This window comes from Pholcus phalangioides, unplaced genomic scaffold (assembly GCF_987345545.1).
Source record: "Pholcus phalangioides strain wild (caught in Gottingen) unplaced genomic scaffold, Ppha-v1.0 ptg000031l_1, whole genome shotgun sequence".
Lineage (NCBI taxonomy): Eukaryota > Metazoa > Arthropoda > Arachnida > Araneae > Pholcidae > Pholcus > Pholcus phalangioides.
The window spans coordinates 6,645,563-6,717,651 of record NW_028301621.1 but is presented as its reverse complement, the minus strand read 5'-3'; the positions used below and the strand labels follow the sequence as shown (position 1 = coordinate 6,717,651).

General features: G+C 36.7%; 2 protein-coding genes across 4 annotated transcripts; both read left to right on the top strand.

The window, feature by feature from the left end:
• The first annotated feature begins 30,097 nt into the window (after nt 1–30,097).
• On the top strand, nt 30,098–37,737 carry LOC149067055 (uncharacterized). Its single transcript, XM_089252908.1, has 6 exons — nt 30,098–30,196; nt 32,264–32,436; nt 33,223–33,399; nt 34,912–35,100; nt 35,199–35,380; nt 37,513–37,737. The coding sequence occupies exons 2-6, from the start codon at nt 32,272–32,274 to the stop codon at nt 37,649–37,651; spliced, it is 852 nt and encodes a 283-aa protein (XP_089109034.1). The 5' UTR covers nt 30,098–30,196; nt 32,264–32,271; the 3' UTR covers nt 37,652–37,737.
• Nucleotides 37,738–43,198: 5,461 nt separating this feature from the next.
• On the top strand, nt 43,199–52,587 carry LOC149067054 (uncharacterized). 3 transcript variants are annotated; one of them, XM_089252898.1, is made up of 6 exons: nt 43,199–43,380; nt 46,229–46,401; nt 49,698–49,874; nt 51,318–51,506; nt 51,604–51,785; nt 52,239–52,587. In XM_089252898.1, the coding sequence occupies exons 2-6, from the start codon at nt 46,237–46,239 to the stop codon at nt 52,375–52,377; spliced, it is 852 nt and encodes a 283-aa protein (XP_089109024.1). In that variant the 5' UTR covers nt 43,199–43,380; nt 46,229–46,236; the 3' UTR covers nt 52,378–52,587. The 3 variants fall into 3 exon arrangements, with proteins under 3 accessions (XP_089109024.1, XP_089109025.1, XP_089109027.1); XM_089252899.1 differs by having other exon boundaries at nt 43,217–43,394; XM_089252901.1 differs by lacking the exon at nt 49,698–49,874 and having other exon boundaries at nt 43,217–43,380.
• The last annotated feature ends 19,502 nt before the right edge of the window (nt 52,588–72,089 follow it).

The following is a 72,089-nucleotide window of genomic DNA, read 5'->3' as shown; positions in this document are numbered from 1 at the left end:
AATTCTAGATTTTTGAAATATTGAGTTCGCTTAGAGATATACGAAGCCCATGAGATTAAATATGAAGTGATTTGCTGAACCTACTTTTGAGTTTGATATTTATGCAAGAACATTGATTTCAACTTTTTATTTATATCTTCTCAAGCATGAAAATTAATGTCTCCGTATTGTCTTTTAATATCGAATTGCATAAATTCACATATAGTTTAGGATGTGTTAAAATGAATTATGGGCCCGTAAAAAGTACATCGAAAAAATTCCACAGCTTTAATTAAGCATTTTTTGAATCAGAAACAGGCAGAGATAGATAACTTGAAGTTCAAAGGGGGGAATCGAAATACCTAGCACCTTTTAAAGAAAGAAAAAATATATATTTATTTTTACGTCTCTTTAAATCTAGATTTTCGTTACGTTTCTTTCATGAGTCGATCAGGAAGTTGCCATATCGGTTAACTTAGACGCGGTTTGTATGTCCCTCAAAGCAAGAAGGAGATATCACGTGATCCAAAAAGTCTCATTGAAGAAAACCCGGGCAGCGCCGGGTATTATAGCTAGTATCTAATATAAATCCGCGAAATGTTTCTCATCGGAAGAAATTCACCACCACTACATTTCGTGGACATTCCACTCACAAACTTCTACGTGCTGGAAAAGGTGTACCATAAGGTCGTGAATCATTTTAAAAATTTATAAAAATTGATTGACAATTGTTACATTTAAATTGCGGTTAGCGAAACGTTGCTCTCACGAAGAAGAGGGGGGGGGGGTTATTTTTTTTCAATAAAAAAAATTGGTTCAAATGTTTGTCGATAGAGAGCACTGCACGTTATTCCAGTTGGGCTGACTAAACTCCGATCGTTTCTTCGATCTCATTTGTGTCCGGAAGGTTCGTAAAGCTCTAGCCAGTGATTCGTTGCTGAAAAAAAACAACTTCACCAACAGCGTTTTATCTACTAATGAAAAAACTTTCGTAAGTGCCAGCGAGACAGGAAAATTCAGAAATGGGCTGTTTCAATCATGCACCTTGCATTTTAATGGACTCATATTAGCATATTTATGAAGATTTGCTTTTGATCAGCACCCTATATCGAAAAAAAATTGAGCTAATTTTTTTGAGCTTATCAAAATCCCCTTCGCGAGAATAACTTTTTCGTAAACCGCATTTAAATGCATCAACGGCCTCAATTTTTATGAATTTTAAAACTATTTAGGATCTTATGGGGACACCCTGTATATTTCGATCAAAACGACGTAATCTTGGGATTTAATGAATGTTTTTGATCTGAAAAATGCAAGATCTCCAATCATCTTCAGTAATACTAATGCTTTTAGTTTTTTTTTTTAAATCAGTAATTTTTCAAGAAATTTTTTAAAATAATTTTCCCAGTTTTTTTCCAATAATATTTCAATTACATATATATATATATATATTTTTCAAACCGCGCAATTTTCCAAACATTTCTTTTATAATAACGTTTCAAACACTTTTCAGAATTCAAGTGCGAAAAAATTGTAAGAATTCAACCTCCTATTTTACTATCGAAGCTGAACCAATGGAAAGAAAAAGAAGCGAATCCATAAACGAAAGAAAACAAAAATCATATAAAATGTCTAAGCCTTGACTTATTTTTACCCTAAACAAAATAAATAAAATGAAATTTGTTTCGTTGGAAATTATTACAGAACTTAGAACGATATACAAATGTATTTTAAATCAATTTTTTTTTATTCTATCCTAAGATGCAATAAAGAAGAACATATTTCATTGGTCTGCGAAAATAGAATAAATATTAGATGATTTGTTTTGAGAAAACTCAGCATTTTAAGTATATTCGGGAAAGTGTTTGGACCTGCATAAAAATACACACGTACAGTTGTACCTAAGCCAAGTTTTTGAAAAATGCAAGAGGAATGAAACAAAAAAAGAAAACCCAGGGTTTTGGAGTAATCCTCGAGTGCTGATGCAGCAGAGATTGCGGAAGACGACAAAAAAAAAAGCGAAATCCACGAAAAAGCTGATCATTTTTGCACATAAGCCCACCTCATTTCCAATCCTTTTCTTCAGAGATAGAAGAAGAAGACGGAAAGATACAACAAGAACAGAAAGATTTAATGTTTTTCTTTTTTCCACCAGAGAGAGATTTTCTTCAGTTTCTTTTCTTTTCTGTGTCTTGGAAGTCGCTTTTGATTAACGGATGTTTGAGCTGATCTCTGGCAAATGGAAAGGAACGTAGCAGTATCCCTTCGCTTACATGAAGCAGAAAAATTGGTAAACGATGTGTCGCTCAACTTCGGCTGTCACTTTAACCGTCGCCTGGTCGCTCGGTTATTCTTTTCCCCCCGAACGAGAACCTTCGCGTGGCGATAACCAACACTAAAGGAAGAATGAAACAGACGAAAGAAGGGTCTCAATTTCATCAGAAAATATTACGGAAACGAAATAGAAATCAGTGGAACATTCTTTTTTTCCGATTCGTGAGACCATTAGGTGTCGTAAAGGGACCCGTACGCAATTCCTTCATTGACTTTTATACCCCGTTTGAATGACTTCGTTACATTTACTTCAAGATGATTTGATGCAATATCACGGGCGTCGTTAAGTAAACTTTTGCGTACAAATGAAGAAAGTCGTTTTAAGAGATGAATTTGATAACTTTCGAACAGAGGATATATTTGAACGATTCAATGTGGATTCGGACAAGTTTCGAGACCGCGACTGAAATTTAACTGTAATTGACCTTCGTACACATACTGTGCAGAATATCTAACATGCCGAAATGTGTGGCCCCTAGCGTATTTATGTCGCGAGGGACGGGAATCTGTGAATGACAATACGTGACCTGGTCAAGGTAAACTCATCATCACGGACACTTTGGTGAAAGAAGTCAACCAGATGATCACCCAAATAGACAGCACACAATAAGGGACTCCAGCGTGAAGGTGGGAGTGTGTTTCGGTTCCGTTCATGCCATCATTGCATAGAAACTCCAATATGAATGCACAGGTGTGCCCGTTGTGCACTACAAGTCAATGACAGTGCATGTTCACCGCACACTGTCTTTGTTCACCGATGCATTTCGCGAACTCAAACTCCTTCTGCCACTAAAAAACGAATAACAACTAGAACGGCGGTTCGAGTTCCACCAAGTGTACATCACAATACTTTTCCGCAGTGGTGGTCGAGTGGTCATAGTGACGGACTCGCATCGCGACACGGCTTCGAACCCCACCGTCACCGCAATGGTGATCAGTTGAAGTTGGCTTTCTCTGATTCCCAACTTCAAGGTGAAAATTCGAGCCGATCTCCACGTTCAAAAGTCTCGCCACAGACAGCCACAGCCCTCTACAAGGATACAACAATCAATACACTTCACTCACAATTTGAAATATAGATGATTCACGCACAACACCATGTACGCGCACAGACTGTCAGGTATACGCGCACTCACATATCTCTTCCGGCACAACTCAATCAGTAGTAAATTTGCCCGTGGCGATAGACCTGAGTTGTGCTCGGTTCGAAAGAAAGATGAAAAAACAACCGATTCTCTGTTGGATGATACAGTCGGATGACAGCCAGCACATATCGCGTGATTCCGTTTGACTGACTACGCCAAATCCATTCCTAAAGGGTTGCTTTCCTTATATACCGCTCTACCTTTACACGAAGTTTTGACTCACTCGTGCAAAATTAAACCAAATTATAACAACTGTTTTGTTTCCATTTGATCCATTCTTACATGTAGGAGAGAAAGCAAAAGGGATTGTGTGAAAATTAAGGTTGGTCACGGAAGACAAAGCTTATTTGTCAGTCGTCTTTTTCCTTTCGTATATTTCAACATTCGAACAACGAAACCAATTTTTATTTTATAAATTATCGCCGGTTCTTCAAGTACAGATCGTCCGAAATTGCTGCCAAAAGCTTGCGCATGAACGGGTTTTTATTCACTTCCTTACCATATAACAAATATGACAGCCACCGATATTAATCGTGAGACCTACGAAATGCGCAATACGATCATTTTGAGCGATGCCAAGGTCCTTAAATACGTGAGACTGTTTAAGAAAGTTGTGAAACATGCATGATCAAACACGCTCTAACAATAGTTATAATTTTCAACGATGCGACGACGTGTTCATTTAGTTATTTTGCTTCTTTGAGTCATGCTGCAAGTCCAAGCGTGTCGAGCACATCTTCAGCAGTTTCTTGTAAATAACAAAAAAAGGGGGGGGGGAAGAAATATTCACGTTTCTCCAACTGAAGAAAAATTTAATAAGAGTTAATAAAAGAGTATGTTTATTTATTCTTTATCTCCCCCCCCCCCCGTATGTTTTGCGCAATGAATAATTCATTTATTTTATAAATATGATATCCTTATTTTATTTCTTTCACCCGATCTCCTGTTTGTTTACTTTCCTCGAAAGTTTCTCAGAACAAGCAGACGCAATTGAATGAAATGCTGTAGATAAATTGATTACTAGAGCAAAGTAAAACACTCGACTCGAATTTTCTAGCATCTAATTAAATTATAAAATATTCGGAACGCAGTTCGTAAAGTTATTTTTTTCGACGATTGAACAAAACCTGCAATTCCGAAGTTCAAGTAGGAAAAAAAAACTAAGTTCATTGCAAGCTCAGTTGTCTATAGACAAACGTAATGACTGCATTTGATGTATGGGAGTCATAGATCTATATAATTCAGTAATTGTTTCGGGATGTGGTAGAACAGGAGTTATTAACCTTTTTCAGCCGCGACTCGAAATCAAAGACAAGATCAACATCGCGACTGTTTGTTTTTCGGAATTGGTGAAATCAGTGACGCAATGAGTGCGTTCATGACAGAACTGTAAGTGCACATGCACGACTCATTGTGGAAGGTCCTGAAAATCAAGGTTGGGTGGTTACCAATTGCTCAAGAATCCCTGGCTGTTAAGTGAATTTTTACCACTCATCTAGAAAACCGCTGGAAATCTAGTTTTGATCGTAACCCACGTAGTTCAAGATTCCCTGTATGTGGGTTTGAATGACCCATCCGTAAAGCCTCTGCCAATCACACGTTTAGGTCCTGACCCATAGCTCAATGAATCCCTGACTGTTTCTGGATTTCAACAACACATCTCCTTTGTGACTTAAAGACGCGTGGTCCAGGACCTGGTTTGGCCACGGCGGAGGCTCACCCGAGCCTACAAGCCAACGAGGGAACACGTGGTCCAAGACCTGGCCTGGTCACAGCGATGGGCCCAGCAGAGCCAACTAGGATATACGTGGTCCAGGACCTGGCCTGGTCACGTCGGAGGGCTCACCCGATCCAACAAGCCAACGAAGAAACACGTGGTCCAGGACCTGGCCTTTCCACGGCGAATGGCGATATATGACCGGAATATGTGTGCGGTAAAGTAGAGATATATGCCATATTGCTACAGCTGGTGGGTTTAAATACTGTCATTTATAGAGGATGACTATATGCTATTACTACATTCAAGAAGTTCCGAGATTTATTTTATTATGGAAGAATGAATAGATAGAACCTGCTGATAGATAGTGGGTAATTACTTCGAAGGAAGCACAAATCACCATGTTCTATCTATACACATTCTCTTCCGTAATAAGTCTCGGAATTTTTTGAACATAGCAGTACACGAAGGTTTTTAAGGGTTGATGCGAAGATGAATATAGGAAAAACGGAAAATCCAACTGCGATTTCCTACAGGTTTCTATAGAATATCATTTAATTCATTCCAAAATTTAAAATAAGTTCCTTAAAACACCAAGGAGCGCTATAAAAATAGACAAAAACTGATAAAAAGCTAAAATGAACATCTTCAAAACTGGACAGATGAAAATTCACAGAAAGATGAGAGATATTGATCTTTTTTATTTTACACTGTGCACGTTACCGACACCAGCTCAAGTCTACTAAAGCGGTAATTGTAGCTGGTGTTGATGCAGCCCCCCAAGGTGTTGATTTTTTATCCATTTGCGTTTTAGTCAGCTAATCATTTCTGTGTCTGATACATGCAAATGGAAAAGATAAGCTCCTAGAATGTCCAGTTTCATGCTAAGAGTCTTGCACTCAAAGAACGCGTGCTATGGAAAAGTAGGCTGCTTTTTTTAGCGCTGAATCTAATATTTTATATTTAGCTTAGTCTTTGATTTAAAATTAAACCTAATGTTTTATTTTATAATTAGCTTAATCTTTTATCTTTTACTCAGCTTAATTGTTTTATTTTATATTCAGCCGAATCTTTATTTTACACTATCTGCACAACAAACACAAGCTATTTATTATTTATATCTATTAAGCTCTGGTACAGACACAACCCAGTCGAGTTCGTAAATGCCCCTTTCCATTTGCGTTATAGTCAGCTCATTTCTGTGTCTGATGCATGCAGATAGCAAAGATGATCTGCTAGAGCATTCAGATTGTTCAGTTTGATGACAAGTCTTGCACTGAAAGAACACGAGCATGGGCTCCCATTTCTTTTCCAGTGCATTTTTATTAGCTGAATCTTTCATTTTACATGAAATGATTCAAAAACTTTCAGAAAGAGAAGTGGAAGTGCACCTGGAAGAAAATTTTGAGGTGGAAATCCGATTCGAGTAAGGGTAATTGCAGAAAAATCGCGTGAAAAAAAAATTCCTTAGCCGAAAAATTCACAGGCTTATTCGAGTACATCTTGTTAACCGAGGTATCACTTTAAAGCTAAAATAGATCCATTTTTTTGGTTAAATGAAAGAAAAGCTTTACTATTTTTTATATTTTACAAACAGGGAAGTTTTGTTTTCCTTTAAAGCAGAATTCCAATTGTTGTAAAAACTTAATTATTCTTAGGAAATAATGATCATTAATAATAATAGTTCATTTAAAGTGTAAAATTTCCGCTGTAGAGGAAGTAAACTTCTTTGTTCCAGTGATGGATCATCGCGATGGTGTTCGATCATACATCTTTGAATAATTGAGGATGAAATTCTACTTAATTTTGTGTTCAGTGGTCGGAAAATGGAAAAAATAAAACAAACACCAGGAGAAGAAGTGGTTTTTCTTTCTTTCTTTGACAGAATAAGCAAAAATGGGAAGATCTTGAAGCAGGGAACTCGCAAAAGTTTCAAAACCTGCAATTATAATATTCAAGGAATTGGTTAATAGACAGGTATTGTATTGTGCTAGAATTACTATTTCAAACTTTCCTGTTTGCAAGTGTTTATTTCCTCCTTCTATGAAACGGAAACGACAATTTCTGAATTGTTCCCAATGTTTTCGGTGGGAGATTCATTATCGTCTAACAAAAAGAATTAGAATAATTTCGAATTTTATTAAAAGGAAATACAGTCGACGCTGGTTATAACTAGCATTCCATTACGGTAAGTCCCAAACGTTTCCCTATTCATTCCATATTATTTTCATTTCTATTTTGAACGACCTGCAAAGTCGATCCAATTCAATGTTTTAACTCTGCTCTTGCAATTCACGGACAAAGTTACATAGGGAGTGAAAGAGTGTGCAGGTGAGAAAGTGACCGAATGAGTGAGCAGGTGAGAAAGTGACCGAATGAGTGAGCAGGTGAGAAAGTGACCGAATGAGTGAGCAGGTGAGAAAGTGACCGAATGAGTGAGCAGGTGAGAAAGTGACCGAATGAGTGAGCAGGTGAGAAAGTGACCGAATGAGTGAGCAGGTGAGAAAGTGACCGAATGAGTGAGCAGGTGAGAAAGTGACCGAATGAGTGAGCAGGTGAGAAAGTGACCGAATGAGTGAGCAGGTGAGAAAGTGACCGAATGAGTGAGCAGGTGAGAAAGTGACCGAATGAATGAGCAGATGAGCTAGCGAGTCATACTGTTACTCACTCAATAGTTCTCTCACTGGGTATCTCACCTGCTCACTCGATAATTCATACCGTAACAGACCCACTCATTCGGTCAATCATACGGTTACTCACTCGCTCACTAACTCGGTCACTCATGCGGTCTCACTTACTCACTAGCTCTTATTCGCTAGCCCATTCATACACTTATTCGATCACTAACTTTGTCTCACATTCACTCGGTTGCTAAATCTCTCTGTCACTCACTGACTGGTGACAAACATTTGTCTGGGAATTTTCCCAGTGGTGATTTTTCCGTCGGTGAATTTTCCTGTTAGTGAATTGCGTAGTGGTGAAATTTTCCGAAAATCGAGCAGTGGCGTCCCTAAAAGTGAAAGAGTCTTCACGAAGCATCGCAATAAAAAAAAAAAATCTTTTAAAAAATAGTGGGTACCAGAAACGTAATTCAATTAAATCACAAATGATTCGGGATGTGAGGGATGATTTTCCTTCATGAAGAGAAAAATATAAAGCTTATTTAATTATTCCGAGGGGGAAAAAATCATAATGTAGAAATGTGGGAGAATTAAGAAATGCGTTTTTATCTACGAGGATAACCAGATTAGAAATTCAAAACTCGAAACGTTTCAAGTTTTAAAAGAAAAACCTTTTTTTTAGATTTCACTATTGGTTTCTATTATTATTTTTTCCACTTAATTAAAAGCCATTTATGGGGAAAAAATTCTCATTACAGTAGAAAACTATGACTTACGTGAATCTAGGCCTCTTCAATTTTAATATTTAAAAAAAAACTCACAAAAAAAAAAGAATTATCGGCAAAAAAATAATTTTCATTGCATCAAATATTCTTTCATATAAAAGCATATACATTTTTTTCCTATTATAATTTCAACATCGGCTAATCGAAACCTAAGAAATCATATACTTCCGAAAAATAATTATGATGAAGCTGGAGAATAAAAGAAAAATCTTTCGTTCTAATTGAATTCACTTCAATTAAACTTTTTCACTGTTTTTTTATTAATCGCTGTCTTTTTGTTTATATCGGAGAAAGAGGATAAAAAAATCATTTCTAGAGGCTAACAAATTTTTCGATAATTAAAGTAATTAGTGATAATCCATAACTAATTAAACGATTTTTTTCTCTTTTTTTTCATGTAAAATACATAAAGATCAAAATACGAAATTTCTGAGGTTTAAAAATAAATAAATAATCCATACATATTTGCTTTGACTTTTCCAAAACGAATTGTTTTTTTTTTTGTATGAATGAAACTATTATTAGTTGATCGAAAAACTATTAAATTAAAAATACGAATGACAATTACATTCTCTATTCATTCGTAAACTTCGATATCGTGAAAATTCGGAGCTTTTATGGAACATATTTTTTACGAAAATTCAAGTGACGAAAAGTACCTGAGTGTAATATAGCCATGTTCGGTGATTTTTCAGGAGCTAGTTTTGAAAAATTCTGAAAGAAAGTTCATAAAATATTACATCTGAATGTTGTAGAAAAAGTAAAAAAAAAACATCGTTTTCCAGCCTGTCCTCACATGTAAGGACAAACATTGCATTTGTACAAGTACCACCCTGAAATAACGTAGAGCAGTATTGCACAACCTCCAGCCCGCCAAAATGTATGTAAAGTTGTCAATTACGAGCAAGAGAAATTGCCAAAAGCAAGTGAAGTTGGCAATTAAAACTGACAAAATTGTACGTATCAAAAACAAGTACGTATAATTCACCAAAAAAAAAAAAAAAAACCGCAAATGTTAAACAAATATGTCACAATATATTTATATTGATTATAATTAATTATAATTATTAATTATAGTCATACATAAATCATGAAAGTAATCCTAATTCTCGATTCCAAAAATTCAAGTGAAGCGTCATTCAAAATAGGAAAAATATACATTTTATAAAAATGTTGAGATGGTCAAAATTACGGGAATTGCCCGTGAAATACGAGTTCTATATATATGGTCACCACATATATATGTACACACACATACATACATATCATCATCATCATCAACAGCCATTTTCAATCCACTGCTGGATGAAGGTCTCCTCTAAATTTTACATACATATACACACACACATATATATATATTCAATAATCACGGAATTTCATATGAAAATAATTTCGTCGAGGATAAGGAAATTCTACAAGAAATCAAGCAACTCAAAGGAAAATTTATAATTTCGGGGGACAAAGCTGCAAATAACTTTGCTATTATTTGCCAAATGCTTTATAAATAGTTACTTATCAACAAGTATTCTCCTAACAATACCTACACGTCAATTGACAGACCCATCAAAGAAATCACTAAAAGAAACTTGGCAAATTTCAATAAATTGAAAATTGTAAATTATAATTTTAAATTTTCATATCTCTTTGCTACTGCCAAATTTCACAAAAATCCAATTAAAGTCAGATTTGTGACATGCAACACAAATAGTTACAATCATGAAAATTGGTATTAAATTCTTCAAATTCCTTCATAATAATCTGAAAGATATTGACAACAGCAAACCCGGGCATTATCATCAATAATAATGTCAAAGTTTTGGAACTTCTCAAAACAGATAAAATCAAGTCCATTGAGACATTTGATTTTGAAAATCTTTTCACTAGCATTCCACATAATGAGATTCTTAACATCTGTGAATTTTACTGCAACAACTATGAACATTGCATAAAAATGGAAAAACACGAATGGTTGAATATTAAAAAATTTTGTATTTTTGAGAACTATTTATTTAATGGTATTTGTTTATATAAACAAAACCACGGGGACTCCTGTTGGGACTTCCTTTTCTAGTGCTTTTGCAAATATTTTCTTGCATTACTTTGAAAACAAAAAAAAAAAAATTTCTCTTACTATTACTGGTTTCAGATACATTGTGGTGATTTAATAATCTTCAACTACAACAACTTTCACGAAATCATCCAGTAAGTCTATCGTAGCACATTAAATGTTAAAAAAACCAACATAATCAACCTGAACGCAACAATAATCAGCCTGATTTCCTTGACTTAAAAATAGACATTGTTAACAATAAGGTATCCACGACAAAAGAAAATACTTTAATATCACAATCAATTTTCTAACCAATCACAATTCAAATATCAGCAAAAAGGTCTTGAAAAATATTGTATTTTCTCAATTTTCTCGCATCAAACATATCTGTAATACTGCCAACGATTTTCCAAATGCATTACATAATCTCGAAAAATCTTAATATGCTACAGGTTTCCTCCTTACACCTTGGACTTACTTCCACCTCACACAAATAACTTTAGCTGTTCACTCTGAATTTTACCCCCATAACTAGGACTAACACATGGTACGTACTTGCACCTTCTACATCTATTTTATATATTTAAATATTGACTGTAACTTTGCTCTTTTATTCAACTTGACAAAAAACATGTTTCGCTTTATATTCTGATTTTTGAATTGAATGGTACTACAGCAGAACGTAGGGGGAATCGAGCATCTATTTGGGCTATAAAGGCCAAGGAATGCTCTCAGAAACGTTCTGTGTTAAGCCAATGTCAGGGTGTTCCCCCTTGATGAGAGCCCTAGACATTGAATATGACTTTTTTCATTTTTGAATTCATTTTTTTAATTTTTCATTTTTGAATTCATTTTTTTAATTTTTCATTTTTGAATTCATTTTTTTCATTTCATTTTTGAATTCATTTTTTTCATTTCATTTTTGAATTTTTCATTTTTGAATTCTTCGATTAATTTTTCATTTTTGAATTCTTCGATTAATTTTTCATTTTTGAATTCTTCGATTAATTTTTCATTTTTGAATTCTTCGATTAATTTTTCATTTTTGAATTCTTCGATTAATTTCTTATATTTTGCTTTCTCTTTCCAGTTCACATAATTAATTTGTTTCCTGTTTTTATATAAAAAATGATATTTTAACAATTTATATATATGTATATCTTACATAATAGCATTAAAATATTTAATCAGATCAAAGGTATACCCATGGGCACTTGCTTCTCTAGTGCTTTTGCAAACATTTTTCTACATTTCCACGAAACTAAAATTTTCACTAAACATAAAATCACGGGCTTTAGGTATATCGATGATCTCATTATTTTTAATTTTGAGAATTTTCTTGATCTTAGCGGTGAAATTCACCCTACGGACTTGACACTCAAGAAAACCAATCACAACTCCCTATCTACGGACTTCCTGGATCTTAAAATTTGCTTTTCTTACAACATAGCTTTTATCGGTATTTTCGACAAAAGGAAAGAATTTCAATTTAAAGTCAATTTTCTGAATAATTTCAATTCTAATATTAGTATTAGAATTTTGAAAAAAATATTTTTTGGACAACTTTCAAGATTTAGAAAAACTTGTAATAATGCTAAGGATTTTTTAGAAGCATATTCTGAATTTTTAAATATCATGAGTGGCAACGGATATCCATCTTCTTTTCTGGGTTTCAAAATTTCACCCACATTTTTCTTATAGTCAATTTACACAGGTGGCACGCTTTAAAAAGAGTCTTACTCTTGGTATGTTTTTCTTCAAGTTTTTTCATTTTTCAATTTTTACACACTTTGTGTATATATATTTTTGTGTTCTTTACTCATTTAATATTTCATATTTTGATTCTAATTGTGTATTCTCATTTTTGCTGTTTGACTTCCAAAGCTTGTTTATCGCAAAAATGTCAGGGAAACTGATGGTAATTTTTGCCTATTATGCTTACCATCATTAGAAATATTTTTGCAGTTTGGAGCAATGTGGGGGGTTTTCCCTTGAGAACGACCTCCTCATTGATCCATATTTTTCCTTTTTACAATTTTTCAATAACTTCTCATCTTTCGCCTTTTCATAATATTTAATTTCGAATTATGTGTATAAAGCAGAATTTTGTGGCGCGATACTCTAACTTATGAAATTTTTCAATGAAATCTGGTTTTGTTAATTTTCTCTTTGATGCATACTATATCTATGTATGTATAAAAGTTTCTGGCCCGCGCCCTGAAAATGCTAGTCTTGTCCTCAGAGTTGCCTGGTGATCCCTCAATATCACTCCCACTGTCAGAGCCGTCTCAAGAGTACCATGAGTCCCCGGGTCAAGTAATTCTTCAGAGGCTCTACCTGGAAGTTTTACATACTTACTCTTGAAAATTTTAGGATTCCATTTTTGTGAAGCCTTCTCTCGAGGCCATCGGGCTATGCCTGGGTTGGCCCATGAGTTATGACGGCATTGCCCACTTCCACCTCAATGATAATACGAGTGTGAATTGATTCATTATCCATTCGATACTAAGCAGGGTCACGTAGATAACAGAGCCTCAATATTTTCCTATTCTTCGTTTTTTTCGCCAAAGCCTACCCCACGGGTCTTCAACGCACGACCCGCGAGCCAAATCTTGCCCGTGCAGCTTTTTTTGTCATGGCCCGCCGATCATTTTCAGAAAATGGTTGAAAACATTGAAAAACCATTAATTCTAGAAATTATGGGAGAAATATTTTCGGAATTAATGAAAGAAATAACTTCGAAATTAATTAATCATCATGCTTCACTCATAGTTTAAAAAATGGATGGCAGCACAGCCATACACAACACTAAAGAGGTACTCACTCAGGCTGTTAGATACAGATGCACATTTCCGGTACAACTTATTCGGTAGTAAATTGCCTGGGGCAATAGATTGGAGTTGTGCTTGAAAGCAGTGTTTGAAAGAAACAAAGGTCCAATATGGCAAAATTATTCACTCCAGCAAAATAAATTATGTCATATGTTTATAACCACAGTTGCTCCGAATCTAAATATACGTTGGAGACTGGATAACAATAGCAGCTTAATACGGAAAATCCCTAAACCTATGTCTAAAACGTGCATCGGCATTTCATACGCAGAATATCACATTCGGTAAATGGTATTATCATCACACGATATCTTCAGCCATTTCTTACGCTGAAGTTGTTATGTAATGTGTATGTAGAAAGTATTTTGTATAAGGGGTAAGAGTATGAAATTGTTTAGTTAGGTTCCCTTAACGTCATTGAATCAGACAAAAACGATATGCAGATGTTTGATGTTTTCCTCCTCATGATCTTGTTAGGATAGCTGCTGCTTTTCGTATGAACCTATACAGCCGATTTTATTTACAGAAAATAGAATAAGCAAAAACAACACCCCCATCAATTTTACCTGTATGGAAAAAATACAAATTGAAAAGTAAAGCAAGAAAAAACAGTAATATTTTCTAAAAATGGAATTTCTTTAGATAGGAAGAGCTCCGTTCTTTGAAGTTATCAAAAGAAGAAGTAAAAAATGCAGTTCGTGGAGCCGCTGTTTTTTGTTTTCTCAAGAAAAATGCTTCTTGAAGAAAAGAAGATGATAAAAGTTACAAAAGAGGGGGGAGTGGAGATAGAAGAGAAAAATAATGTATGATGGAAAGAGAGGAATTTAGAAGAACACTTTATACTTCAAAGTAATAAATATACAGTATATGAGAGAGAGAGAGAGAGAAAAAAAAAAGTAAATAAAGATTCCAATCTCTTAGGAAGATCAGAGCAAAATGAATTTAGCAGCAACTCACATAAAGGACTCGCAACATGGGAAAACCATTTGCAGGAATATCTTTTCGAAATCTGAAATCGAATTTCGGTTACGCCAACTTGCGATACGTACGTACGTACGTAGGTAGCGAGCGGCAAACAAAAGAGAAGAACTGAGAGAATATTTTCCGCAACAATTTCTATTTTTCAAGTAAGGCTTGAAAAACAGAAAAAAAGAAAACACACGAATGTCGTGCTAGAATACATTCATTCCATTCATTGCTAATGAATTCGCTGTTTGTAGTCATGCGGAGGAATAAGAATGAGGAGGAGAAAGAGAAAAAAAGGGAATGTGAGGTACGAACTTGATTAATGACATTAATATAAAGCAAGTTCGACAATAGCTTTAATGAATCCAAACTTGGTTTCTGTGGGAGAAGAATCCATCTCTGCGTTTAAAGGTAAGTTTCGTGAATTGAATAAATGACATGAGAAAAATATACCTCTTCAAATCCAAGCGAACTTATCAAAGCCATATATGTTTGGTATACATGTTAAGGTTTACCGATTTATTACATTTACCGCAGCATATAATGTTACGACAAATACGAGCGCGAAAAATTCACCGGCAGAAAATTCACCGAAAGGAAAATTTACCGCAGGGGAAATTCACCGCCACGCAGTTAGTTCACCGGCATGGATGGAAGATGACTGCACTGCAGAAACAACCTTCACGTTAGGTTTACAATACGCACATTCCAACATGTACCAATTCGTTAGAAGTTCCGCAGAGTAATATGGACGATGTGCATGTGTGGTTTAGTAGTAGTTGAGCGCTAGGAAATTTCACCGACATACAATTTATCGACGAAGTGATATAGTCAGTGAGTGTATAAGCAGGTGAGTGTACCAGTAAGTAAGTAGGTTATTGATCAAGTGAGTCAGCGAGTTTGTGAGTGAGAAAATGAGTAAGTTATTAGGTGAGAAAATAAGTGATTGAGTGAGTTGGCAAGCGAACAAGTGAGTGAGCGAGTTGATAAGTGAGCGACTGAGTTGGTAAGTGAGCGACTGAGTTGGTAAGTGAGCGAGCTAGCTAGTGAGTGAGTCACTTATACAGCCAATCGCTCGCTCACCCATTCACCGGTTCGCTCAAACGGTCACTCAATCTCTCCGAGGATGATGTCACTCTACGTTATCCATACGAAGTTCTTTTAACAGCTGGCTGATGCGAAGATATATTTAGAAAAAAGAGAAGATTCAACCGGGTGAGCGTACTAGACCACTAGACTAATAACAAAGGCAACGAATATCTCAATCTTTCCTTAGTCCGACCGTCCATGTACGGTCCCGTTCATTGCACACGAGCTCTAAAGAAAGATTGAGGTATACGGTGCCTTTGTAATTACTCTAGTGGTCTAGGGCGTTCACCTCACCCAGAAAGTGGAACGTGGGTTCGATTCCCCGTAAGAGCAGCTGAATTTTATCTTTCCTAAATATATCTTTGTATCATCCGAGCATGGTAAAACTTTCGTACTCAAAATGACATCCATTCCTTCGGATCATTCCGGTTTACTCACTCGCTCATTAACAAATCACTTGACTGCTAATGCGGTCACTCACTCAATCACTCGGTCATCCATTACGTTACCCACTTGGTTACTCGCGTGGTGACGTATCAAGTTACTCACTTGGTCCCCCCTCCCATAAATCTAGATTTCCAATAACTTCGTTATGTCGAGGTGCGATCGTAAAATTTGTTAATTTGGAAATCGTTGTATCCGTTCGGATTTCAGAATTCGTCAAATAGGAGTTGCTTATAGGAGTTATTTCGGGGTTGTTCGGAGAATTCCATTGAATCAGAGTTCGTTATAACTAGTTCAGACTCACAAGTGCGATCATCTAAGTACAGTAATACATCTTATCACGGCAATGAGACCAATTCATCATATTCACCAGTACGAGATGGTGATTATGCATAATTACTGGTGAAAATGATGATTTCTTCAGCATTTATCAAATTTACCAACCAGCGAAAATTTTGAATATTATATAATATATATTATACAGAATGCATAGCACAAACGGAGGGGGGGGGGGCAGGTATGGCATTTTATTGGCGAACCGTTGAGTCTAGAAGTATATTTCTAATTAGAAAAAGTATCCAAATAACGTGTTGTGTCTCATATTTCATTCGTGTTTCAAGGGGTTGTTTCTATACAAGTTTATGTGTATAGTTATTAAAATTAACTTTTTATACCGTCCCCGTGTGCCTAAAATCCAATTGCAAAGTTGCACTGATGCCAAAAAAAAAAAAAAAAAAAAACATTCCACGCTTCCAAGTGAGATATTGAAACATTTCAATTCGAGGAAATTCGAATTCGGAGGAAATTTGTAAAAAAAACGAACAGCTGTAATTCCGGAAAAACCGTTTCACCCGCATTTAACGCTATTTTTTTCCCAAATTTCCACCATTTTCCGAATTCGAATATCTCAGTGAATAATTCACTTAGAAACATGGACAATTTTTTGTGAATCGGGAGACAGGACAACAACTTTCCCTATTTGCTATGCACCCTGTATATATGTTACTGCCAAAGCCCGAAGTACGGCCAATTCTCGACGGGCACAGCAATTTCGATCACCGGCCAAAGCTGGATTTAAAATGGTCCGGTAGGAGTCAAATCCATTTTTTTAATCGCCAAAGTGTGATGCATGTCTATAGGATGATTCAGAAAATATGGGAAAAACTTCAAGAGGTGATAGTACACACCAATACAAACAATTTTCATCAAAGAATGCGTGGTCTAACATGAAACGCAAACGTGCTAGCGCGTTCCGAGACCGCCGCTCCACAAACATTAAAACGGCATTCCTGTTGAAATTTATCGGCAGAGAAAAGAACACCATGCACGCAAATTTAACATGGGGAAGAAGAAACCGTATGCAAATCTGCATCACAGTGAATAAAATGGGCGGACGCAGTATTACTGAGGTACGCCATTATTCCGTACGTTAGAACTGTTAGAACGATTCTGCATGCTGGAATAAATTCCCAGAGCTGGCCTTTTATTTACTGTGACGCAGATTTGCATACGGTTATTTCATCTTCCCCAGGTTACATTTGCATGCATGTGGTGTTCTTTTTCTCCCGATAAATTTCAACAGAAATGCCGTTTTAACGTTTGTGGAGCGGTCGTTTCGAAACGCACTTGTGCGTTTGCTTTGCTTTTCATGTTAGACCACGCATTCTTTGATGATATTTGTTGGTATTGATGTGTACTATCACCGCTTAGAGTTTTCCCACCTTTTCTGAATCAACCTGTATACATATTGCTGCTGTATTAGATTAGCTCCATGTGGCGAGAGAGAAAAATAAAATGGAATTTGAAAGGAAAAAATATATAAAAATAGTTATATAAGCATATATCGTTTTTTCTGCCAAATTTTGGAGGAAAAAAAAAAGATTAACGCATTGTGACACTACGGTTGGATGATTTGCCATAAAGTGGACATCATTATCTCGAAAAAATACGCCGACTTGATACCGAAATCATGTCTTTTGTTACGAGACTTTGGACAGGGGCCATTAACTACTTCGCGAACTGGCCGGCCAATGTCCGAATTTCGGGTAAATATTTAATGAAATTGGACATCCCCCATCGTGAATTAGCCAATTTCGGCTTTGGTGGTAACATACGTTTATATACATAATCTCGCTGATAAATTTAATGAAATTTATCAAACTTATCAAAATAGTCGGCGATTACGCATAATCACCGAATTTATCTCATTTACCGTGGCATATATGTATGACAGGTTATTTTTCAAGCGGTAAAATAGAGACAAAATATTTGTTTAAATTTTTTCATACTCTAAATAAGAAACAAACCGAGCAAGAGAAAAGATCTCTGTAATATCTTATTATATGAAATCTTAGCTCTTCAAGGACGAATCGAAAAATCTTTCCCGGAATGAAGGGCTAAAATAAATCCATAAAAAAAAGGACAAAGAACTGAAAAAGAAAAAAAAATTGTATCAATAACAAATGTGGAATCGGTAACAAATTCAATTATATTGAAATACTTTGAAACGGAGGAGAAAATAGAGAAAACAATCCGTAGGTAGAAAAAAAAGAGTAGTTTTGCCTCCGGGTCAATCTTAAAATTGAAAAAAAACACTTCTGATGAAAGAATTTATTGTATTTAAAGAGATTCGTATTTCAGAGAAAGAAACCCCTCGTTTATAAACGTCCGAATATATATAGATCCCTGAATCTGCGTACATCTCTGACTGAGCTGCTATTCATTTGTTTCAGGTGATCGAGAGAATGTGAGCAATTGTTTTTGCCCGATGCAGAGAAACTGTCAGGTTACTTTATTTGCATCAAGATTGGAGGCACAGGGAATGAAAAAAAAGGTTAAATAGGATCAATGTCAATAATAAGTTTGAGGTGACTTTTATTTCAATTATTTTCACCAAAAATAAAGAACGTTACTATTATTTTTTTCCGAAATAAGAAAGAATTTATCTTTTTTGTAGCATCCATCTCATGATCATTGTGTTACTCCCCCGCATTTTCGGGCATGCCAAGAAACAGCTAATGGAGACCTGCAGAATGGCTGGCAAATAATCCGTATTTTCCGTCATGCCGGGAAATTCGAGTAACGGAGATTCTGCAATATTTTTAAATATCTTTATTCTAAAAATCCATTGATTTGGCAGAATGCATATTTTGATCCTTATTAACCTCGCGTTTCCCGGCATGTCGGATAATGCGGCAATCGATTTTGCATCGAAAGTTTGAGGTGTTTTAAAAGGGTTTGGTGATTTGCACGACGCCATTTGCACGACACAAGTGGAATTTGAGGACATTTAAGCACACAACCAAGCCCTTTCTTCAATTCCTTTTCCCCCTTCAACCCCCTGTGCGGAAATGTACTGTGCGTTATGTAATAGAGCGTTATCGCCAAACGGCCGTGGGTGCCTTGAGGGCCTTCCCTTGTCCGGGAAGGATATGGCGGGCGAACGACTTTTTTTCTCGCATCGTGAACGGTTGACCCGACCTTGCGATTCCTCGGAAATCAAAATGTAAATTACAATAGTCCAACCCTTAATCCTCTCTCCATGATCCGAAAAATGAGAAATAATTATTAGATAAAATATAGCAGTTTGTTATGTGTGGAAGGTTAGCCTTCTACTCTGAATAATGTTTCCAGGATACGTTGTGTTTGGGTTTTTCTCCGTGGTACAGTGGAATTTTTGCTTTGTTGCTCAGTTACACGTGATCACAACTGAACACACACAGAGGGTTCTTCGCTTTTGACAACATACGAACTGTGGGACTGTAAGTAATACGAACCAAACCTCCCGACCAGTTTTAGAAAAACAAAACCATTACTACATCGCGCACAGCCTCAAGATCATTCAGGCTGTAGTCTGGAATGGATGTCAATTCTGCTTGAATAAAATGACTGATTGTACTATTGAACACGGTTTTGAGCGTTTAGCTCATGAACAATAGCCACCAGTTGTCAAAGAGATTGTGTCCTTGGGAAAGATTATTGGACTGGAGTTGAATGAGAACAAAATTCAACAACTAATGGCCAAAAATTGACTACATATCGACTGATGGATTTCATTGCGTGCAACAGAAACAGCATATGGACGAAATCTTGCCAGAAGAAGAGAGGAGGAGGAATTTCTCATTTCAAATGAGATGTGTTAGTTGTGTGAAGCCATCCAAAATTTTGTAGAAAAGCACCACCAGAAATAAAGCTGCATATATTGAATTTGTACATATGTTGACATATGTTGAATTTGTCCGACAACAATGAAAAATTTTCCCTTTCGGCGGAATCCTCAAAAACGAAGCGAAAATAAGTATCATTGAATAGGTTCGTTTCTAAAATCGCACACAAAAGAAAAAGATTGCAATGAGCCAAAATAATAGCGGGTAAATATTGATTAAATGCCATCTTTGTCAGTTATTTGTATGTATATGAATAGTTGTAGAACGAATCTCTCATCTTAGTTTCCATTATATTTCCCTGCAGAAAAAGTTTTTCGATTCATGAGTGATTCGGATAAAGAGCACGTTACGGAACAAATTATGCTCGTCTAAACCGAAGTTCTACTCTGCAGTACCCACCAGTATGCAGTTTTTTTACAGATTAATCCTTCCGGAATATAACCTTTATATTCCCCCCCCCCCCATATACTCAGAAATGCATTATTATCAGCCTGTGGGCAACACGAATTTTGCCGCTTTTTCTCCCATTCCAGTCTAGTTTTGTTCCTCCCCCCGCAAGACATTGCAGATTCACGCTTCTTGCATGAAGGGGGACGACCAGCATTTTAACCATCCATTCCTGTACCCTGTGAAAGAATTTGCATTTAGGCCCATTCTGAGCTCCCCTACATTCTAAGTGCGCTTTGTGCGGGTGCACCCGTTGCACCTGCATAGTAACGGCACTTTGGACGATGACGATATGTTTGACAGCTTTCAATGGAGTTTTTAAACAGTAACATTGTAAAACAGGGAGGCACAATCTTTGCGGTCTGCGGGCCAGATAAACGGTATTTCTATCACTCACGGGCCAGAAATGTGTATACTGTACGTGACCATATGAGCAGCATTTTATAAGATATTCCCGCAATTTTGGCTGTCTCAACTTACTAAAAAAAATGTCCTGTTTTTTCGCTTATTATCAACGAGGTGAGTTGAATATTTTAAAATCACGAAACAGATATTATTTTCATGATTTATAAATTTATTATAATTAATATGACGCTATATCATAATTAACTAGTCATATAAATATATTCATCTCACATATTTGTGAAACATATACGTTCATTTTTATGTTGTGAATTGTATTTTAAACCTACTTATAATTGTATTTAAACCCTTTTTATTAATTGTATTTCTCGTTATTGGCGATTTTTCAGCAATTTTAGCGATAGCTATTAACTTTATTTGCCGTTCAGAATTTTTTGACTTCAACTGGAAACTTTACTTGCCTTAGGCAGTTTTTCTTGGTTGTAATCGGAAAATTTTCTCATATTTGATTGATAATTTTTTTAGAGGTTATTGGCAACTTGACATACATTTGACTGACAAATTTTTTGGCTGTAATTGGTGACATGGATCCCGATTTCTCGTATCTTTATGAAAGAAATATGGTCATCCCAAGTATTCATCGTGTTGTGCGTAATGATACTTTTTCACCAAAACCCCTTTCGAGGGTCGGATTGAACCCTTGGAGGCCTTGCATTTGGCGCGCAAGCAGGAGGTGTGCCTCCCCCCCCCCCCCCGTTGTAAAAGTACAAAATGAGCATAGAGAATAAAAAAAGAGAGAATTTGGCTTCAATATCGCAAAGCACGTGTTCGGTTTAGGATAAATTGAGTAGGAAAATCACTCAAAAACGCAAACGTTCTGGGATCGATGAACCAGCTATAATAAACGATCAAAATTACACGTCAATTAAATGCTCGTTTATTAGCTCATTACAAGCTCTTTCTTAAAGAAATAAAGAAAAAAAAGAATAAATTATACCTATATCAAGGTTGGAGTTGCTTACCTGTCATTGCAACATAGATGTGCAATATGTCAGTAACGCCCCATTGCTTTTTCAGAAAAATATATATATATATTTCATTAGATTTTTGCTGATGTGTATATATATAGTATGTTTTTGTCTGTCTCAGCGTTTTTGTGAGCTGAAAATGCATCATCTATCAATTTGTTATCAGCTAGAGATTATTGCTTCCTATAGCCCTCGGGGCGAGATGGCGTTTGACATTTATTGTGAGCTGTGTGTCCTGCTATTTTTGACAACAGGAACTTGGTATTTTCTCTTTCCGAAGAGAATTTTACTATTTAGCATCGCTAACGGAAAGCAGTTTAGAAATTTCATCAGATGGGAAAATAACCTCAACTGTTTCTCATTACAGCGGCAGAAATATAGGTAAATTCCGCGTTGTGTTGTTCGTATACAAAGTGATTCAGTACTCATGGGCAGAACTTTGAGAACAAGCAAATTTTAGTCATGGAGTTGAGTAGTCGTAACTCAAGCAGTGAACCACTAGGCGGCATTGTCATTGAATGTATATTCCGCTGGTTTTTGTCACTTAATGTCGTTTCCAAACGTTGATTGCAGAAGGGATAGAAAGGCAGACGTGCACCGGGACGGAAAGACGGATATAGATAGGTAGACATATATACGGATGGAAAAGCGGAATAGGGATAGAAAGGCGGACAAGCATAGGTATGGAAAGGTTGACATACACAGAGATGGGAAGGAGTATATGGAAAGGCTGACGCGCATAGAGATGGAAAGGTGGACGTGTGTGTGGGATGGAAAGGCTTACATGCACAGGCACGAAAAGGCTTACATGCATAGGCACGAAAAAGCTTACAAGCATAAGGATGGAAAGGTTTATATTGAAAGGTGGACATGTATAAGGATGAAAAGGCTGACACGCATAGGGATAAAAAAGCCAAACGGGAATGCCGAGGAAGCCCAAAGACTGCATCGGGAGTGTTTTTCGTCAAGATCGCGAAACGTTTTAGCGCTTGCACCGGCGTCTGTGCAAAACTGACTTCTTATTCTGTCCTAACACTTCTGGCATGCACTGTATCCTGCATGCCGCTGACGGGGGGGGGGGGGGGACAGAGCCCGTTTTGCACAGACACTGGTGAAATCACTTAAAGGTTTTACTATGTTGTGCGCGTCTTGACAGAAAACAATCCCGGTGCGATCCTTGGACTTCCAGAGCATTCCCATCCACAGCACTGTACATGGAATACATGCCCACTTCATCCTCATTCGCGAAAGCAGTGATCTCGTTTGGAATCCACGATTGGAATGACTAAAAAACCAGCCAAAATGTGTTCAATAAAGACACCTTCTAGTACATACATGCTCAACCCATATCCTGCGGGCCGAATATGGCCCTTGGAGACAGGTGATGTGACCTCAAACTTAATTTTGTAAAAATGAACTAAGCAGCACATAACCAAATTCCTTGTCACCCGCTGCACATTTTCAGGCCACTCGAGTAGCCAGCAGCATATTTACTGGTCACTTATGTGACCCGTGTCATGTTTTCAACCCAATAAAGTGGCTCGCACTTCAGTGCTGCATCAAGTTGAACACCCTTGGTTTAGTAGCTCCTCACCGTATGCGTTAAGTTGCTTGTTCAAACTCATATTCTGCCTACGAGTTCCAAATCACCGTATATGTTAACGCACGCGAAAAGAACTCTGGGATCGTACTCCACGAGTATATACCGCATAAGTAGATATCAATAGTCGAAATTTTATTGAAAAACAAAAATTATTTTATTCGGTAAACTTTTAACTTCTTGAATACATGTGGGTATATGGCCGCCATTGGAATGCCGGCCAAGAAAATATGGAGTAAACTTTGGAAATGACAAGCACAGCCGGCTATAGAGATATACAGTATATGGATTAGTGCTTAAATTTTATAGAGAGGGAAAATCGAAAGGGATGTCGGCCGATATCGATTTTATTTCTCTCTTAATGGCTCGTTGTTATTTTGAGTCTGCCATTCCCAAAGTCATTGTACTTTCAAAAGCCGAACATTCTCGCCAAATTCTTCTGCGAAGGTTCAAAGAATAATTTAACCGAGGCTATTTAGGTTTTTCTACAAGCGATAGAAGGCAGCCGTGGAAAAACCATTCCACTGCAACTGAACTCAGACGTTCCTTTCCTACGTATTTATTTGGCTTTCCACGAAACTCAAAATTTTCTCACTTTGATGAGGTGTATTTTATCTTCATTTTAAGATCTTGACTTTCTTTGTGAAAGGCCTCTCGTTGTGTATACACTTCTCCTTTTTTTTCTTGTAGCATTTCTATTTTATATATACTTTATTTATCGTTATATTTTCTTTTTCTCTTCTCTTGAAAATTCTTTTCTATCTTCTAAGAGTTTAAAGTTTGGAATAGGAGCGATGTTTCTTTCAGGCGATCTAGCATTTCAATGGAGGGAACAGTTTCAATTTGATCCAAAGTATTACCGCGAAGCTTAGAGATCGAATTTAAAATCGTAAGTAAAAAAACAGAAATCAAAGAAAAAAAGTTTTTTTTTGGCAACAAGAAAAAATCTAATATAAGAATAAGGAAAAATATTTTTTATCGCTTTAAAAAAATTAATAATTATTGACTTTCTACCTTTCATATCAACGCTTGGTTTTCATGTCAACGATGATTTTGAAACAGTGATTATGATACGCGGTAAATATGATAAATCCGGTAATTATACATAATTAATCGGTTGTTATGCATAATCGCCGAGCATTTTGTTGAGTTTGATAAATTTTCCGAAATTTATCAGTTTTCCTGTGGGTTGTGCATATTACCCAAGCGTAGTTGATAAATTTAACAAATATTAAAAAAAATTATCATTTTTACCGGCGATTAAGCATAGTACTGAAGCGTCGCGTCGTTGGTAAACATCATAAATCGTACTATAGGATGATATACTATACATGATAATTCATATACGTATATATATACAAATTTTACGATCGTTCCCCGATATAAAGATGCAATATATATATATATATATATATATATATATTGCATCTTTATATCGGGGAACGATCTTAAAATTTGTTATGATTATTATAATATCAAGGTCCAGCTACATTCATCACACATACTAGATGCATTTGAAATTATTTTCATACGTATTTATGAAATTCACCAATTACACTAGGGTATCATGTATCATCAAAGATAAAGGCAATAAATTTCAAGCATTTATCAAATTTACCTACGACGCTTGGTTATTGTGCATAATAAGCGATAAAAGTGATAATGTTATCAGTATTTATCAAATTTATCAACGACACATTTGGGTGTTATGCACATGCTCCGGTAAAAGTGGTAAATTTATCAAACTTACCAAGACGACTGGTAAGTATACATAATAACCGGTTGTGGTAGGGAGGTATATAGTAACCGATTTATAACATCTGCCGAAACAATTATGAAAGCATCGAATATCATTTTGACCCAAGGATAAGATTCATTTTCAAAATCCCGTTCTAAATTCTTAAAGATGGAAGAGAACAGAAGTGCAGTTGAAGTTCAGCGGGAACATTTTCAGCGCGTAATGCGAAATCAATGGGATTGTTTCAATATCGTTTGGATTATGTGAATTTTGGGAATCGACAATGAGCGCGTGATATTCCTGGTACTGTGTGGTTATCGTAATGTAAGGGAAAATGAGGTAAATATTCATGCGACCCCACCCCCTCCCACAATGCTGATAGGTAGAAATTGATTTTGTGTGAAATCCGAGCTTCGAGGCAGCCACATTTCTCCTATGATGTAATAAATATTTAAGTTATTATCGTCATAAGGCCAAAAAATACATCATTTCGAAATTTCCGTATGCACTAAAACAGTTCAAAAATTCTTTCCCACATTGGGAGATGTCGGCATATATAACGGTCAGTTTTCGAAGGGGGGGGGGGAATGAGGAAATCAACCCGAGTTTCACCGTAGGCGGAAAATTCATTGCCAACAATTCATCGTCACACACATCGCTAGAAATATTCACAATCACGCAATTCACCCACATATCCATCCACCTCTGTGAAAATTCAGCAAAAAAATTCACCGAAAAAGTGACATAATTAGTTAGCGAAGGAGCAAGTTATTGATTGACCAAGTGAGGGGATTAGTGAGCGAGCAGGTGAGCAAATGAGTGAGTGAATGAGCAGCTGAGCAAATGTGCAAGTGAGTGAGCAGTTGCGCTGATCACTCATACGACTACTCACTCAATCGCTCTCATTTGGACATTCACCAGTTCACTGCTCTGCTAGTATATCACTCACTCATACGGTCACTCATATGATTAGTTATTTCATTCGTGGTCACTAATATAGTTAATTACTCACTCGGTCATTCATACCGTCAGTCATTCACTAGGTCATTTACAAACTCATTCAGTTACTCACTCAGCCACACATTCATTTAATTGCTCAATCACTCGATCACACTCTCATTCAATTACGCAATCACTCAGTTACACATTCATTTAATTTCTGAATCATTTACTTGGTGACACACTCATTCACTTGCTCTATCACTCCATGACTCACTCACTCACTGGTGACGAACTGTTTGTCGGTGAATTTTCCTTAAATCATCTTAAAAACAAATTTGCTCTCTATAAGGTGTTTAATTTTTGGGGATCGGATTGTAAATTTTTTTGCTGCTTTAATGGTCCTCTAATGCAGTCGAACCTCGTTAACGTGAACCCGCTTAACATGAAACTCCGGTTAACGGGAAAATAATTCTTGGTCCCTTCACTCGCTATGACGATATAACATTAAAAAATACAAAATACTCTTAACATGAACCTTTCAAATGAAAGATCACTTAACGTGAAAGGATTTGTCAACCTGAATAAAATATATGCTTTGCAGAAAAATTCCGGGAAGTTAAGGGTTGAGTGAATGTTATTGATAAAATGTTTGATGTCGGCAAAATTGCAACTTTGCGATCAGGAGGATCATCCGATGTTTGAAGATACACAACGGAAGAGGATTCGTGCAGAAAATTATTCAATGTTTTGATTGCAAAACGAGCGTTTCAATGAATGTGTTTGAAGATAGATAGATACAACCGCTCACAACCCCGGACTGATGCAAAGCACCTTGCTTCCGTGTTTGTTAGAAGCGATGCCATTGCTTAGAAGTGCATGGAATTCTGTTACTTCTGAGACATTCAAGAACTTCTTCCGGCCATGATGTGGAAACAAATGTTGTTGAAAATGAAATCGAAGCACTAGAACCATCTTTGATTGAAGAAACTGAACATCGTGAAACTCTGACGGCAGAATAATTTGAAGAATACGTCGAAGTCGATGAAACCGTAGATATCAAGACAGACGATGACATTATCGCTTCTTGTAACCAAGACCGAGATCTGAGTGAATCAGATGATGCCGACTTTCGACCCAATGTTTCGGAAAATCAAAAAGTTTCGGAAGTTTTTCTACCACTTAGGAACCTTTTTTATTGACCAAGAGAACGACACTCTTCCCCAACTCTGAACCATTTGGATAAAATTGAAAAGTTTTTGCAACTACAAAGAAAATGAAGCAGTGGGCAGCTATCACCACTTTTTTCAAAAAATGATCGAATGCTGCTGGTATGTAATTTTTTCGTTTTAAAAATTTTGAAAAAAAAGAGCATTTTAAGAGAAAATTTGATCAGTTAAGTGTATTACATTTCAATAAATTTACGCTGTATTACATTTCAGACTAACGCAAAAATAGAATGTGTCAAAAATTCTTTTTCTGTCATGCGTATCGGTTGACATGAAATTTGGCGTGTAAAGTATCGGCGGAATTTTGATTTTCACGTTAAAGAGTTTCGACTGTACGACTGTCAGCCTATACACGAGTATAATATGTACGGCGCATTCCACTCACTGCTTATTTCAAACACACAGATGACGTATACCTACCAGAGCTCCCTTGGGAAGGGGGGGGGGGGCAGGCGAGTCTGGTGCCCCAGGTGCCGGATCAGAGGGGGGGGGGTGCCAATTTCACCTTTCAACACATCTTTCACGATTACACGTGGGTGCTAAAATGCCTGTTCGCTTCTGCTGACCGGACATCCAGTTGCGGCCCTGTGTACTATAAATTTTAATAAAAATTCTCTTCTATAGACGTAGAAAAGTACCGACTCAGCACTTCCTTTTCAGGCATAAAACATCAAAGACATCCCTGAAGGGGCAGCTGACGGTCCACCCACGTGATATTTATTAATGCATTATTAATAGAATCCTTAATATTTATTTATTTTCAAGCTCTAAAAGAAAAAAGAAATAGTAATAATAATTAGCTGAAGGAAAATTTCCATCTCAGGATTAATACGAAAATTTTTAGAACTCCCCGAATCCGAATTTTTCAGGAAGTATTTATCGCAACTGAATTTAATTTCGTATCCTGTAATAAGTAGTTGAGAGACGAGCAAAAACAAAATTAATTAAGTTCGGAGTCAAATATCTTTGACATTTAAAAACGGAGCCAATATATTTTGTGCTTCCGGTGATTGGTTTTAATCTAAAATTGTGTGTTTGTTTTATAGAAAGGGGAAAAAAATAATAATAATTAGAGCGCATTATATCGCTGTTCAAATTAAACAACGTTCTTGGTATTTATTTTTTATTTCCTTTTGTTCGTTTCGTGCGCATGGAATCGACGCAGGCAGACGCCTGTCCCGCTTCGAGAAATCGCAGTTTTGCAACTTACTTAACGACCGACTTAAAACGAGGATTAAGTGCGCAACTTATCTTTTCTATTAAACTAATTAATGGAGGCAATTACTCCGGCTTTTGTTACGGGTGCGTGTTTGCACAATACACTGATGGGCTCGTGTCAAAATGAAACGTTGAACAGATGCGATGCGATAAATACATGCGACCCGTAACCGCTCTAAATACTTTAAACAGTAGCTAAATAAAAAGAAATGAAAAAAATTCTTTTGGACCGTTCAACATATTTCTACCACGTGAATAAATACGATGCCAAATACGATTTGTGATGAACCCTTACAATGGCATTCACTCCCCTCCTTAAAGATCTCTCATTTTAGCGATGCAGAGCTGAGCTTTCTCTGTACGGCAAGTTTGACCGCTAACATATTTTCCAACATTCCCACCTCCAAACCTGCAAGATCGAGTGCCAGTGGGTGGAGTCAGCTTTTGTTCCAATTTTGATAATAGAAGGAGAGAGCCGATGTGTCCTTTTTTACTTCTGTACGGGTTGGTATGACGGAAGACGCATCGTCGCGCGCGTATAAGTGCCAGGTTGTAAAATGTTCTTCAATTGAAGGTGTGGAGCCTTCGAGTAATTTGTGAATTAAGATTCCATAGTTAATAACAGAATGAGTCTTATAATTTAAAAATTATTTCCTTATAATTCATTGTACTTATCAAACATGAAATTTTATCAATTATGAAAAAAAATATTTCATCAAATATGAATTTTCATAAATTATGATTGCTCTCTTAAAAAATCGAATTGCCCTCCCTTAGAAATTATATTGCCCTTCCTGTGGGGTGGGGGCCCAACGTTGTGAATTACGGATTTAGCGGTTCACTTTCTGCGTAACGATTATTCATTGCGTGACGAATATTGCTTGTTTGAATGTGTTCTATCACTCCTTAAAAATTTGTGACCATCAGTTCTGAATCACCCTTTACATGCACACATATCTCTCTGGCAACCACCAATTCATTAAAAATCCCTCAGAGGAATGGAATGTTCACGACTTAAACGTGAGGATAGTAATCGTATAGTGCATGAGTTCTGTAAAAATATTTTTTTTTTCAGAATTAAACTGATGGAAAAGGCTACTCGTGTATACACGTGTCTATTGAAACCATACATTAAATTCGAACCAAATTTTTCATCAAGATAAAAAGTGCAAAGCAACATACATTTCCATCATGTTTTAAGAGGCATTTACAAATCGCACAAAGCTTGCCTAAGTTAGCAAAAAAACAGATTATTTGTTTATGACTTTTATAGAAACTATTTGGAAGTCTCGTATAGGGTTCATAGGTTCGTGACCGAATTCGCTACGAGTTGTTTAATGGATGGCTAATGGAAATATAATTGCCGCGCCCCTGTCAATATACATATTAGCAAGGGTTGAGATCTCGATATCAGGTCAGGAAGAGCAGTCGGCAGCAGCAGCAGCAACCAATCGCTTCCTTTTAGGTATTGAATACACGAATAATTTAATAGGAATTTCGGAACTTGGTAAGTCTATAATGTATTTGCTTCATGATCTCATTCCAGATGAACGTCAAGTTCTGCTAACAAAATTCGATTTAACGATTTAATGGCGAAGTGAATAGCAGTCGACTCATACAAGGAACAATGTTTTTAGATGTTTGGTCAGCATTAAAGTAACGGATCACAGGTTAAGCAACACCGGAGTTTCAGAAACCCCATCTATTTCTGTCTCAATATTCCAACTAAATTTCACCAGGTGGTATATGATTTCGAGAATTTTCGAATTTGCATATTACGTCACATTTTAAAACACATTCACTCAAGAGATAAGCGATTGCTCTTTGCCAAAGGACGACGACTTTAAACATGCCCCCACCCTGGTGACTACTATTTCACAGTACATTCTGGATGTCTGTAAACGATTAGAGTGGTTCCCTGATAATTTTCATACATTGCAATGTTAGAGATATGGTGGCTAGGCTAAATGGCTTTCCTTCGAGCCGTAAAATAACAGTTGTTACTTAGTCTTACAGTCGTTGAGATGATTTTCACTTTAAAATATAGAAGGCAGTATGACTCATAACACGCTTATTTCTCACAACATAAATACGTTAGTATCACACACACACACACACCTACGATAGGCTGACCCTACTCGAAAAATACTCAACTGCTACCAAATCCTCTTCTAGGAAAAAAGTAATATTCATTCGTTCAACATTAGGTTGTTTCTATAAAAATTATTGTTTTAAATAAGAATATGTTTCTCTCATAGAAATTGTTTGCATTACTGAAAAAAAAACACCTAATGTTTCTCCAATTTTTCATGTTATTTCAGGTATTTTTCGAATTGGGGCACATTTTTTTAGAAAATTGGGTTCAGAAGGTTTTCAAACAACTTCAGGGGATTTTACCCTCAGAAAAATTCTCATTCGGAAAAATTTATCATAGCTAACGACACCCTATCCTCACTCAGAAAACACGTTTCGACGTATACTAATTAATTACAAATTCCGCAGAGGAATGTGTACGCGGTGTATGTACGGTTATTCTATAGTAGTCATTAGGACAGTGCCGGCTTAACGCCTCAAAAAAATTAGAAGTTGGATTTTTCTTCAAGAATTTGCGAGGTAGGGCCTCGGAAAAATCACTTGGCCCGGAGGCCCATGATGCTCTCAAGACGGCCCTGCATTAGGATGACTTCTGTGTGGTTGTGTGAGCATGGTGAAGGACTCGCATCGTGGGGATCAACGTACGAATCCCGTTGGAGGCACAGTGCTGGTCGGCTGAAGATAGTTTTCGGCAGTTTTCCAACTTCGAGGCCTGAATCGAGCCCATCTCCCCGTTATAATGTCTCGCCACAGAGAGCAACAGGCCTACAAGCGGTACAAATATTTAATCATTTTACTTTACTCACTTCTCTCCTGAAGTGTAGATGGCATCAGTAAAAAATCAGACACAGCATAACATACCTACACAAACTCACATTTCTGGCACAACTCACTTGTCCGAGGATATGATGTCACTCTCCGCTATCCATACATTTAACAGTTGGTTGATATATACAACCAGCTGTTAGATGTACAATTCATTTGGTAGTAAATTGTCCATGGCGATAGGCACGAGGGGTGCTCGGTTCGAAAGAAAGAAAGATAGCAAGTAGACCGTCAACGCGATACTAAAAAAATACGGAAATTCAGGATTCGGTCACTTTTGTCGTCAAAATGTTGAAGGCAGATGACAGCACAGTCCGATCTCTCACTATCGCGATTTTTCATTCAAACTATGAGTGAAGAGCAGTGATTAAATATATGTTCCACTGTAGGTTTGTTGCTCTCTTTAGTGAGACTTTTTAACGAGGATATCGGCTCACATTCACGCCTCATAGTTTGAGATCACAGAAAACCGATTCAACCAAACACGTTAACTTTTCTAAGGACTTGTAAAAATTTTCGATCCTTAAATAAAATACTGAAATGACTCCTCATTGTAAGTATCAGATTTTCAATGTCTCTCGTGACGAAATCTTGTTTTATCGTGAAAAATAGCCGAGAGAGGATAATATTTACCATTTCATCCTTCACTTTACAGTGTATACCATGGATATGGAAGGATCATTAACTTTGGATTATGACGAATTCAATCCGGTGCAATCCAAAGACGAGACGGAACTGCCACCGATAATACTTCTGCACGGCTACTTGTGGAACAGGAAAATATTTCAAGAAATAGCCGAAACTCTGAGCGAATGGACGCGCAGGAAAGTGAGTGACGGACTCGTGTATCCACACTAAAAGAAAACAAATTATAACTTTAAAATAACAGTTTTAAAGAAATTTTCGTGAGTTATTTAAAATATTTTTGGGATCGTGAAAGCCAACATTCTTCGACCAATTCTAACTATCAAGCCGGGACTACAACAGAAGTATGATAAAACTTATTTTATAAAACTTGAAAAATACAACCAATTAGAGTACCAGTTCCATTCCAGCGAATGTAATCAACAAGCTTATTGGTTTTTTTTTCCAAGTTTTGTAAAAGATCTTTGTTGTAAAGAATACAACCTATACACTGATTGGTTGCATTTTCTCGAATGGAACCGATTATTGTTTGCATTTTTGAAGTTTTGTAAACAAACTTTTATAGTGTGGTTAGCCATAGGCATTTTTAAGATAGATTATTTGATCGCTCTAAATATGAAAATCACAAATAAAAACCTTTCCTAGCTCAAATTTCCGAGTAATCGACCGGTTGCGTCTCACTTATATTTCAATGCGATGTTGTAATAGCGACACTCAGTTTTAATTAATAAATTAGAGTTGGAAAAAAATAAGAGTTTGCCTGATAATAACTGACCGCTATCGAGAGTGGACGCTAAACAGGGAGTGAAATACATTAAATCCATACTCCAAGGCACCGAAGATCAAAAAAAGTGTCCATTAACGGGAAGCGTCCGCTATTGGATGTTCCACTGTATGCGGTATGGTATGTGACAGTGCAATAAAAAATTCTTATATAACGCCGCCTCTTTTTTTTTTCTCATAATGTAGGTGTATTGTTTGGATTTAAGAAACCACGGTACAAGCCCCAGAAAATGTACTTTCAATGGACCGGAAGAAAACGCGCCGGACCTGAAGAAATTCATGCAAGACCATACGATAGACAAGGCATCATTCGTCTGTCATAGCTTTTCTAGCGTGGGAGCTCACATTATAGCTATGGAGAACGTAAGTTTTGATTCGAAAGGGCTCAAAATTATACGGGGGGGGGGGACAGGTTAAACCAAACTATTTTGATAGGTACAGTACAGCATCGGTTATCCGAAACAATTGGGGACTGAGGGTGTTCGGATAACTGATTTTTCGGATAATCTATTATTCACGGGAAAAAATTGTACCAGTGTTATAGGAGCAATGTGAAACAAAGAAACAGTGATAGTAGACACAGAACTGCCTATATTTTGTATCACGCGTCTTACAAATAACACAGAGAACTGACTAGCCTAGTTTGACAAGTTGAAAATGACCATTAAAGTAAGCCTACAGAACTTGGGAAAATATTCCGTTGTCTTCACCGAGAATCGAACCCATGACCTCTTGCAAACCAAGCAAGCGCACAGGCGGGATACCACAAAGTCGGGATCAAAACACATGCAGTAACTTGACTTGCTGTGTAAACAAATTGCAAACTTTCTACTTCGGCGAATGGTCTCCAGGTGGCGGCAATAGAGATAGATAAATTTTTCGGCCACATCATTGTCATCAAAAGTAACAAGACACGCCTCCTCGGGAACTAAATAAAAAACATGGGATAATGAAAAAATTCAGATAATGATAATATACAAATGAAATGCTCATGTCCAAATGATAAAACTATGTTGCCTAGAACATTTATGGAGGAGTTCGACTTCTATTCGCTTCCCCGTTCCGACATTTTTGTATATAAGAAATACATAAATATTTATTGAAACAAAGAAACTTGGAGCTGGGACACCCCACTGCCATCTATTGAATGAGAACAAAACGATCTGTTTTGGATTCTTCCAGTAAAATTGACTGTGTGCAGCATGAAAAATAAAAATATGTGGTATGGTACCATGTGTTATTTATTTTCATTCTGCATAGAGATGTAAATCTTATGCGCCCCTCAATACCGATTACAATACATTTATGTTGCAACTAAAATCATTTAGTGGTAAACATAGTTCGACTTCTTGATAATTGACATTATGGTGCATGAAATGCACAGGGTTGAGTAATGTTAATTTAAAGAATAGATGTTGTCATACCGTGCGTTACTATTTATTTGCATGCTGCATACCGGTTTAAAAAAACACATTTTACTTGAAGAATTATAACAATTACAGCGAAACCTCGCTATAGCGATACTCGATATAACGATAAAAATATGAGTGTCGTTGTATCGAGGTGTTTCATTGCAGTTGCTTTTTATTTGATAGGTGGCAACAAGGTCGGTCCCCCAGCGATTATTGTTATTTTTTTGCTTTGGATGTCATAAGTTGTCTGTTTAAAAACATATCAACCGTTATTATGACGACGCATACAATTCACACCGTGTTATCATATCAGATAATTGTTTATTTTTCATGCTGCACACTGGTTTAAATCCAACAACCAATTTCACTTGAAGAATGAAACGTATAGTCTTATTTTTATTTTGGAAATTGATTGCTAGCACTCGTGTTGTTGAAATGCTTTCTTTTTTGGATTCTTCTTCAGCCGGAAGCTGTTGAAAAGATAGTGATGGTTGATCACCTTCCGGACTGCTCCAGTTACGTCGAAAACGGCGTCGCATTCACCAGGAAGATGGTGCACATCCAGAATAGGATTCTCAGCCTGTTCAGTAAAGACACGCTACTCTCAGAAGCTAAATCTAAAATAATAAAACTGGGTCAAGGATCCCCAGGCGTAAGGAGATCGATACTATTTACTCATCGAACATCGATTGCGTACTACTTAGATATGCGTGAATGTGAACTGGATATAGTTGTCTTTTGAATTTACAGGACGCAGCATTCATGAGGAAAGTGGCGCACGACCTCACCAAAGAAGATGGTAACTTCAAATGGAAAATCGACATCGATTATCTACTGAAAGCCGCAGAAACTATGACGTTCTACGTTCAACCGGAAGTCACGTATCAAGGAGAAATTCTGGTCATCAGGTCTGCAGACAGTATACTAGTGCTGTACGTTCACAAAAACAATGATTTTATATGATTGCATCATCTTATGAAGAATAATTCCGAGCAAATCATACAAAATGAGATAATTGCTATTCTCTTCGCCTCAGAGGTACACATGTGTACCTCGCTTTTAATGGTTTTAAATGATTATATTTTTGCAAGTTAAGACCTGTGGTAGACATATGTGTACCTATCTCAAAAGGTCCAAGTAAATATATCGACTCTAATTAATTATTTAACAAGGAGGGGGGTGTGTGTTTTTTGACAAATTTGGGTGCATTTGTTTCATATTTTCAGTTTTTAAATATTATAAAGTTTTCTGCGACTAGCTGCGTTCAAGTTTTTGCTCTACCTACACTAAAAGTGCTTTTAAACATTTTACTGGCTAACCGTAGATCCTATGGGCATACTTCCAATTAGAAAAAGTTTAAAAGTAACGTGTAGTACTCAGATATGCCATTCGTGTGGCAATGGGTTGTATATAATTAAAAGTCAAAGTGTGCCCTACAACCAAATTAGAAAAGTAATGGCCTGTCTCTCTTGATGCTACCAGAAAAAAAAAACTCTGCGTTTTCGTGTCACCGAGATGTTCAAATTCGAAAAAAAAGCCCAAATTTCCTGTTTTTTTCCTGATCTCAGTGAATATTACATTTAGAAACATGGAATTTTTTTGGTTTGCATAGCAGGGACGAAGTAACAACTTTCTTATTTGGTTTTGAGGCACATGGAGACTGTATAGAAGTTTACATTTTCATTTTAATAAATAAACAACCCCTTGAAACATGAATGGCATATCTGAGTACTACACATTATTTGAAAACTTTTTGTAATTGAAAGTATGCTTCTAGGATCAACGGTTCGCCAGTAAAGTGATATACGCCTTGTTACCTTTACCCCCGTATATGCTAAAGTATTGCATTGGCCTGTTAACGGCCAATGTTTCCGTATGGGAGCATCGCTTTCATTAATTACGAAAAAATAGATTTTTTTTACATGAAAACATTTGATTTTTTCTACCGAACGAGTGAGATCCCAAACTTAATTTACAAAACAATAAACTTCATTCATTTCTACATAAATTTAGTTTTTTAATCACGTTATTTAAGGAAGAATACAATTAAATTCTTTTGTTTTTAATTTTAATGTTGTTTCTATGGACATGGAAAAGTCCAGAAAATATAGAGGAAAAACAACATGTCTTTAAACTAAAGGATCAGAGGGCGAAATAAAAGGAAAAAAATCAAAAAAACTAATTCAGATCCAAATTCAGCCGGTGAGAAATCTCTTTTCTCAAAAATATGTTTTTTTTGTCAGACAAGGAACACTCGTTAAAATGTCTTGTGACTTTGCGTGTCACTGGAGTGTTACATGCTCCAACGAGAGGATTTCTCATTAAAATGAATTAAAAAATATTGCTATAAACTAAGGGTAAAATTTGGTAACTTTTCAAAAGGTTGCATGTTGTTGAAGTTAGAATTCGAAAAAAGCAAAAAAAAATAGCCAGCAATTAAAATCCTAAAAGCTCTCGTTGAAGTGAGTATCACAGAATTAGTGAGTGTATTCACAGAATTTGAAAAAAAATGGGGGCCTAAAGTAGATAGAAAAATTTTAAATGGCTTAAATTACTTTAAGGCAAAGGTTTTTTCCTCTAGGAAAGCAAGGGAAGTCCACATCGTGCAACAACCACCTTTAATTTTTTTTTTTTTTGTGTTTTTTCAAAGGGTATTGGCAGGTATCAAGGGTATCAGGTTTGGCTCAGGTATGAAGAGGTTAAGATCAAAATAATTAATACACAGTGTTATTTATAACTGAAACCAGTACCTTCTCTCTTTAAACTTTCAAGAAAATATTTCATTTCCCATTGGCTGAACGATAATTTAGTTGCTGTTGCAACAACAATTTTTGGGACGCGAGAAAACACTTTTATTTTCAGAAGGTCCCAAAGAACTACGGTAAAGAGAGAGAGAGAGAGAGAAGAACTTAGCACACACACACACATTAAGATGGGATATTGATATTTCAAATCTTGAAGTCGAAGATTTTTTTAAAGTATTGATGGGAAATTGCTACAGATTTTTAGAAAATGAAGCTCTTAGATGTGAAACAAATCATGAAAATTGATTAATTCATTACAGGGACGAATACCTGGAACGGTGTCTGCGACTGAACCCGAGATTGCGAGTGAAGACGTACGAGAAAGTAGGACACATGCTAATGTTCGAGGAACAGGAAAAATTCTTGGACGATGTCGTTGAATTCCTGAAAAGTGAATAATTTTTTGTCTAATTTTCTTCAGATTTTGCACTATTTCCTTGTTAAAAATATGTGATGATGAAAATAAAAATGATCTGCGAATTTTATGGAGCCGTTGGAAATGCATACATTCATCAAACGTATTGTGTGTCTGCATGAAAATTCCCGAATTTCAAGAATGTGAAACGCCATATTTGAATGACAATGCCATTAAGAACAATTTTCTGATATACGCTCGCGCGCGTGTGTGTGTGTCGTTCGTGAAATTGTGACTCCTAAAACGGTATGTAACGCCTGTCAAGGGAAAGGAGATAGTGAACCGCCCGGGGATCAAACAGGAGTACCGCAAGATTATATATACAGTCAAACCCTGATTACATGTCATTTCTTTCGCAAAGTTTTGGCAATATAACAAGTTTTTCGTTATATCAAATCACGATTTAATACGCACTAATCGGGGTTGGCGTGACATCGGGGTCGCTCCAACGAGGTCCGATTGTATTCCGAGAGGATTCTCAAGGTTGCGGTAGCTCAAGATGACAACATACTTATGCGTGGCCAATTCTGACTCTAGTAATTATTTGAATTCCAAAGATTAGCTGGATATAAAGTTATCAAGTTCAAGTAAGACATCGTACGTTTCACATAAAAACGAATATACGGACACATACAAAATAACAAGTTGACTCTATAAGAAACGAAAACATTTTCCCGAACAGCAGAAGAACACTCACCGACAGCGGAGTCACACATACCCACTTACTATATTAAAGGATGTTCAGATGTATCATATTTCATGATCGATATCCGTCGTATAGTAGTCAGAATCTGTGTGTAGGTGTAAGCTCATGTGGGCACATCGGGATGGACGCTCATCACGGGGATCCAGTTTCGAACTCTGTGAATCTGGGCCGGTCTCCCATTACAAGAAAATGTCTTTCCGCAGAGAGCAGCCAGACCTACAACATAATACCTACATAACATGCAAATTCAAGCATTTGTCATTTTATATGACATGAATGTCGCTCAACATCTCAAATAATAAATATCTTCACAACATCCAGTCTTCCGTATATCTTGTATTAACAAGTGGAGAGCGACATTCATGTCATATATATAGCCCTCTGGTGGCTCGTCGTCCATGAGCTATTAGCTGATCGGTTTCACCGTCCATTGCACGGTTCCGTTCGGCATATATACACTCTAGCGAAGGAAAATCTCTATCTCCTCTGTAGCTTAGTGGTCAGAGCACTCGTCCGGCAATCGAGGGACCCGGGTTCGACTCCCGGTAGAGGCAGAGATGAGTTTTTTCCTTCCCTAAAAAATTAACATCTCAAATAATAAATATCTTCACAACATCCAGTCTTCCGTATATCTTGTATTTGTCATTTTCACTTCAAAATATGTGAGAAAGATGGCAGCGCCGATATAACACGAAACAAGCATAACTGACAACATAAACACGTTAGGGCCACACACACACACGTTCCTTCATGTACCAATTTTTTTACCAAGAATTTCTCCTAAGGAATGGTTACGCGATTCATTAGTGGATAGTAATAGTTTAATTAAGCATGTATTTAGCCATTTATCACAATTATTTTCAGATTTAAATTATGATGCAAAAGGCTACTTGTGTATACACGGGTATATTGAAACCGTTTAATTAATTCGGACAAAATTCTTTAGCAAGATGAGTGCAACATGTATTTTCCATCATGTTTCGAGAGGCATTTTCAGGTCATGAAAGTCAATATAAGAAAAAAACAGGTTTTTACGGTTTATTCAAACTGTACAAAGTGACCTTGAAATCCCAAGCGGACTGATCGTCCGCCATTAATGTGCAATATGGAGTTGCCGCACGGATTGCGAACTTAGCAAAGATTGGCAAAGGAAGATGTTATTCGTCAGCGATGATATAGCAACTCGACTTTGACATAAAGCGATAATACTGACGTCACGGTAATGACGGATGATGAGTCTGCCTTGGATTTCCGGAGGGTGTAATTCACAGTCGACGCCCCTTATTAGGACCATGGATAATGCTGTCATTCGGGAATTGTTATAACTTAAGTAAGGAACGGACCAATATCATAAAATGGGGGAAACCGTTTATAGTTATCGCGACCTCGGATAATGATATCAAAAATTTTCCCGTCGAAAGTTTGTTTTTCGCATTCTGAAGCTAAGGTTAATCAAACTTATTTTTTCTCCTTGTAAGTTATCGTTATCAAGCTATGAGACTATGTAGGAGGTTACAATATGTTATCTCTTCCCCTCTCTTGTTAACAGTTTCTGAAGTTAATATCGTAATTTGACCGTAATATTCGCCAAGATTCATACACATCTGGAGCTACTTCTGCAATGGCCTTTCTATAAGAGAAGGCAAATGCATGACCAAGAAGAATGAATTTTCCTTCAGTTCTTGATCAGCTTCTTTCAATTGACTAGATTCAAATTTCATTTTTCTGAGAGACTTTCTCTCAGAAAAAGACATCTATGAAACGCACTGTACATTAACAAAAATGCCGTAGTCGTTATATGCATTAGAAAGTTCCATTGTAACACCTCACAATTGCTGAGTAACAAAAATTTTTAGATTTTAGTTTTATGGAAAGAAAAGAAGTCCCGTTTTATAAAGAATGGGAAAAAAGGGAAACGATTGAACATTTTGCAACTAATTATGTGGGAAAAAATAGTCATCTTATCTTGCCAACGTGTGTTAACCATAGGTTCGTTTGACCAAACGGAATGTATGGTCACCATTACAAACGGGACTTTTTTCACGTATAGTTATCATTAGGTTATTGTTATGAGAAATCCCGATGTAATCATATTAAGCACCGTGGACTATATTTCTGAAGTTTTGCTTTGAGTTCATGAGGATAATAAATCTGCTTCGGGATGTTACTGTGAGGGCATGTACTTAATCGAAATATAATTGCCGAACTCGCAAATTAAGTTATTACAATGGTTGAGCTCTTGATATCAAGTCGGAAAGAGCAGTCGGCAACAACAGTGATCTATCGCTTCCTTTTTAGTGTTACTGAATACATGTAATCAAACCCTATTAAATAGGAATATATCTGAACTCGGTAAGTCCATGAAATAAGTTCATGGTCTCATTCTAGAAGAACGTTAAGTTCTGTTAGCTATTTCCGAGGTTTAATGTCAAAATGAATGTTCAGGGTAACTGCCCGAAATCCGTCACCTGCCATAAATTCGTCCCCTTCTCCAATTCGCATGTACAGAGCTGCTATCTTGCGAAAGCGCCAGGGGAAACTCTTCAGAACCATTCAGTTGACTACTTGCAGTGGAGTAGTTGCTTTGCTTTCGTCATTTATGTCATTTAATAATGTTCTTTTCGTTTTACGTCATTTAATTTTTCAAAAGTAGTTTTTGTTGTAACGTGTTACAGTGCGAAATCAACTTTGAGTAGTTATACAGTATTTACGCCTTAGGGCCTTTTCACACGGAGCGAATGCGGACGCAGGTTCGGATCCACATGCCTTTTCACACGAGCACATATTTGTAATTGTGGGCATTTCGCCCTCATCTTAAAGGCTGAATTTGTTTTCACCCAGTGAACACCGTACGTGAATAGCGCTGTTTCATAAAAGTATTTAATTTTTTTTTCAAGTTTTATTGTATTACTGAAGTACAGTAAACACTCCTCTAACGGTCACCTCCGAACAACAGCCGCATTTTGTTGGAAACGAATGCATCCCATAGCCTTTACATTACAGATAATATCCGAATAACGGCCACTATGGACACGGAGTCGGAAAAAAATATGCATACCGCTATATAAGAAAAATACTCTATGGGGCGGGGGAAGAATGATGGACGCTTCCTTTTCCCGGTACAGATGTTAGCTGGATACAGTTGTGCTATAGTTGTGCTGCGGGCCATTTAAGTGATCTGAAAATGCTCTGCGAACCACTTCATTGTAAGTGGGAATGTATCATGCATTAAAATATAATCAATTATATAATTATCGTAATGAATTACAGAATGAATTATCATTTTACGTGTAAAAGATCTCAAATTTTATAGTGTTTTTTTTTAAATAATATTTCGGTCCCAATAACGGTCACTTCCCAATAGTGGCAGCATTTTCACAGTCCCGTCAGTGGCGTTGTCGGGAGGTTTCACTGTATAAAATTGTAAAGTATGGACGAAAGGAAGTTACGGTTGCTACATTTGTTTAACTCAGAATAAAAACGGAGGGATAGACGTATGTAAGTACTTCCTGTTAATGAACAGAGTCCTTCATATGGTGTTTTTGAGGGTAATTACGGCAAATAATCAAAAAATTTCCAGCCAAAATAATTTTTAAAAATAGACAATAATACGGGCGATTACTATCCGTACGCGCGTCGTGTGAATACCCCCATTTAGCCTAATGTACAAACCTTTTGTGCGGATACGGAGCCCGTTTTGACATGTGCGGACACTGTCCGGACCCTCACGAGCACTTCCAAGTTGCGGGCACATTTCGCATCGTCTGAAAGGCTCCGTATGTACTAAGTACTACTAGTACTCCGTATGTACTACTAGGGAAAACTCGTCATAAACATATAAACTAATGCTCCGAAATTTTAATTTAAAAAAAATATATATTTTCAGCATAAAAGAAAAATATTTTTTGGGGGGGGGGGATGGGGACTCGTTCCCCCCATCGAAATTCAGTAAACTCAGTCCCTCGTGGCTCTTTATCTTTCTTGCTCGTAGTCACCAATCAACGGCGTGCTAATGCCTCTTGTGTTTCTAAGAGTGTAGGGACTGCAATTACGCCATCCGGCAGGTGATTTAAATCTTAAGATTTTAGAGCTCTATTTTCTAAATTATTAACTACCGCGATGTAGGCTACTCGAAATTGTATTTTAATGATCACGAGACATAATTTATTTATGTAAAACTACTTTCTCTCGTCTCGTCCCTTGGATATTTTAATTGCGTATTTCTTTGTTTCCTATACGATCACGAATCCCCTCTCTAAGTGGAAGGCTTAACCAATCACAACACTGTTTGAACAACGTTTCACTGTCTACAGATATTGGTCGCATTTGGTAGATATGAATGACTTTTTCACGAAGTGAATTGAGAGAAGTCGAATAAATGAATTGTTTTAATATTGATACGTGTAGGCCGAAGTCAAACGTCGTATAAATTGTGGAAGTCGTATAACGGACCTATAAATATGAGGTTCCACTGTAGTTGATTTTGAAAAAAAAACCACAGAGGGTGATCTTTATTACATTCCATTCTTTAATTTACAGTTTCTACGTCACCATTGAAGAAGCATGAACTTTGAATTATGACGAGTTCAATCTGATGCAGTCCAAAACCGAGACAGAACTGTTACGGCATTCGTTACGCGACTTTTGCGAAGGCATCAAAATATCCACACGATTTAAATGACGTCAAATTCTCGTAAAAAAGGTAATAATAATTCGTTAACGATTAATTCAAGCTATTCTCGGATAAGTTTAACGAGGATAAATTCGGTCGAAGATGTTGCTGTGAGTCACGTACTTGATTGAAATATAATTGCCACGATCGGGGTCATAGTCGATATACGTATTAGCAGGGGTTGAGCTTTCGATATCACGTCGTGGATATCGAAATATATAGAGTAGATATCGATATAGAGAGCAAGCAGCAGCAATCCATCGCTTCCTTTTCAGTATTGAATACACGAATCCAAAATAATTAAATCCAATTGAGAATAGGAATTTCGGAATACGGTAAGTCCCTAAATGTGTGTATTTGCTTCATGATCTCATTCTAGATTAATTTCAAGATCTGTTAGTCAATCCTAATTTGACGTTTAATTAAGGCTAAATAAGTGTTACTCGAGTCATTACCACGTTTGACTTTTTTAGATGCTTGATCAGCATGATAGTCGTGGATCGTGAGTTTCGGGGAAACCCCAGAGATTTCTGTCCCTATATTCTAGCTAAACTTCCTATATGTTTCCGAGAATCTTGGAATTTGCCTTTTACGTATGGCGGGGGAGGGGGGGTCTTCAACACCGGCGTAGCGGACCAGATGTTGCCCTTGGAGCTTCTCACCTTAGCCCACCGACCATTTTTAGGAATATAGGTGAAAAACATTGTAAGATGATTAAATTAAAAGAAAATATACGCAATTGCACGAATTTATAGAAATGCTTGGAACTCCACCCCTCATAATAATAGAAGTAATCTCAGAACTATGAAGTAATTTCAGAATTAATGAAAGAAAAATTATTTAAGAATAAAAAAAATCTTCAGTAATTTGGCGTCCTCTGTTTTTAACTTTAAGACCCCAACTGCACACGGGGCAATAGATACACACAATCTAGGTTTTCCATCTTACAATTTTAAATACATAAGGAAGCATGACACTATATGATGTCCCGCGGGATTCAAGGAAAGTTCAAAAACGGTCCGCAATGTTTGAAAGGTTGAAGAGAGAGACCCCTGACGTTAAGGGTTAAGACACACTCATTACTCTCAGTTACATTACTCTGTACAAAAGACGACGACTTTAGACATGCTCCCTGGTAACTATTATTTCTCAGTGCAGAGTGTCTACAAACAACAGGGATTACTCATGTTTTCCATTGATTTTCAGTATTAAAAATGCGGTGGTTGAGCTTATCGCCTTTCGCTTGCACTGTAAAAATCCCAGTTGTCTTACAGCTATTAACCATCTCAGCTGCGCTGGCGAGATATCGCGTCATACTTTGTATTTCGGCATTTACGAGATACCTCGCTTTTACTAAAAACCTCTCTTATTTCGGCAATGACGAGCCCAGATACTGCGTTTTTTTCCTACTCAAGCATGATTATATAAAATTTTAACTGATATTTGTAACTGATTTATAATTTTCACTGTTTTTCATACCTCCCAAACTGTCAGATGAACTGGCAGCGAGCGGAGCCAGCTTTTGTTTTAATATTGATAACAGAAAAAAAAACAGATATGGTGTTCACAAAGTCTATACTCACCTCCCCCCCCCTTCTGCTTAGGAATTTGTTTGAATGAAGTATAAATAATAGAAAATATATATAGAGAGAGTATTTCTTTCTGCCTCAGTTTATTTTTCTCGGAGTTAGAGGAGGAAGCACTGCCACACTGCACAAAATCGAGAAAAAAATCTTATTGAAAAAAGTTGTGACATTTTAAACGGGGTTAAGTGACGTTTCCTGTGCCATTCATAACGTGTATCGGTGAAAGTTATATAATCGTGAAAAGGATTGAAATGGCAGCTCTGCTGTCGTGTGGACATTCCGTTGAGCGCGCATCCATTTTCGAGCACAGTGGTGATCGACTTAAGTGATTTGCTGTAGTTTTCAAGCTTCGAGGCGTGAATGCAAGCCAGTCTCCCATTAAAAAAAAAACGTCCCTTGATTGAGTGAGTAGGCAAACATTTAAAACACAATAATCACAAAACAAGAAAATTCATTCATCACTCATTAACATTCTAAAATATTGCAGGAGATAGCGGCACAAGAAAACGAAACACAACTCTGAAAATAAATATACGTTAGGGCCACTCATACACTCTCAATACAAATTCCAGCATGCTCCAATTCGTCAAAAGTTTCCCTGAGGAATGTTTACGAGGTGCATGTATGATTAAGTAGTCGTTGAGAGGCACCGAACTTCGAAAAAAAATGTTTGTTCGCACTCAAAAGCAGAGGGGGGGGGGCTGTATGACGTTCTACACCAGGGGTGCACAACTTCCAGTCCGAGAGCCGAATACGGCCCTCCAAGAGGTTCCATCCGGCTCGCGAAATGTATGTCTTCCGGTAGAAAAGAATCCACAGCACGATAAATATATAGATTGATCATATTTACGTTAGAGAAATGCGATAAATCGTGATCCATACGAGTTTTTACCACCTTTCGCCTAAAAAAAATTGTCAAATGCAAATAAGGTTGCCAATTACAGCCGAAAGAAATTATAGAAAGCAGTAAAGTTGCCAATTACAGCGAAGAAATTATCAAATGCCAGTAAAGTAACCAATCAAACGAAAAATAAGAAAAAAAATCAAAGGCAGTAATTTATAAGACATGAAAATGATCCTGATTTCTTGATCTCAAAAAATAAACAAGCCTGATTAAAAATGAGCAGAAAATCGGACATTTTATGAAAAAACATTGAGCCGGCCAAAATTACGGTAATGTCTCATAAAATAGGGGTTATACGATCACCCGTACATGTAGAAATTTCTGGCCGGTGAGCAGCAAAAATACCGCATATCTCGCCCGCAGACTGAAAAGGTTGCGCTGCACCCTTGTCCTACACGAATAAATGTTGATTAGACACCTACAATGAAAACATTGGTGACCACAACAGCGACGGTATCAAACATTCTTGATTTAAGCCAAAAAAATCTGCCAAAATATCTGAAACATTCGTCTTTGTATAGAATTATAAAATTTTGTGGTCTTGAACTGAAATATTGAAACTACTCCACAATGTATAAATGATATGTAACAGGAGTGTCTCAATCTCTCTCGTGACAAAATCTCTATACTGCTACAATTTATGGTGAAAAACAGCCGAGGATAATTATTACTATTTCATCCTTCAATTCACAGTACACACCATGAATATGGAAGACGCATTAGTTTTGGATTATGACGAATTCAATCCGGTGCGATCCGAAAACGACAAGGAACTTCCACCGATAATATTTCTGCACGGCTTCCTGTGGAACAGGGAAATGTTTCGGGAAATTGTCAAAATTATGTGCGAAAGAACTAGCAGGAAAGTGAGTGATTTGCTAATCAGAAAGCGAAACCATTTCCGTAAATATAGTTTTCTTATATAACATGAATGTCGCTCTCCACTTGTTAATACAAGATATACAGAAGACTGGATGTTGTGAAGATATTTATTATTTGAGATGTAAATTTTTTAAGGAAGGAAAAAACTCATCTCTGCCTCTACCGGGAGTCGAACACGGGTCCCTCGATTGCCGGACGAGTGCTCTGACCACTAAGCTACAGAGGAGATAGAGATTTTCCTTCGCTAGAGCGGCATATATACGCTCTAGCGTAGGAAAATCTCTATCTCCTCAGTCTTCTGTATATCTTGATCATTGATCATTTTTGTCGCACCACGGTCATTTTCTGCACACGAGGGCTAATTAGACCGGGACCTACAATTTATTGCCGATTCCGAACGGCAGGCTTGTTTTTATACTCATCGAGAGGTTGGTGCGCTAACCCCTCGATGGGGGGAACTCCCTGCGGTAGCAATTTTTTGCTGCGGTCAAGTCGCCGTTTTTTGTTGTACCCTGTGTCAGGAAAGTTTCCTGACAAGGACGAACCGGGTATCGAACTCGCGACACGTCTAAACATCCTTCGGTACTTTAGGCGAGTATTTTATCGACCGGGCAACCGCGCCCCCTGTATATCTTGTATAGTTTTCTTACTTCTTTTTTTTAAATATGACGAAGTTCTTCAAACTATTTTGATGTCGAGGGAAAACACTTTATTAATCTTAAATTGGTTTTGACTTCTTTTATTTGATAATCACAAGAAAGAGTTTCCTCGTTTGCGTTTTTCCATCCATTTTTTATTTATTTTTTTGGCAATTCACGAACGGATTTTTATTCCCGTAGCCATCTGTGTTTTTTAAACTAAATATTTCTTAACTAAGAATTTCGTGCAATGGTGAATCGCAGAAAGGTAACACCGAGTGACGTTTCAAAAGAAAAAAAGAACCGTTAAAAATCCCAATCCGCACAGTCTTTTGTTGCACCTAAAAATATTCCACCTGATCACAATTAGGGTTGAAAAAAATAAACGAAAATTAAATGAAGATAAATTCGCAAAAAGTTCAAAATTCATAAAAATTAAACAAATTCATCATATACATATAAATGTGGTTTGCAAAAAAAGTTATTCTCATGAAGAGGATTATTTTTTTATTTGAATGAAAGAAGAAACATTTTTTTCCAATAGCTGGCACTGAACAAAATCAAATCACAGTTCTTTAAGATGCAGGTGTACAATTAACAGCGCATTTCTGCATTTTGCGTTTACATAAGGTTTACATTGTGATGTTGGCATTGGTGGATGAAGTACTGTTAGACTGTTAGTGAGGTTGTTTTACCTCAGCCACGAATCGCCGGCTGAAGCTTAACGAACGTTTCGTGCACAAAAGAGATTAAAGAACGGTTCAGGGTCAAAATTCCTCAAAATTCATTTTCTTTTGTGCATTGTCCTCTATATACTAAAATGTGAGCTATTAATAATAGCTCACATTATTACAAATTATTCTGTCCAAAAAAAAAAAACTCCATGATTTCAATTTGTATATTTGAATGAGGCAGAAAGTTGTTGTCATGACGGGAATTTTTCATTCTGGACGAAAAAAATAAATTTTTGTTGAAAGAGTACGCGATGCGAAAACAAATCACAGAACCTTGTACCCGAAACTTCCTTCATTCTGTTCCGTGTCCGAAACGTTCGTAAAGCCTTTGCAGGCGATTCAGGGCGCCACAATGAAAACCTTATATAAGTACCACTAACGGGAAATTTCAGAAATGAGATGTTAATCGTACAATCTACATTTTACAAAACTGTGATTTCCATTGATTTGCTTTCGTGCCATGTCCTCTATCGACAGTAAATTGAAATATTTTTTTTTCTGTACCAAAGAAAAAGAGAAAATATTTTTTCGTGAGAATAATTTTTCACAAATTGCATTCAAATACACAGATTTTTTCAATTTTTATAAAAAATGTAAAATATTTACGATTATCTAGAATTCTAGATTATTGTTCTAAAATTAGATTATTGATTAAAATTCATAATCGATTTCATCCTCAATTTAAATCGTTTGATTTCCATGACATTATACTTGTCTTGTGCTATCCGTCAGTCTTCATTGTAGTTGATCAGTTTCTTTTTTCTTTGTGAGCGGCGAGGTGGTGCAGTTTGTACTTGTGCTATAGGCTGATAAGGCGTCCGTGGGATCATTTTGTCTTCATTGTCTTCTATCCATCTAATTATTTTCTTGACTTTATTTACTAAACTTTTGTTTTTAAAAATCTCTCTGATCCAGAGTGTGGCATTTTCAGCAGCGGACACAGCCATGTGCAGTTAATGTACATGTTGTCAAGTAATGGATGGACCGACTTGTCCGGACAAGTACGGGATTTCCTTCACGCCGGCTGTGGTTTTTGCGGTTTATGTCCTGCCAAAGACTTTTTATTATCTTTAACATTAATTATCTTACCAAGGGTCCCCTAGCCCACTCTGGTGGAACTGTACCTTTAAAGAGTCGGCTAAAACTAAGAATAAAAAACAAGATTTTCGAGTGAAGACGAAACGTGCGATGAAGAAGAACCACCTCTACAGGACTCAGATTTTAATTACGATGACTCGAATCCAGAATGCATGTTCTGTTCAACCCGATTTTCAGAGGACACCCATGGGGAGAAGTGGGCAAGATGTATGCTATGCTCTCGATGGTCTCACGAGGATTGTGGAGAAATTAAAGAATCAGTGTTTTTGTGCAATGTTTGTTATTCGTAAAAAAAGTTTAATTTGTTATACTATCTTTTCAATTTTCACGATTAGTTAAATTCAATAAATAACTTATGTTTCATGCAAATGTTCCTTAGTGTGACTGCACAATATGAGATAGTGCCTCATATTAGGAACCCTTGTTGTCTCATATTGGGCAACCTGTTCCAAAAACACCCGATTCGAACATTTTAATAAAATCATTTTTTGAGTATGTGCTTGCAATATTTTTTTCTGAAAATTTACTCAATATTTCAAATCAGGTATATTTATACTGTACAAAATCAATTTTATGATTACGAAATTGTTCATCAGGGAATCAGCAAAGCTATTTTAGAAAAAGTATCTCATTATAGGTCGTTTTCCCCTATATACATATAAAATGCTTCAAAATAAATAAATAAAAATTCAAATTAAATTAAAATGAAATAAAATAAATAAATGTATTTCTTTATTTATTTATCATATATATGCATTATATACTAAATATATTCTTATAAAATGTTTCCCCCCCCCCCTGACACTACAGGTGTATTCTTTGGATTTACGACACCACGGTACAAGTCCCAGAACATGTACTCTCAATGGACCGCAAGATAACGCGCCGGACCTGAAAAAGTTTATGCAAGACCATGCGATAGACAAGGCATCATTCGTCTGTCATAGCTATTCTAGCGTGGGAGCTCACATTGTAGCTATGGAGAACGTAAGTTGATTCGAAAGGGCTCAAAATTATACGGGGGGGGGGGGTTTAAACCAAACTATTTTGATAGGTACAGTACAGCATCGATTATCCGAAACAATTGGGGGACTGGAGGTGTTCGGATAATCGATTATTCACGGGAAAAAGTTGTATCAGTGTGATACAAAGAATGTATGTGAAACAAAGAAACAGTGATAGTAAACACGGAACTGCCTATATTTTGTATGAAGCGTCTTACAAATAACACATAACAAACTGACTAGCCTAGTTTGGCAAGTTGAAAATGCCCTGGAAAATTCAAGGGCAGTTATCAATTTCAATTAAAAACATGCTGTAATTAAGAAATAGTCGTAATTGTACGTTGCAAAAAAAAATCTGTCATTTTTAGTGAACAAATGCCAAATTTTTAATTTGAAATTATTTTTTTTGTTTGTTTTTTAGCGAATAAATGTGAAATTCCCAATTTCAAAACTTTTTTGTGAAATTTTGATTTTTTTGCTTGCTAAATTTACGTGTCCCTAGTCATCAACTTCAAGTGATGAGATCATAAACTTTAAAAACATCTTAATTAATTTCATTTTGTGAGCGCGAAAACTGTTAGACCTGAAAGTATTGGTATTTATTCTGCTCTACTGCGCGACCTCCGTAGCTCTTGAAAGTGATAGACATTGTTTTTGAGCTACTCCAGATATTCCTGCGGAATCCGATCAGAAATGGCGATGAGAGAGACAAGGTTGGCTCGTCAAACAGAAGCTTGTGCTGCTTATTCGAGGCTCATTCAAGGTGCCTCTACATCCGGTCAAAGGAATGAGCATGTGTAGAGGTATCTTTACTTGGAAAGATTTAAGTTAAACTTCCCTTATGAGCAAAATAGGGTGCCTATTTAATACATGACAATTCCTTCTCCTTCTCACTACTGCCACCATTTATAGAGGAAACAGTGGCAGCAAGAGTGGGAATTTTTACTCAAGTTTAGGGGAAGCAACTCAGCCTCTACTTGAGTGCGCCATGTCACAGAGCATAAATGAGGAAGGAGTGGTATATACGGATTGCGCGCTTGCCCGGTTGGCAGAAGGACTGGGTTCAGTTCTCGGTGGAGAACAGTAGACTTTTCTTTCCGAGTTCACCTCGGCATATTATTCAGATAAAAGTCTCATTGAAGGAGTCTTTCAGCGAACTTCAGCCTCTGCGTCGGGTCACTTCTTTGGTAAAAAAAAAGATGCTCATTAGTATGATTCTGATCCGAAACCTTAAACGCAATAAAGAACCTTCAAAAATATAGAATCTTTAAACTTTAAATTTCTTCTGTATTAGCGTTTAGTACCGTGACGTTATTTGCATGTAATTCAAATGTTCATGACATACGTTATGAATCGGTAATTCATTTCCACTCAAAAGTTATTTGGATGTTAGCTATTAATGTTTTCTTTTTCTTTTCGTTTTCAGCCGAAAGCCGTTGAAAAGATAGTGATGGTTGATCATCTTCCGGACTGCGCCAGTTACGTCAAAAAGGCCATCGCATACACCAGGAAGACGGTGATGAGCCAGAAAAGGCTTCTCGGCCAGCTCCGTAAAGACATGTCACTCTTGCAAGCAAAATCGAAAATAATAAATCTGGGTCGAGGATTCCCAGCCGTAAGAGAATCGATTAATTTTTTTTGTCGTCGAACATCGATTGCGTATGACTTGGCTGTGCACAAATTTATTCGATATCTGTCCCTTCAATTTACAGAAAGCAGTTTTCATGAGGAAAGCAGCGCACGACCTGACCAAAGAAGATGGTAAATTCAAATGGACCATCGACTTCGATATCTTACTGCACGCCGCCGAAACTCTTGAGTTCTACGTTCAACCGGAAGTGACTTACCAAGGAGAAATTCTGCTCATCAGGTCTGCAGACAATGTATTTGTGCTGTAAGCATTTCGAATTTCTATTTTGTGGCGCTTGTTTACAAAAACAATAACGACTTTCTGAATGGAATGATTTTGGGAAGAATAATTCCGAGCTAATCATATAAAATGCGACACTTGATATTTTATCATTAGAGATCATTAGAATGATCCAAACAGTCATTTAAAGTTATAACCGCCATTCTCTTCTAATAAAATTTCAAAAAATAGTAATTTCCCAATAAGTGAAACATAAATTAAGAGCAGCTAATTAATTACACAATTAGTGGGCTGCGAGAAAACGCTTTTATATCCATTAGGCACCAAAGAAATACGGTTGAGTGAGAGAAAGAACTAAACTTTCTCTCGGATGGGTATTTTAACTCGGGAAGCGGAAGATTTTTCAAAAAATATAAGACTCCAATTATGCAGTTTTTGATGTGAAACAGATTTTGAAACGCTTTTAATTCATTGCAGAGATGAGTACCTCGAACGGTCACTTCGACTGAACCCGGGATTGCGAGTGAAGATGTACGAGAAAAGCGGACACATGCTAATGTTTGAGGAACAGGACAAGTTCTTGGACGATGTCGTTGAATTCTTGAAAAGTGAATAATTCTTTCTTTCCGATTTTCTCCAGACTTTGTACTTTCTCCTTGTTAAAACTATGTGATGATGAAAATAAAAACGATATCCACTGCTCATGGAACCGGTTGGAAAGGTATTAATTGATTCCACGTTCCGCAAGTCAGCATGAAAATTCCCAAATTTCATGAATCTGAAAAATGTCATATTTCACGAATAAATATTTTCTTGACTACCTGAATTCTTGACTCCTCAATAAGTGTCTGGAGATCATGTAGGGAATGCTTTGATATAGTGTACATCATAACAGCATTCTTAACGGTGTAGCCCTGGACGATAACATACTGACTTATTGTATCAAGTAACATTTAGAGATCGATATCAATTGAATCCTAATCAGAATGTGAACATTAATGTGTACAGCAAAGCTGTTGTGTGAGAATCCTGTATGACTCATCGTGAGGATCTAAGTTCGAAACCTGTTCGCAGCACAATTCCCATATTTACACGTTCCCGCATTTACAAATTCATTGGAAATTTGTCAGAGGAATGCTCACGAGAGAAACGGCATCAGGACGCTTGCAGACTGTGTGAACGTGCATAGTAATTTTCCGCATGAATTGATTAGCTAACAAAATACTCGGGTGCGCGAAACCAAAACAATAAAAGCCTTCTTTCAGAGTTTTCTTTTATTGTGCAATAACCCCAGGACTCCCCTTAAGCGAACATGTCCACCCCTTTGAGCTCCTATTCCACTGCCCATTATCATGATCGAATATTCAAAATGTTTCTCATTAAATAAGAATATTTAATTGATTTCAAAAAATCATATGCTTGAAACAAATCAACATTAAGGAATATTGTCCAAAGCGTCGCAAAATGTCCTCGGAACACCTCAAAAACAAGTATTTCAGCGGCTGTGAGTGTGGAACCGGCCTTATATTATGTTCTTCGAAAGCAATATACATCCTGGATATGTTTATTACTAGAGCCCAGATTATATGCACAAAAAAGCATATTTATGAGCAAAATATGCTCTAAAAATATGCAAATAAGCACTTAAAAATGCAAAAATTAGCACTTAAAAATGCAAAAATTAGCACTTAAATTGCAAAATGAGCACTTAAATTACAAAATGAGCACTTAAATTACAAAATGAGCACTTAAAATGACAAAATATGCACTGAAAATCTCGAAATATATGCATTAAACACTCCAAAATAGCATTAGAAATCTTGAAAAATCTTGAGAAAATATCATAAAAAAGAATCACCGTGCAAAAAAGACCAGATGTGTTTTTAAGAGGCATCTTTTCTATTTCTCAGTGCATATGTATTCACATAAGTGATGAAATACTTATCATCACTTTCACTATGTCATATAGTAAAAAATATGTGGAAGTTATTTGCATATGTGCGATATATATATATATACCGCATATGTAAAATGTGGTATATATATATATACGCATATTTATACGGTATATATATACCGCATTTTATGAGAGTGTAATAGAACCTATGCAGTGGGTCTTCATCGGGGAACCCCATGCATGGTTCGAAAAGTGTAAGCGTTTCTGAAGGGTGGCTATGCCTGAATGAACCCTTGTTCCAGCCCCTCTCCTGGCTTTTGAAAATACACTGAAAATGATGTATATATATATATATATATATATGTACAAATATATATATATACATACATTGAGAGTACACGTGCTTTGTTCCCTCCCCCTGGAAAAAGGGCGCGGTAGCCCGGTCGATAAGATGCTCGCCTAAAGTACCAAAGGATGTTTAGAGGTGTCGCGAGTTCGATACCCAGTTCGTCCTTGTCAGAAAACTTTCCTGACACAGGGGTACAACAAAAAACGGCGACTTGACCGCAGCAAAAATTGCTACCGCAGGGAGTCCCCCATCGAGGGGTTAGCGCACCAACCTCCCGATGAGTATGAAAAACAAGCCTGCCGTTCGGAATCGGCAATAAATTGTAGGTTCCGGTCTAATTAGCCCTCGTGTGCAGAAAATGACCGTGGTGCGACAAAAATGATCAAATGATCAACCCTGGAAAAAGTTGAAATGACGGCCCTGTTTCCCGACGCCTGCCCTCTCAAAAACATGTTGGACGAAAAACAGACAATGAAAAAATGTTAAAAATACAATATTCGAAAAAATATATACAGAGCTTCAGATTATAAGCTCAAAGCAGCATGAGAAATATAAAATAAAAAAATATACAAAGTTACAGGAATATTTCATAATACACATTTTTCACTCTCATATAAAATTCAATTTTTTTCCATTTTCTTGAAATAAATCTTTTTGTATATATATATATACAGCATATGCAAATAACTTCTACATATTTTTTATTCAGGCATTTTTCAATTTTTAGTTTGTAGTAGCTGCTCAATAACGAAGAAAATACTAGTAAGAAAAGAATTTCGACACTATATCAAAAAAAAAAAAAAAAAATGTAACACTTTGACATATCTCTAGAAATAGCCTTACATTAAAACGGTTAATATTCGTAAAATATGTATTAATTCACTATATTTCACCTGCGGGAAAAAAAACAGATGTTATCAAAATATTATGAACAATATTTATTTGAAAAATTATAAAATAATTGCGTGAGCAATTAAACCTTCAAAAATATGCATTTATACAGAAAATTCTTTGATTTTATGCATTTATATGCATTAACGCTAAAAAAGGCCAAAATGCCATATGTGCATATGCATTTGCATATAATCCGGGCTCTATTTATTACTAACATGAGTTGATCCGTAGAAAATATTTTTGTTTTTGTTTTTTTCGCAGCATTGTATTGTGATGTATTAAACGTTTACAAACGGCATGGAAAGAAAGAAGAAATGAACATTTATTGCAGTCAAATTCGAATAAACGCGAAGGATACCAATGACCCAGCCTTAAGGGGCCAAACGGTGTTCCCGAATACAACTCTATTTACGTGCAACGATAATTTAAAACCTTCTCTGTTTTGCGTAAAACGTGTCATAGGATAACAACAAATTAAATAATTCTTTCGCTCTTTGGTTCAGTGATTCCCTCACTCCAACATTTTTCTACCATTTAGTTTGTCTTTTCTTGTTTGTTTTTACGGGAACTTTTCTCCTCCTTCCAACAATTATTCTTCCTTAGTTTCCATTGTGTGTGTTTTTTTTTCTGGGGTGGTAATAACATACAACGAGTTCTGTACGCACAGCCGTGTAATCCTCCTCTAGGGTCACATTCATATTTCTCAAGCTCGTTCGCCAAAGGCCATTAAAGCTGCGCGTTTCTCTCTTGGAAATGATCTCTACTCTGTATACAGTATTTTTTTCCCCTCATCCACGAAGCTGTGGTTGGTATTCTTCCATGCCGTCAAAATAACAAAACTATTATATTTGAGAGGTTGTTTTTAGGAGACTTAATTGGCTGCTCATCCTACAAGTTGGTGAAATGGTAAACTGCACCTAATATAGTGAACGTCGCTAAACGTGATCACATCGGGACTGAGCATTTATGATAATAATAAAAAAATTGATACTATCTCAAAACAAAAACAATAATAAAAAAAACAAATATTCTAGAACCCAGCTAATCCGACGCTCATAAATTCTACGTTGTAACATGTTACATTTTCCATATGGACAATGTATACATGACCTCACCTCATAATGATGAAATACATAGTTGCCTTGAAAAAATATTCCGCTTTTATTTGAAGAAGGGACATAAACGTATAAACGTAGCAAATGTAGTCATCGGCTCAGAAACATGATTTCTGCAGAAGTTGCAATATCATGCTGCTGCACGTAACATATAATTTTACGACGGTCCCCTATTTTTGAGATGTGCGATATATGTAATCAATGCGATGTGAAACCCGATGTGTCCAATGCGTTCACGCGGCGAGTGAGAGGACGTGGGTTCGATTCCCCGCATAGGCAGTTGAATTTTCTCTCTTCCCTAAATCCATCTTCGCATCAGAAAGCTGTTAAAAAAAACGTTCGCTTATTCGAATTTTTTTACGATTCCCGCTCGTAATGAACCTAAGCCATGTGATCGGTGATGTTGATTTATTATCGTTCACTAATGCATTTTTGGAGCCACGAATACATGCGCCTTCATAAAAAAAAAAGGAAACTGTTGAAAATGTAAAATTATATTCTAAAATTTTTATTGAACAGTGAACACTTAGAAACAGGATTTTTTTCATCAGGAGAGACAGGGCAACAACTTTCTAATTGAGTTTTGATAACTATACAACTTTAGGCATGAATGACATATCTGAGTACTACACGTTATTTGGAAACTTTTACTAATTGGAAGTTTTCTAATTGATCAACGGTTCGCCAGTAAAATGCCACAACCCCCTGCTTCCTATGCACCCAATTTAATGCCCTACAAAAATATATCAATCCAATACTATGTCCGCACTCAGCTCTGTCCCGTTTTATTTTTTTTTTCTGCAAAGACTTGTAGAAAATCAGTGGTTTTCGTTTGCCGAAATCCTGTTTCACCGTGACCCCTAGTGTTGAAGAATTCGATGCATACATGCATGTAATTAATTATTAAAAAGTTTCATCATTTTCCTACCTGATGCATTTGCACTGCAACTGCTGACACGCTAGAGTGAATACAATTTTTATTCCGTCAGGGTATAAATTTCCCTTACGAAGCTAATTTTTTTAAAACGTTCCTACCTCTCAGTATAACGTCCGTTTTCTGTGGAACGAAGGGCTGTTCTAACGACCGTCGATCGAAGTATGATTGCCATTTTTATTTTTTTTATATATAAAATACATAGGAAATTTCGAAATTTCATTTGCGCTTTCCATATTATCAATCAACTTCCAAAGTTCGTGACAATCTCGTAATGAATGTTAAGCTGGAAAAATGGAACTCTCATGAAATTCAAGCGTTTAGATATCGCGACGAAACTGTTTGACAACTTCGGCAAATCGTCATACTATGACATAATACCCGTCCCTATATAAAATATAATCCCAGTCTCGAGAAATGTCTCGCAATAAAAATGGAATATTTTTCACGCTCAAAAAATTCTTGGGTCTCTTTCGATGTGGAAACAACCAATTTCGAACTCGCAGATCCCGTATCTCGCAGTAGCAGCAGTCTCCTAAAACCCCCTTTTTTTCGAATTGTATGTATATTTCTCGAGACTTTTTACTATACTTTTATTTGGGAAAAAAAAGATGTTCAGTAAAACATAAGACTCAGAGAGAGGAAAAGACTTCAGTCGCTTGTAAGAGACGGGAACAAGAATCGAATGAAATTATCGATTCTTTGCAGTTGCACGTACAGAAATCCTCTTTACGGAGTACTCTAAACTTCTTTTTCCCTCTGCGTTCTTCTACAGTAATGTACTACCTTCACTCAAACATTACTTTATGTTATTTTTTAGTTTTCCCCTATACTCGAAGCTAAGAAATAACAAGTCATGAATTTCAATTCCCAACGTGTTTCTTCCACTCACACTCCATTTTGTTGTTTTCATTCTCTTCTCCCGCCCCCCCCCCCCACATTGTTAATCTCTGACGATCCTTCAGGCGACTCTCTCAGTTCCGCAAAATAAAATAAAAAATATGCTATGCCTTAGAAATAAAAATGAATTAGGAGCTTATATATTAAAAGAGTAGTAGAAAGAAGAGATTCTTTCATCTTGGAATATGAGTAAAGAAAACACGTTCTGTGGAATAACTCACAAGAACCGAAGTAAAATTTCTACGCCATGATCAAAATAAACGACGTTACTGGGGGGGGGGGGGTTCGAGTGTTTTCTACATACGTGTATGTGTGTTCTATTATTCCATCGATAACTAATATTCTTAGACGAAAAATACAAATACAAATACAAATACAACGCCACAACAGGCAAAATGCCCAACGAGGTGGCTGATAAAAAGATGCCCATAAAAATATGGTTGTCATATGTTTCAAAAATACAGCAACCCAATTAAAAATGCAATTAACACAAATTACAAACAATATATACACATGATAAAATATTATACAATGCCCATAAAGAATACTTATGGTTGTCTTATTCTAAGAATGGATAGCTTCTCGATTTACCCCAACATGTTTATCGTATTTCTTTTTAAACGTGTCAATTGTGTTACAATTTACTACCTCCGGGGGTAAACTATTCCATTTATTAACAACCCTATTAGAGAAAAATTCCCTGCGACACCATAACCTTGCATTGTCCCTCACCAATCGATACTGGTGTCCCCTTGTAAAAGCAGTCGATTGGCGGTGTACTAAAAGTTCATGGTCCATCCTATCCATCCCATTGAAAATTTTGAACACTTCGATCATATCTCCTCGACACCTGCGTTCATCCAATGTAAACATATTCAAAAAATGAAGTCTTTCTTCATAACTCAAGCCCTGTGTGCCAATAAGGACACGCGTAGCTCTTCTCTGCACCCTTTCAACCAAGTCTATGTCTCTCTGTAGGTATGGTCTCCAAAACCTTACAGCATACTCCAGTCCAGGACGAACTAAGCCTCGAAAAAGCGGAAGAATGACTTTAGGAGAACGCGAAGAGACCTTTTTGAAAATGAGACCAAGCATTCTATTCGATTTTTTGACAACCGCTGAACAATGTTCAGAAAACTTAAGTCGCTCGTCAATGAGAATTCCCAAATCGGTGACTCTAGTTGCATCCGGGATAGTGACACCATTCAACTCGTAAGAGAACCGTGGGTTGTTCGAACCAAAATGAGCGACCATGCACTTATCTACGCTAAACGTCATGCTCCATTCATTTGCCCATGCTGCAATCTTGTTTAAGTTGGTCTGGAGCAACTCCCTATCGCTTTCATTTCCGATTACCCCCATTAGCTTCACATCATCTGCGAATTTGCTAGTAATTCCATCGATACCCTGATCGAGTTTGTCGATAAAAAGTGAAAAAAGTATGGGGCCAAGGACACTTCCCTGAGGAACTCCACTTGTGACGTCTGTCCAACCAGAGAATTCCCCGTTCACCATAACTCGTTGCGACCTATCTCTTAACCACGATTCTATCCAATTCAGCAAGTTGCCCCCTATTCCAATCTCGTGTAAACGCTTCAAGAGTTTGCCATGTTGGACCCGATCGAATGCCTTCTGGAAATCAAGGTAAACAACGTCGACATTTTTGCTCTTACCCAAAGCCTTAGTCACGTAATCATAGAAGCAAAGGAGGTTAGTTACACATGACTTCCCCTTCCTGAACCCATGCTGATTATCCGACAATACATTATTCTCGTCTATCCACTTCACAAACTGCCTTTTGATGATAATTTCCAAAATTTTCGAGAGGGAGCTCGTCAAACTCACTGGACGATAATTAGACACCACTTCTCTACTACCCTTCTTAAATATCGGAACAACGTTAGCCAGTTTCCAATCTCTCGGGACGATACCCTCAGCAACACTACTCCTGTATATCTGTGCGACTGGCCCCAACAATTCATTAGCACCTTCCCTGAGAACCCTGGGATAGATATCATCTGGTCCTGGTGCTTTGCTTGCACATACATTTCTTAGAAGATTTAGGACCTCCACGTCTTCCACTTGAATATCGTTGAGCGTTTTATTACCCCATGCAACACCCGTATATCGAATATCATTATCTCCATTAAAAACCGACGCGAAAAAGTCATTGAAAGCACTACACATGCCTACATTGCTCTCTACTTTTGAGCCTCCTATCGAGAGGGGGCCAACTGTCCCCTTACATCCATTATTGACGTATCGAAAAAATGATTTTGGGTCAGAGCCAATGTTATCTGCCAACCTAGATTCAACTTGCTTTTTACTATCCCTTATCGCTTTCTTCAACAGTCTTCTTTTATCAGTAAACAATGATAGGTCACCTCGTCCACTTTTATACTCTCTGAATGCTCTTTTCTTTTCAAGATAAAGGTTCCGCACGCTATCCGTGAACCATAGAGGGTGTGATGTACAAACACGCTTTTTTCGAACAAAGGGTATGACGTCGTGCAAAACAGAGGACAGCTTCGTACTAAATTCTTCCCATTGACTTACCACCCCTACTGATTCCAACCGGTCTTTGAAAACTTCCGCTAACCTTCTTCGCAAAACATCAAAGTTAGTTCTCCGAAAACAAGGAACCAGTCTTTTGTTATCAACCTCACCCGAGGAAAAGTTACAGTGAAATCTGACGATACGATGATCACTGGAAGAAAACTCTTCCCCCACCGAAACATGTTCAACTAGATCCTCAGAACTAGTAAGAACTAAATCCAAAATAGCAGTACCCCTAGTGGCTTCTGATACATGCTGATACAAAAAATTTTCGAGCACCAACTTAAGAAAGTCTCTTTCATACTGATTTCCAGATGAAAGGTTCTCCCAATCAATACCCGGGTAATTGAAATCCCCTAGTATGAGAACCCTCTTTCGCTTACACATGTAGGAAATTTCATCATGCATTTTGGCGATGTAGTTTTGATCCCTATTCGGTGGATTGTAACAAACCCCAACAATAAGCTTATGACGTCTTTTGTTCTCAAGTTCAACCCATATGGTTTCAATATCACTTCTCTGCACGTTACACTCTCTAGCCTTCAAACATGATTTCACGTATATCAACACTCCACCCCCTTTCCTATCAGATCTATTTCTCAAAAAAGTATCGTATCCGGAGATGTGTAAGAAAGATTCATCCCCATCGTTTGCCCAAGATTCTGTAATGGTTATAAGATCCAAGTCCTCCACAACTATCATAGTTTCTAAAAAATCTTTCTTGTTACCCAAGCTCCTGGCATTTATTAACACACATTTTAATTTGCCCGGTGGTTTGTTGTCAATCGAGAAGCCATCCAAGTCAGAGGTGGGTAATTCCCCGTCAGTACTGTTGTGATTATCATTAACTAACCCGCATTCCCGACTACGTGGTCTGGGAGTAAAAAACCTGACCTAAGACTATCGTTATTTAACATTATATATTTAACACATATTTCTTTTCATACAACAGCGAGCGGATACGCAACGCTAAAAGTACAAAAGCAATAAAGGCTATTAAAATTTTTCTTTAAATTCGTAAAAACTTTGAAGATTTCGCAATTGAAGTATAGGTACTAGTATAGTTGATTTAAAAACGAGCTAATATTCGAAATGCGCTTCATATCTATCTGATGACTTGGTTTGCTCGAAACGATGTGGCTATTTTTGATGGGAGGTTGTTATTATAGGGGATGTTTCACGAAGAGTGCCCGGAAGGCATAAAAATTATGATTAATTCAAAAATTAAAATAAACTATGCACATGAAAATATGTCCGTTACATGAAAGAAATGTAAAAATTAAAATGTAGGCCCCAACCAAAGAAAAACAATTCAATAATTGAATTATTGAATATGTCTTTTTATTATACTGAAAGAAATTTCTTCGTAACAATTAAGAAATGAAATCTGACACAGCTGCAAAATATTGTAGCAAACCGCAATAAGTAACTTTGGGTGATAATTTTAGTTTGTAATAATTTGGTAAGGTTTTGAAAAAGAATAATTATGATTATCAATAAAAGTATGTGATGTGTATGCATTACAGTAAAACCCCTATTAACGGACACCCCTCAGATGCGGTCACGTCTCTTTTACGGTCAAATAATAATTTCCCCATTGCATAATAAAAGTATGCATTTTAAACCCCTGATTAACGGTCACCAGTCTTTTACGGACAAATTTTTTTTGTCCCGCCGATGTCCACAAAGAAGATGTGTTTTACTGTATTTTGTCTCCCCACCCAACTTCTTACCTGTATAATATAATATTATTCTAAATCATATATATATATATTCCTACACGGGGTTATCCGTAGAAAATATTGTTACAAAAATTATGTAAATAGTTCTTGTCATTTTTATATTTTCTTTTTCATTTCGTTTTGTGTATTATTTAACGGTGTTTTTCTTTGTAACCTATACGATCACGAATCCCCCCCCCCCCCTTTAGTGGAAAGCTTAACCCTCAATAACATTGCCACAGTGGTTGGACGGTTAGTGAAACACAAACACGTGGTTCACCTCTATCACGTGGAGCTTTTAGGGAGCACAGTGCTGGCGGGTATTTTTTCTTATCAAGTGTTGCTGCAACCATAAATGTAACAGTTTGAAGATTGCTCGTCGATTCCGCTTGGATATATAATACCGATCATCAAAGTGGTGCGTGGGGGGGGAGTAACGCTTGGTCGACAAAGCACTGGTCTGCGGTCCTGTTCGACTTGTTTGGATGTGACGCTTAAATAATTATTGTATTGCTGCAATCCAAGCCGAATCGACAAGAAAACTCCTCAACTGTTGTTGCGTCCACGGTTGCGGCTTCCATTTGTTCGACAACGTCAGTCAGTACTGCGCACCGAAGGTTCCACATGAAGGGTCTGTAAGCCTGAGTACCACGTGTTTGTGTTCCACTAACCGTCCAATCCAGAGGGGCAAGATAAGAGTGGTGTCATTGTGCGATATAAACAGTCACGTGCTTACCTTTTGGGGGTCTGTTTAGATGGTGCGCTACACAAGCACCAAAAATTTAGACTGTTACCTTTTTATAATGAGCACAGACGGCGATTAATCACCAATGAATGAACCACACACACACACACACACACACATGTCTTGATGGTTGATAAAGCTAATCGATACATATTAACTTCAAGTTTCATTATATTTGATCCAACATAAAATTTATTTTAAATTTCAAATATTAAAAAAAAAACGGAAGTTGGAGCAAATATTCGAGCGAAAACATTAAGCAAACACATAAATAATTCCTTGGCCACTGTATTATTTATTTTTGTTTTCGATGGTATTTCTCGAATTTAATGGATAAGTCATTCCAGGTTTAAATGCAAATATTCGCATTTATACATTCGTACAAGAAAAAATCTCTCTTTAAGTACGTGGGAATAAAATGTTCTGAATATTCCGGTGGTGCATAATTTATAATTTTGAAAGCTCGTGCCTCTCTCTCTCAGGAGAGTAGTGTAATGTAGTGACTTGAGCTTTCCTTTTTATACACACACACACATATTCACTACGACCACCGTCGGATTCTTGAAACATCTCTAAGTATTTTACCCCCCATTAGCGTCGCAAAAACTGCTCATAACACGACACTTTTATTTTCCTGAGCATGAACGAGCGAGAGAAAGAATAGAAACCACATCTTTTCATCCTATTGCAAAACTCCTTGTTTTCCCTCCACTTCGTGCCTCTAAACACAACGACTATTTTATTTGTGGTTTCAGGTCGATTTATTTTTTGAAGATTGGTTCCAGTTTAGAAAATACTGCGTATTGTGTGTCTTGGGAAGGCGAACTATAAAAAAAAACCAAACCCCCCCCCACCCCAAAAAAAAAAAAAAAATATTCTCACGCATTGAAACTAATTAAATTTCGGTAAGGTTAAAACAGAGAAAAGGTGCAAAAATAATAATACATTATTATAAACATAATTTTGGCCGAGAATTTAATAAGAGTAAAATACAAAAAAATGTAAAAGGTTTAGTAAATATAAACATAATGTTGTTTGAAGGGAGGGAGGAAAAAGTGTGTTTATATATTTTGACAATTTCATCATTTTTATAATATCATGGTAATAATTTTACGCATGTAGGAGTTAATAAAACAGGCACCTATAGTTCTACAGCTGATTCAGATTCCTTGTGGCGTTTAGAAGATAACTTCTAACTTTGTTGGGATATTCTGCGGGAGCCACGTGATTGCACGCCATCTCTCTTCTTTCTCAAGATGAAGTTGTACCCGTATCGCGTATGTCGAGAATGATTTAGACAATTAATTTTCTACTCAGTAGACAAGTTGTATCTCTGGTACTTTTGTTGGTGTATTTGCCCGCTTTGCGGAGGACCATGGTTAGATACCCGGAGACAAGAACTAAATTTTCTTAAGGTTCGTATCGGCATGACATCCAGAAAAATCTCTCTTATAATTAATTGTTCAATTCAAGACTACAAGCAGTTGCGATCTCCTCAGCAATGACTGATCATATTTAATCTAGATGCAGGATGTATATAATTGAGGTTAGCTTGTTCTGCACTGTCTACGTCCTTAACTATCATCAGAAAATAAGTAACTTTGGAGGGAAGACTTAATGAAGAGATAGGGAGAATTTCGGAAACCGTTTTAAAGACCACAAATCTTCGCACAACTTTAAGGGGGATCACCTTGTTCATAAAAGCAAGTTCATGTATGTAATACTACTCGTATTTAATGAAGAAATGGGAAGGGAAATGTCAATATAGAAATGTTTAGACATCGTGTCGTGAAGCCTGAACATTCGGTTCACATGTTCGCAAAAAATTAGCATGTGCTCTGCAATATGCATAGGAAATACTGTATCCTCTGATAGTAAATGTTGAGACTGAATTTTGTTTTTTGCTCTGATTTCATAAAAGTCGAGATATACAGTAAATCGTATGATATTTAGAGATGATGATTCCCCAGCTTCCATAGCGTATCAGTGGCGCACTCTCCCGGACTATAAGTATGGTGGTTCGATTCACCGTAGGAGCAACTGAATTTTTCTTCCCAAGAATCAGTCTCTTCATATCATCTAGTTGAGTTTCTTGTATATCTTATATAAAAAAGTGTGGAGAGTGACATCTTACTCCATATATATACATATAGCAGTATAGCAGTGGTTCCCAACCGTTTTCCTTAACGCACCCCCGTGGATAACACGTTTTTTACCTGTTAGAAAATTCGGGATTTTTTTTTTCTGTAATTGATTAAATTAATTATGCAATAATTAATTTCTATGTATTCTAAGATGTAATTTTTTTGCTATCTCGCACCTCCAAAAATGCTCTCCCACACCACTAAGGGTGCGCGCACCCCCGGTTAGGAACCATTGCTCTATAGATATAGTATTTCATTGAAATACAGAAACATCTTACAAAATGCAGTTAATAAATAACAAAACTACCTCCAAGTCACTCTATCTTTAGTGTGGGTTTATACGTAGATTTCCGGAACTATAACGACAGGAAGCAATATCCGGAACAGAGCCGACCTCATCAGACGTGGGGCGTGGTGAAAAATTATTTAGTATCCTATTAGCCCCGATTTTGAATATTCTGTGGAGGGAAGGGACTCAGCATCCAAACATTCATACATTATAACAATAATACACAGGAATGCCGAAAAATATATACTTACCCATGGAAAATCAGAATTAATCAAAGAAAAAACCCAGAATTGATTAAAATTCAGAATTAATCAAAGATAGAAAATCGCAGAATCGATGGAAAATGTGAATTAATGAGAGAGAGAAAAATCCCAGAATTCATGAAAACTTCAGAATTTTAATGTGAGAAAAATCTCAGAATTGATGAACTCAAAATTAATAAAATAAAAATCCAGGTCCCCGGCCACTATGTGTTTCACAGGTCCTTTTCTAGTTAGTTTTACATTGTTCAAAAGCAAGATACCGCTTTGGCAAGTCTGCTTGTCTTTCTATATGGACCCTGGCTTAAACTCCAGATTTTATGCAGAGAGAAAGAAATTTATACAAGACACCGGAGATTATCATATCAATTAGCTCATCATTAAAAATAGCGCGTATTAATTACCCTCAATAGTTCTTATTCAAACTTCCAATCACATTTGAACTCTCATAAATTGCAAAATTGAGTATTCAATTGTTTTAATGTATATGCGCATATTAGTGATTGAAATTATCGTGTACGAGGGAGAGTCGGTAAATTCATACCTCGTTTCCGGAAAATACAATAGTCATTTAATTTGGCTACGTTTCAAATGTGTACCAACACATCGATTTCGGTATTCATAAAACTCAATCTAAAAGATGAGAAAAAGTGGGGAAAGTATATCGGAGAAACATTTCTTTTTCTTTAATGACGTGCTTCTTCCAAATGAATATATAAAAAGTAAACATTTTTTTCTCTTATGTATATAAATATTTTTTTTCATTTGTATGTACTTTTCTTATTTATTTCTTCATATGCATCTCACTTACTTTGAAGTTTGGCTACTCAACTTAATGACGTGGCCAGCAGCCAAATACAGCGAGAACCAAGATACTTAAAATTGATGTTTGGATCTAACAGAGAGGTCATAAGGTGCTCCATTTTTATAAGTTGAGATTCAACTTCTTTTATTTTTCTTGGTGTTATGACTATGTGTACAAGCTGTTTTTTCTTCCCCCTAGAAGTTGAAGAAATCTAGAAGTTAGTCTGAGGCGAAGGTAACACAAACAACATATTCATCTTAAAAATAGATAAATAAATAAATACGAGACGTATAACAAAACTAGAAAAAAAATGGAGTAGAAATGGCCATCGTTTCACTCGTGCTCCCTTCAAATAACAAGCGTTACGAATTCGAACATCAGTAAAAGATGAGAATATGGGGAAAGAAATGTTTATGTTCTCTTGAATGCAAACGTGACGCTTTGTGATCGACACTTTACAAGTTTTAATTATTACATATTATATGTATGTGTGTGTGTGTATATATAAATTGAAGAGCCAAAAAAACTGGTCCAGGCATGCGTATGCAAATAAAGAGATATGGAACCAATCAGAGCACGGCGCTGCGGTCGGCAAAGGCTATATAACACAACAAGTGTCTGGCATAGTTGTTAGATCGGTTACTGCTGCTACAATGGCAGGTTATCGAGATTTAACTGAGTTTGAACGTGGTTTTATAGTCGGCGCACGAGAGATGGAACATAGCATCTCCGAGGTAGCTATGAAATTCGGATTTTCACGTACGACCATTTCACGAGTGTACCGTGAATATCGGGAATCCGGTAAAAAATTAAATCTACGACATCGCTGCGGCCGGAAAAAGATCATGCAAGAACGGGACCAACGACGACTCACCCCACACGTCCAGAATTGCTACAAAGTGGCTCTTCTGACTTTAGACACTTCCGCTGGCCACCAAAATCCCCAGACATGAACATTATTGAACATATCTGGGAAGCCTTGCAACGTGCTGTTCAGAAGAGATCTCCACCCCCTCTTACTCCTACGGATTTATGGACAGCCCTGCAGGGTTTATGGTGTCAATTGCCTCCAGCACTACTTCAGGCATTAGTCGAGTCCATGCCACGTCGTGTTGCGGCACTTCTGCGGGCTCGCGGGGGCTCTACACGATATTAGGCAGGTGTACCAGTTTTTTTGGCTCTTCAGTGTGTATATATATATATATATATATATTATATTTTTTTAAAGATGATTTGTTAAGACAGGGTATCGTCTAGGCTTTTAGTGGATGTGTCAGATGAATCCATCGCCACAGTGGTGGTCCGTTGAAGCTGGTTTTTGTGGTTCCCAACTTCGAGACGCGAATGCGAGCCGATCTCTCCTGTAAAAAGTCTCGCCACAGAGAGCAACAGGCCTACAAATAGTACAAATGTAATTCAATCATAACGCACCACTCACTTCACTTCCGAAATATAGATGGCGACACTCAAAAATCAAACACAATACTGCATACGCACTAACGCGCCTACTGTTAGGTACACACACAGGTACACTTCCGGTACAACTCACTAGGTAGTAAATCGCCTATAATTGTTGATAGACCTGAGTTGTACTCGGTTTGCAAGAAAGAAATATGAATTGAATACAGGGCGATTCCAAATTCTTGGGACAAACTTTAAGACGTGATATAAGACACATAAACAAGCACTTTGATCATAGAATGGGCGCTCGAATCACAATAGGTAGTGTCTGTTTTTAGAGAGTATTCAACAGCATTTCACCAAGATCAAATATCATATTTTTCCAACGAATTTGCTGCGAAAAGTGCAATCAACCATTCAAGGGTGCACATGCTCCTTCGGATTACATTGGAGTATGTTTTTTTTTATTTGGTGCAAGGACCATCAAGATTATGCTGTGCCGAACAAGGATCAAGCGATACAATGGCGTGTGGTAAAACTCGCGTTACCAGTATTGCGACATGAGAATGCCTAGCGCATTACAATAATATGCGGTCTCGAATAGTTGATTGGGCTGCAGCAAATTCTTCGAGGAAGTGTGATATTTTCTTCTGGTGAAATGCTTTGGGTACTCTCTAAAAACACCCTCTATCGCTTTTACTATAACGATTCAACAACACATTCAATGAATGTATGTTTAGGAGCCTCATATCACCTCGTCAATTTTTTCCTTATAAATATAGAATTATCCTGCATAGGAAAGTTCTTTCATCCTAAAATAACTCACGAGCCGTTGATCCTCGAGGCATACTTCGAATTAAAGAAATTTTCCAAATTACGTTAAGAAACTCAGGTACGTCATTCCTATTGCGAAAGGTTGTACAGTTAAAATAGCAAAATCAGCTTTACATTTGATCACCCTGTCTGGAAAAAACACAGAGAAAGTGGTTGTTCTGTCTCTCCTGAGCCCAACAAAAAAATTCCATGGTTTTTTAAACGCAACACTCGCTGAAATATATGAATTCGAAGAAAATATCGGAAAGAACAGCACTAAAGGACAAGCTCATTCTACGCTTCACGTGTTGTTCTTTTCCTCATTTTCAGCGTTTTTTGATTTCATATATCTCAGCCAATATTGTACTTGGGAACATGGAAATTTTTTGTTGACCTCAAGAGAGACAGGACAACAGATTTCTATTCGGGTTGTTTGGGGACCGAATGAAAAGTTAATTTTTTTATAATAACCCATTATATATGCCCAAAACTCTATCATTTAACTTCGGAAACAAAATGTGATAACATGAATGAAAGGGAAACTGTTTGATGAAAAAGTTTCATTGAATAGAAAATAATTATATTAATTATTATTTTTTTGTTATTTTTCACCATTTCTTAAATATTTTTATTTATTTTGTAACTTTAATAACAGTCCGTTCAAAACCTATTAACAACAATCAAAGCTAAAAAGCTCCTCGAAAAAATGCATGCAATACAAATGACGTATGTGGAGATCGTAAAACTTACGCGAATACTTTCCTTACAGGAACTATGCTTCCAAGACCAACGGTTCAGGAGTTACTGCAGGGTAATGGGACTTTCCTATGCACCCTGCGTACAACTACTACTGCTTATATGTGCACCTCGTACACATTCCTCAGCGGAATTTCCCACGAATTGGGTACATGCAGTGCGTACGTGTGAATACGTAAACAAAATAGCATTGCTCACGGAACAGCCTACAAAAGAGCCCCCCGAGCTCAAATAAATCTAAATTCAATATCAAAATCGTAAATAATTGAGAATAATTGGGTAGATATGAATATTAAAGAGTATTTGTTGTTCAATTTCATCAGACTGCGTACATTAAATTCCATATAATAGTGTTCATTAGCGTAATTGTAATTCCGTGATAATGTAAATTCATATAAATGAGTTTGGGACAATTATTCCATCTTTATTTACTAGAAAACTGAATTTCTATCGATATCAAGCCGCTTGTTTGTATCTGTGCGTTCAATTCCACAATTTAAAAACATTCATCCAATAATCAAATATTACTCCAGCTGCGTACAGTTTAAATGTGTAATTAAGGTTCTTATTCAATTGTAATTATTTTCGCCATGTTTAAATTATCTAAAAGTTTGTGCCGTTGAGAAATTAGCAATTATTTTGGCTTTTTAACGTTATTTCATTTATGAAGGAACTTTGTTTTCAACATCTGTTTAAAAGTACTGATAAGAGAGAGTTGTTATAAATCAACGTTTGAGATTTTCTTTTCTTTTAATTGAAGCTGATGATGCATTTAAAATACAGGGTGTCCCATGAAATCGTAAACAGTTTAAAGAGTCAAAAACAAATTAAAGGAATCAGTTTTTATGTACATGTTGCTGCCAACACACGAAATTGGGCATTTCTCTAATCGGTATAATGTCAGAATTTCAGGCTGTGGCCAGCCATTTAGTGAAGTGGCCGGACATTCCTCGCTAAAGTGCGAAAACAAAATACATGACTCCGGGTTATTGCCGATTTGGCGTATTTTTTAGTGATATTTTGCCCACGTTAACTATGGCAACTCATCAAACTGCAGTCACGAGGATGCAACCGTTTCTTTATCTCAAAATTTGACAGAAATTTTTTTTGTCTATATTGTTATACGAATACTTTATTCTCTGGAATTTCTCTTCTTTCTCTCATCACATGGAGCTAATCCAGCACAGCTGCTATGTATAGCCATGTATCACGCATTATCGATGAAAACAATGGATTTGGTGCCTACCGGACCGTCTTACATCGGTACATTAAAAATCGGCCAGAGATCTTCTGCACTTCGTGAATTGGTCAGCCGAAGCACAAATCATTTCTGAGAATCGGACTTTCACGGCCACTCCGCCAATTGGCAGCACTTCCTGCTTTGGTGAATATGCAAATCAGAGTTCTATAATATGCAGGGTGCACGATGGTGTTCCTGTTAATGACACTTGAATAAGGTTTCATTGTGAAGTTGGCATTAGTGAATAAAGTATAATTCGTAAAGTTGTGCTTCACCTGAGCCGCAAATCGCCGCTGATTGAATCTTTACGAACGTTACGGAAACCGAAGAGATTGAAGAAAGGCGCGTATCCAAAATACAGGGTTTTGCTTTCGTGCAGCGTCTTCTATTGACGAAAATATGCACGAACATGATTTTTATCTTTGTATCAATTTTTTTTAATTTTCACTAGGGTACTTTGGTAGTAATATTTAAAAAAACATTTTTTTTCCTCGCAGTAATATGATAAGTGAAACAAGTTTTATCTCAATATGAAAAAAAAAGGATCGAGACGTATGTACAGGGTGTCAAATAAATTTTTAAATAGTTGAAAAAAAGCTTAAAAATTTAAAGAATATGTGTAGCTGAATGCTGTTTGTGCGGGAAAATCATTGTCACGAAATGAGATTTTTATTTTTGCGCAAAAAGAAGTCGTAAACGTTCTGTTGATGGAGTACGGGGCACGAAAGCAAATCACAGAACCTAGCACCTGAACCTTTCTTCAATCTCTCCGTGTCCGAAACGTTCGTGAAGCTTCAGCTGACTATTCGTGGTTGAGCTGAAGCAACTTCATCCATAGTTTGTCGTCCACCAATGTCACAAAATCACAATGAAAACGTCATTTCTGTGCCAACAGGAAAATGAAACGAGCTGTTAATCATACGCCCTGCATTTTATAGGACTCTGATTTTCATATTTACAATGATTTGTTTTCGTGCGGTGTCCTCTGTCGATAAAAATTTAAACTATTTTTTTTCTCTGTCCAAAAACAACCCCCTTTCGTGAGGATAATTTTTGAAAACCGCATTCAATTATACCAATTCCTTAGATTTTTTAAAATTTCGAACTATTTACGAATTTACGAGACATCCGGTACTTTGCTATGAATGCAATTTGCACTTTGTAATTTGAAACGTGTTTTTACTAAGTGCAAATTGCATTCATAGCAAAAACTGGATGTCCCGTAAATTCGTAAATAATTCGAAATTCATTAAAAATGTTTTCGAGAAAAAAATATGAAATAATAGAAATTTAAAAAAAGAAGAAATTTAAAAAAAAAATCAAATTAGAAAAAAGAGGAGATAGATTGGAAAAATATATATATTTAAATTGTGCATTTCTATTCTTATTAGTTCTGTGTGTATAAGTCATCCTATAATATCCCACTTTATCTACTTTGCCACTGGCATATTGTACTCATTCTTGTGTATCCGTATGTGTTATCTCTATATCTTTTATGTATTGCATGTG

Excerpts from the sequence above, each read along its gene's own strand:
- LOC149067054 (XM_089252898.1), top strand. The coding sequence starts at position 46,237 with ATGAATATGGAAGACGCATTAGTTTTGGATTATGACGAATTCAATCCG. Across the intron at positions 46,402-49,697 it reads GCGAAAGAACTAGCAGGAAA|GTGTATTCTTTGGATTTACG; the intron begins GTGAGTGATTTG and ends CTGACACTACAG. Across the intron at positions 49,875-51,317 it reads ACATTGTAGCTATGGAGAAC|CCGAAAGCCGTTGAAAAGAT; the intron begins GTAAGTTGATTC and ends TTTCGTTTTCAG.
- LOC149067055 (XM_089252908.1), top strand. The coding sequence starts at position 32,272 with ATGGATATGGAAGGATCATTAACTTTGGATTATGACGAATTCAATCCG. Across the intron at positions 32,437-33,222 it reads GCGAATGGACGCGCAGGAAA|GTGTATTGTTTGGATTTAAG; the intron begins GTGAGTGACGGA and ends CTCATAATGTAG. Across the intron at positions 35,381-37,512 it reads GCAGACAGTATACTAGTGCT|GGACGAATACCTGGAACGGT; the intron begins GTACGTTCACAA and ends AATTCATTACAG.